Source organism: Rhinoderma darwinii, chromosome 4 (genome assembly GCF_050947455.1).
Source record: "Rhinoderma darwinii isolate aRhiDar2 chromosome 4, aRhiDar2.hap1, whole genome shotgun sequence".
Taxonomy (NCBI): Eukaryota; Metazoa; Chordata; class Amphibia; order Anura; family Rhinodermatidae; genus Rhinoderma; species Rhinoderma darwinii.
The window spans coordinates 322660415-322732503 of NC_134690.1; the positions used below are offsets into that span (position 1 = coordinate 322660415).

The window sequence follows — 72089 nt, forward strand, 5'->3', positions numbered from 1 at the left end:
TGGCAGCACATTATGATGGACTTTGCCACAGACCTTCCTCCCTCAGCAGGATGCAACACTGTCTGGGTGGTGGTGGACTGGTTCTCGAAGATGGCACATTTTATCCCTTCTGCTCCTTGACTGGCAAATCTCTTTATTCAGCACAATATCCACTTGCATGGCTTGCCCCTTCACATCTTGGGGGGTTCAGTTCACCTTGAAATTCTGGAGAGCCCTTTGTAAACTTCTGGATGTAAAATTGGACTTTTAGGACTTTTCCTCAAACTATCACCCCCTGTCCAATGGTCAAGTCGAGAGGATCAACCAGATCATGGAGAGTTATCTCCGCAACTTCAATCCTTACTGGAGCGTTGTTTGTATTCCTCAGTTAGTCTTGCAAATGGTACCTTTGTCGTATCCTGTTCCCAGTGTTCCTGTTCCCCGCTACCTGTATCCTTTATCCCATGTTGTATTTATTCTTGTGCCCTCTATAGTGTTGGAGTCTAGTTCTGCAGTTTACCACGTCTGCTGTGTTACACCACGTCTGGTGTCATCTGCCAAGTTTTGCATCACCTACCGTCAAGATCCCATCTATGCCTAAGCCGCTGCTACTGTCTGGACCATTACAGGTACCCTTGTGCTTGGACTTTATATTGACTTGGTACACTGTTGTTTGGCCAGCTGCTACCCCGCTACGGCGGTGCGGCCTAGTGGGTCCACATACCCACAGATCGTGATATATATGTACTGAGCTTTGTTCTGGTGCTGTATATATGTACTGAGCTTGGTTCTGGAGTTATATACATCATAACAACCAAGCTCAATACATATATACAGCACGAAAGAGAAGCTCAGAACATATATACAACTCCAGAACCAAGCTCAGCATATAAATACAGCACCAGAACCAAGCTCAGTACATATATACAGCACCATAACAAAGCTTAGTACATATACACAGCATCAGAACCAAGCTCATTACGTACATACAGCACCACAGCAAAGCTCAGTACACAAATACAACACCAGAACCAAGCTCAGTACATATATACAGCATCAGAACCAAGCTCAGTACATAAATACAGCTGTAATGACGGGGTAGGGAGACAGACAGGTGAGCCCTAATCTACCCGCCACTCAGTCCCTGCCTACTTGCAACGACCCATACTAGGCGATGGGGTACAACTGGGCGACGGTCCCTACGCTCAGTAAGTGCACGACAGACAAACAGACAAGGGTACACAGAAGAAAGGGAAACGGGGCAGCTGCCCACGGAGACACCGTGAGCAACAAGAGTAGTGAACGAGCCGAGTCAAACCAGGAGTGCACGAGGTACAAAACGCTGAGCAGGAGAGTGGTCAGTAAGCCAAGGTCAATAACAAGCAGAGGATCAGTAGTTCAAGCAGCAGCAGCAGAGCCAGGAAACAAGCAGAGCAGAATCACAGGCAAAGTAGGAACAGGAAAGGCAGGTATAAATAGACAGTGGGCGGGAGCTAGCTCCGTCTGGCCAGGCTGTGATAGGCTCTCCCACTCCTAAGCCTGCCATCCTGAGTGGTGGAAGATGGAGTCAGTCTCACAGACATAGGAGCAGGTGCAGACTGATTACCCACGGGCGTCGACACAGAAGCTGTGTCTGGCAGATCCTTTACAACAGCACCGCAACAAAGCTCAAAACATATAAACATGTACTGAGTTTGGTTTTGATGCTGTATTTATGTACTAAGTTGTGTTGTGGTGCTGTTTATATGTACTGAGCTTTGTTTTGGTGCTGTATATATGTACTGAGCTTAGTTCTGGTGCTGTATTTATATAATGAGCTTGGTTATTGGGTTGAATATACGTACCGAGCTTTGTTCTGGTGCAGTATATATGTACTGAGCTTGGTTTAGGTGCTGTATTTATGTACTAAGCTTTGTTGTGGTTCTGAATATATGTACTGAGCTTTGTTCTGGTGCTGCATATATGTACTGAGCGTAGTTCTGGTGCTGTATTTATATGCTGAGCATGTTTCTGGAGTTGTATATATGTACTGAGTTTGGTTCGGGTGCTGTATAGATGTACTGAGCTTGGTTCTGGTGCTGTATATATGTACTGAGCTAAGTTCTGGAGTTGTATATATGTACTGAGTATCTCTTTGGTGCTATATATATGTACTGAGCTTGGTTCTGGTGTTGTATTTATGTACTGAGCTTTGTTCTGGCACTGTATATATGCACTGAGCTTGGTTCTGTTGCTGTATTTATGTACTTAGCTTGGTTCCGGCACTGTATATATATACTGAGTTTTGTTCTGGTACTGTATATATGTACTCAGTTTTGTTCTGGTGCTGTATATATGTACTGAGTTTTGTTCTGGTACTGTATATATGTACTGAGTTTTGTTCTGTTGCTCTATAGATGTACTGAGCTTTGTTCTGGTGCTGTATATATGTACTGAACTTGGTTCTGGCACCGTATCTGTGCATTAGCCAGGAGATTTGTTGCAGCTTACTGCGCACTGTCCTCCACCCTTCTCACAGTGCACAGCCCAAGTAAATGGGCTTGGGACGCAAAGGATATAAGGATATTGAATGTGCGCATATAGGTCTATACGAAATGGGTGACTTTAATATAATGAGTGTCGGTAGGTAAGTAGGCATGCACGATTATGTTATTTATATACATCGAGTGGAAATCCAGTTAAACATTCTGGACAGGGAATTTCTTTAGAGTTCACTTTAATATAGGGTTTATTTGGAATATCGACATTATTTTATTATTAGAATAATTTTCCATGGCGCGATACACCGCAAAACACTGCGATGCCCCCCGTGCATATGTTTTTGTCTGCAAAACAGGGAACCTGTTGTTAAAAATTTGAATCCCACCCCTGGTGGCACCTGATATTTAGCCCTAATTTTTGTGAATGTGGTGATCCTGCCCTGTAAACAAATCTCCCAGTGTTGAAATTACCGATATAAGATTTGTCACCGTATGGTCCTAGCTTTAACTCCTTCAAAGCTCATCAGAGATTTACGTCAGTGGAAACACAATTTTCACACTTACACTTTTTTTCTAACAATTGCCAATGGATCATCTAGTAAACACTAATAAAACCGCGATCATCCCACTTAATGTGACAGTGCTCATAAAGAGATGTAAAATAGTTTATCATTGCCGACTCCAGGAATGTCTGGAAGACTTTCAAAGTAAAGCCGGCCATAGACATAAAATAGCTGTCTGCCAAACCTGGGGGTAATAGGGCTAGCACTGTGCGTAGCTCTGTTATGGAGGCTCTGTAGCTGTCGATGTTATAGGCTTCTGAGGATGGCACTGTTGTGGTGGCATGGCAACTGCCACTGTTATGGGGGCACTATGATTGTCTGTTAGGGGCATACATTGGCTATCACTGCTATGAGTAACTATAGTTGTCACAGGTATGGAGGTCCTGGAGCTATTACTGTTGTGGGGCACTATAACTCTCACAGTTAGAGAGGCACTGCAGATTGATTTAATTTTTATGGGGCAATGTGATTGTGTTTATAGGCCAAAATATATGTCAAAGTGTTAAGAATATTTAAGGGTGGGACTTTCTTTTTCTCTCAAACGTCGTTCCTTAAAAGCAGGCACATACACTATAAATACAACACAATCTGCAAATAACGATAGGAAGACAACAGTTTGTTACATTTTGTAATAAACAGTACAAATAAAATCACGGCCCCACAAAACCCTCAAACAAATATCATGTAAAAACTGATCAGGCGATAACATTACAACATCTGCCATCTTGGCTTATAAAAACTGAAACAAAGACAATTTGGAGCAACCAATCAGATTCCAGCTACATTTCTAGTGCAGATTAGAAAATGAAAGCAGTGATCTGATTGGTTGCCATAGGTGACACTAATTTCAGAAATCAGGGCCTACTCCTGTTTGAGTACCGAACATTTGATATTGATGTGAACTGAGAATACTTAGATGGCAAGTAACCACAAAATGATATCAAGTTATTGTTATATACACAGGGATATAAGAAGGTGGTGCAATAATAATACTAGACAAAGCTATCTCATTATATAAATGAATGTATTCTATCATGTACATAAATCCATATAAAATAACATCATTAGAAATGTAGCTTTTGTAGTAGTATTAAAAGAACACATTCAGTTATTATGGATATTATTGATAATCCACTAATCATTCTGACTATTAATTTCAATATATATATATATATATATATATATATATATATATATATATATATATATATATAATATATATATATATATATATATTAATATCCAGGACACACAACCTGTTGTTTTTCATTTCTTCTATTTATGTAGGTACATTAGACATGGCATCTAAATATCCTGTGAAGTCAGGCTACAAGTATTCATTCTACAGGACAAGACTTGGTGAACCGGTAAGTTTTCCCAATTTCCTTCCATCATCTGTATATACACTAAATGGCCACTATGTTATTGAAACCCATATAGTAGTGCATTGGACCTCCTTTTACCTACAGAACCGCAGCAATTAATTGGGAGAAAGATTCCACTAGGTATTGGAATTGTTCTGCAAAACTATTAGCCCATGCGGACAGGATAGCTTCTCGCAGTTGCCTCTAAAGTCTCCTTCTGCCATAGGGTGAACAGCTGCCATAAAGGGATGAACTTGGTCACCCCAGTACTTAGGTAAGCCCTACTGTTCAAACGTCCCTCCACAGGTAACAGGGTGTGCCAAGAAAACATTCCCCACACCATTACTCCCCTCCACCAGCCTGAACTGTTTACACCTAACGCGAAGGGTTCATCGATTTATGCCACTTGTGCGAGATTCTGCCCCTCCCATCAGCATGGTGGATTCATCTGACCAGGCAATGTCTTACCACTGCTCAGCTTACTGTTTCCCTTTGACAGCAATTGCACTCAAACTGCTGTTATAGCCCATCTGTGCTAAGGAACAAGTTGTGCATTTGGACATGCTAGTTGGAGCAGCAGAGTTGTACTCGGCCGCAATTTGTTTGACTGTGCACCGCCTTTTGGTAAGAACGATTCTTGACATCCTCCTCTGACCCTTCATCCACTAGTTATTTATGTCCACAGGATCTCCTTTGCTGGATTTTGTTGCTCAATGACACTGTTCTCTGTATATTCTCGACAATGGCCCCGGCTAGACTAACAGCGATGACCATGCCTTGCTCTAAGTCACTCTGATCGCTTGAGTTTCCCATTCTCATGTGGATTCAAACTGAAACGAATCCACGGAAAATTTGCTCAACTAAATTTATGCTGCACTCTGGGGTAACGTGTCTAATTTCCATGCAGGGAAACTCCAATCCTGAAAGCGTAGGTCTGTCTAATGTCTAATAAAGTAGCCATTCAGTGTATACATCCTAATTGCTGATGCACCGTGCAGTTAAGGTTATATATATATACACACACACACTTTAATGGCAATTTGAGCAATAAGAAATATATGAAGTTCCTGCACCACTTTTTTGACACATGCAACTCATTAAAAATAATCTAATAAGAAAAGTGGCAGAAAACACGCTGCACGAGGCAGAGATACTGGCAGACAGCTGGGATGTTACACAGTATGCACACTCGCAATGTTAGATTTCCCCAGTAGAATCCCAGGGACATCCCCATGGATACAATGGGAGCTTCCCTCACACATAATACATGATCATCATGGATTCCAGCAATCAGGCCCCTGTCCATAAGCTCACTGTTGGGGAAGTAGCTTCCAGAAAAAGGTTTATCTAGCGTGGACAACCACCTTTAAAGCAGATGTCCATTGGCCTTAAAAATTATAGTCAGTAGCCTTATCCGCCATATATTTTCTTTTGGTGTTCATTGCTTGTTTTTTATTAGCTCTGCCCACATCAAACCTCTAAAGCCATATGCACACGGCCGTGCCCATAATTACTGCCCTTGATTGCGGGTATGGCAGCATGGCCCGTAAAATGCAAAAAACTGACGTTCCATAATTTTCAGAACATTTCTATGGCACGGACACCCATCCGTAGTGATACGGAAAGGTATCCGCGGCCAATAGAACTGAATGGGTTCGTAATTGCAGACTATGTCACGTTCCGCAATTACAGAGAATTTTTACGGTCCTGTGCATGGGGCCTTAGAGTAGAACACTTTTGGTGACATCTACCAAGCAGGCAGAGTTACAGAGTAAGGTACCGGATTGTAGGTAGATTTCTAGTTAGCCATGCCAGCAGTCAGGGCAAGAAGACTTTGTGAAGGTTGATAAACAAGTCGAGGTTCCAGCTAATGGAGTTTATGCATTTATTTAAAATTGCTATATAGACAAATGAGGAAACAGACAAAGACAATGCTATGGCAGCCCCAGTATCCGGGGAAGACAATATGAATTTGAAACAAATTTAACAATAAAACGAAAAACAAAATAGTAAAATCAAAAAATAATGTAAAGTAAAAAAATACTTGAAAAAAAAGCAAAGAACACCACCAGCCCAAATCACGGTGCTAATGCTCACGACACAAATCTACACGTGCCAAATATTAAAATGACCATATTGTTTTTTATTGCAATGTTACGCTATTAAATCTCAAAATAGAGACTATTTTTTTTAGGGGGGCTTGTACACTTTAACCCCTTAATGACCGGGCATGTTTGTACCTTAATGACCAAGCCAGATTTGTCAAATCTGGTATGTCTGACTTTATCAGAGAATAACTCTGTGAAAGTTTTGAATATCCAAGTAATTATGACATTGTTTTTTCGTCACATGTTGTACTTTATTTTAGTGGTAAAAGTAGACTGATACGATTTGCGGAAATTAATTAAAAAATAGAGAAATTGAAGAAATTTTGTAAAAATTATCATTTATCCCTATTTTTAACTGCAATATGTGACATATGTACATACATACTGCACAATTTTTTTAATTAAATATATATTTCCATCTCTTTACTCTATTTTGGCAGCACTTTTGAAAAAAAAATTTTTTTTTGAGCAATTTGGAAGACTTACAAATTTAGTAATCAATTTATACATTTTGAAGTACATTTTGTTTTCCTGCACCAAGCCAGGTTTTCAGAGGCTCATAGGTGTCAGAATGGTGGAAACCCCCACAAGTGACACCATTTTGAAAACTACACCCCTTAAGGTATTTATTAAGGGGTGTTGTAAGTATTTTGACCCCACAGTTTTTTTTGTAAGAATTCATGCAAAGCAGGCGTAAAAAAATATAATTTCACTTTTTTCATAGAAGTATCACTTTGAAGACCGATTTCTTTGTAAAGCGACCATGAGAATGAAGAAACACACCCCAAAATCTATCACCCTCTTTCTCCTGTTTTCAAAAATACCCACATTGTGGCCCTAATGCGTTGTTTGGACACACGGCAGGGCCCCAAAGGAAGGGAGCACCCGGAGGCTTTCAGGACTCATATTTTGCTTGAAAATGTTTTAGGCCCCACTGTACATTTGGAGAAGCTTTGAGCTGCCAGAACGATAGAAACTGCCCATAAACGACCCCATTTCGAAAACTAGACCCCTTAAGGTATTTATCTAGGGGTATAGTTAGCATTTTGACCACACAGGTTTTTCGCTAAATATATTGGAATTAGTCTGTAAAAATTAAAATGTACTTTTTTTCTGAAACAACATATCAATTTTTATTATTTACAAGGAATAACGAAGAAAATGCACCCCAACATTTGTAAAGCAATGTCTCCCGATTACGACAATACCCCATATGTGGTAATAAACTGCTGTTTGGACCCACAGCAGGGCTCAGAAGGGAAGGAGCGCCATTTGGATTTATGATTTTGCTGGAATGGTTTTCGGTGCCATGTCGCATTTGCAATGCACTGGAGGGACTAAAACAGTGGAAACCCCCCAAAAGTGACCCCATTTTGGAAAAACCTTAAATGAATTTTTCTAGGGGTATAGTGAGCATTTACACCCCACGGGTCTTTTGCAGAGTTTATTAGAATTAGGGCGCGAAAATTAATATCCAAATTTTCTAATTTTCACAAGGGATAAAGGAGGAAAAAAACAATTTCTCCCGAGTACGGAAATACCCCACATGTGGTCATATGTTTTTTCATTAGAAATGAATTAACCCTTTCAGGACTGATCCATTTTTTGCTTTCTTATTTTAGATTTTCCCTCCCCGCTTTCCAAGAGCCATAACTTTTTTATTTTTCCATCAATAGAGCGGTGTGAGGGCTTATTTCTTGCGGGAGGAGCTGCAGTTCTTATTGGTACCATTTTTTGGTACATAAAAAGTGATTCAAAAGTTGTATTACATTTTTTTTTTACAGCAAAGGTGTCAAAAAAAAAAAAACTGCGATTTTGGCGGTTTCAATTATTACATTTTTTTAAGGTGTGCACTGTGCAAATTAAATAATGGTATATTGTAATAGTTTGGACTTTTACGGACGTAGCGATACCAATTTTGTTCATTTTTTTACATTACTTTAGAAGAAAAATGCGAAAAGGTGTTTTGTTTTTTTAACTTTAAAAAAATAAATTCTCACTACTAATAACTATAATTCTTCTACACATTTTATTAATTAATCCCCTTAGGGGACTTGATCCAGCGATCATTGGATCACTGGTACAATATACTGCAATACTAATGTATTGCAGTATATTGTTATTCTTACAGGCTTCTGTAACAGCGCGATCGCTGTTCCTGTCCGTTAGTATTGAGGGGGCCTGCTGTAATACACAGCCGACACCCGCAGCGTATGGAGCGGGCTCAGAACGTGAGCCGGCTCCATACATCAACCGCCGCACCATGACGGGCAATTAAGTCATAGTGCGCAAAGGGGTTAATGCACAGCGGATGGTTCAAAGTGAAAATTGCAATTTTCCACTGATACGCCATTTTAGTGCATAATATGTTGTGCCCAGTGTGTGCCACAGAAGACAAATACCTCATAAAACGTTAAGCGGGTTCTCTCGGGTATGGCGACGCCATATGTGTGGGCGCAAACTGCTGCTTGGGCACGCTGCAGGGCTCAGAAGGGAGGGAGCGCCATTTTGCTTTTGGAGCGCAGATTTTGCTTGGTAGGTTTCTGTTTTGGGTTTCGCTGGTGTTTCAGTTTATAATGTGGGGGGCATATGTGAGCTGTGCGGGGTACATCGGGGTATATGTAATCTGTGCGGGGTACATCAGGGTATAATAAGAGGGTATAATAATGGGGTAAATAAATAATATTTCATAGATATGTGGCCGGTGTCGCACTGATAAATGGCGCCCGATCTTATCCACTTTTGGAACACTCTGCACATTTTGCATCGCCATAATCTGAAAGCCAGAACTTTTTTATTTTTTCACCACCGGAGCTGTGTGAGGGCTTATTTGTTGCGGGACAATCTGTCGTTTTCATTGGTACCATTTTGGGGTACATGCGATTTTTTTTTTTATCACTTTTTGTTCAATTTTTTTGCAATCCTGAGCAAAAAACAGGAATTCTGACACCGTTTTTTAGGTTTTCTTTTTGCGGCGCTCACCGTACGCTATAGGTGACATTTTTACTTTATTCTGCGGGTCGGTACGATTACGGCGATACCATATGTATATAGGTTTGGTCCTTTTTTTTAGCGTTTTCACAATAAAATGACTTATTTATAAACAAAAAAAATTTCTGTGTCACCATATTCTGAGAGCCATAATTTTTTTATTTTTTAGTCAAAAAAGCTGTGTAAGGGCTTGTTTTTTGCGGGACGGATAGAAGTTTTTATTGGTACTATTTTCGGGTACATGCGACTTTTTGATCACTTTTTATTCTTTATTTAGGGAGCGGTGGTGACCAAAAAAATTGTGATTCTGTCGTCGTTTTTTATTGATTTTTTTTGGGGTGTTCATCGTGCGGGGAAAATAACATTACAGTTTTATAGTTGGGGTCGTTATGAACGCGGTGATACCAAATATGTGTACTTTTTTAACGTGTTCATTTTTTTTCTATAATAAAAGTCTTATTATAGGAAAAAAAGCATTTTGTGTTTATATAACTTATAACTTTTATTTTTACACTTTTTTTAAAACATCTTTATTACTTTTTTTTACTTTTTTTACTTGTCCCACTAGGGGACACTCAGACTTGCAGCTTTGCTCGCTGCTAGAGTACATTACACTACACACGTAGTGTAATGTACTCTAACTGTCATTGTGACGTGACTGTCACACTGACAGGAAGCAGAGGAGGAACGGCCGGAGGCTGTTCCTCCGAGGCTTCCGTACATGGCAACCCGGAGGTCATTATCTGACCTCCGATTGCCGTGACAAGCATCGGTAGCCCCCACGATCACTTCGTGGGGGCTGCCGATGTGCTTCAAACCACTTAAATGCGGCGACGGCAATCCGTCGCCGCACTTAAGGGGTTAATTGCCGAAAGCAGCGGCGATGGTTCGCTGTCCAGCGAGACTGATGTCTCAGCTGTCTAGGACAGCTGTCAGCGTGGGTCTGTCACTCTGTGTTTACACAGAGTGACAGTTTGAAATGCGGACGAAAATGCACGTCCTGGTGCGGGAACTAGCAGCCGACCAGGACGTGCATTTTCGTCCTTGGTCGTGAAAGGGTTAAGCTTATTATTGCAAAAACATGAGAGGTGAGAGGGGGGCTTTAACCCCTTTCCGTCGTAAACAACTTTCAGATTTTAATTTTCGTTTTTTCCTCCCCACCTTCCAAAAGCCATAACGTCTTTATTTTTCCATCGATATAGTCCTATGAGGGCTTGATTTTTGCGGGACGAGTTGTAGTTTTTCATAGCATCATTTATTGTGCCATATAATGTACTAGGAAACGGGAAAAAAATTATTTGTGGGGTAGAAAATGAAAAAAACAGCGATTCGTCCATTGATTTTTGCACTTTTTTTTACGAAATTCACTGTGCAATTATAACATGTTAACTTTATTCTGCCGGTCAATACTACCACAGCGATACCAAATATATATAGTTTTTTCTATATTTTACTACTTTTACAAGTAAAAAACTAAGTGTAAAAAATGTAATTTATTTTGTGTCGCCAAATTCTGAGACACATAACTTTTAGATTTTTCCGTTGATTACGTGGTATGAGGACTTATTTCTTGCAGGATAAGCTGTAGTTTTTAATGATACCATTTTGGGGTAGATGCAACGTTTTGATCACTTTTTATTCCATTCTTTGAGGGAGATGAGGTGACCAAAAAATAGCAAATCTGCCATTTACAATTTTTTTTTTTGTGGCGTACACTGTGCAGGTTAAATAATGATATATTGTAATAGTTCAGACTTTTACGGATGCGGCGATACCAATTATATTTTTATTTTTTTTACTAAGCTCTAGGGGGAAAATGGGAAAAGGTTTTTTTTTTAACTTTTAATTTTTTTTTATTTTTTTTTACATAAAACCACTTTATTTTACTAATTTTTACATTTTTATTCGTCCCCCAAGGGGACTTCAACCAGCGATCGTCGGATCGCTTGCACTATATACTGCAATACTAATGCATTGCAGTATATCGTCTTTCTGACAGGCTTCTATTAAGCCCCGTAGGAGCACAAAGATGGCAGACCTAGGGGCCTTCATTAGGCCCCCCGGCAGCCATAGCAGCCATCGCCACCCCGCGATTGCATTGCGGGGGGCGCGATGAGCTGCTAGAGGGGGTCGTCCCCCTCTTTCTAACCATTTAAATGCCACGGTCGCTATTGACCGTGGCATTTAACGGGTTAAACGAGCAGGAACGTACAGCCGACACCCTGCATCGTATGGTGCGGGTTCACTCCGTGAGCCCGTTCCATACTTCCCCTACCCGGCCATGACGTAACCATACGTCAAATGTCGGGAAGGGGTTAAAGCAAGATTTACATGTTTTTCACATTTGTTTACCAGTAAAGCTAATGTAAAGATTTTTAATTTCAGCTTCACCAAACAGGATATGAGTTTGATCTGACAGACCCAAACTGTTACTTACTTAAAACAGAGTACAACAATTTACATGATCCACACCTGAAATCCTTCTTCTATAGCAAAGCCAGACATAGTCACCTACTTTCAGAAGGGTATATAACCAAAGACAAAAAGGTAAGTTTACTGGTTGAGTCCACTATGACCCCCAGAGCCCCAATAACTATCCATCTATCTATCTATCCATCCATCCATCCATCCATCCATCCATCCATCCATCCATCCATCCATCTATCTATCTATCTATCTATCTATCTATCTATCTATCTATCTATCTATCTATCTATCTATCTATCTATCTATCTATCTATCTATCTATCTATCTATCTATCCATCCATCCATCCATCCATCCATCCATCCATCTCTATCTAAAAAGAATAATACAAAGCAGAGCAGCACCAAAAAATTTTTATTCCTTTTGGAAGGATTGTGTGTGCAAGCTTCAGGGCCACGACATCCGGACCCACAATTTAGAAATCCAAAAATAGGCAGCACTACACATTTTAATATCAAAGTGAAAAATATTTATTCACCCATATGGCAAAGTGCGATGTTTCAGCCCCAGCACAGGCCTTCCTCAAGCAATTTCAACAATGTGCATCACATGTTTGATCCAGTGCTAGAACCCTCTGATGTAATCACTAGAAAGGCCGATGAACTTCCCTGCTGAACCGCGCGTGTCCGCTCCGCACACGCATGCGCAGAAAGGAATTCATCGTAGTTGTGACCATCTCTAAAGACGGCAAATATACCCTTTCTCCCATATATGCAACTATTCAATATTTAATAAAGTGCCTAGGAACAGGCACTTTATTCAACTTGGCTTCGAGATACAGGGCACCATGACTGTCGTGGACTTCCGAGCAGTGAGTTATTAATTGAAATATATATTACAACATGTGTTTATATGGAATTGTGATTAGTTATACACTACCGTTCAAAATTTTAGGGTCACTTAGAAATTTGCTTATTTTTGCAAGAAAAGCACAGTTTTTTTTCAATGAAGATAACATTAAATTAGTCAGAAATACACTCTATACATTGTTAATGTGCTAAATGACTATTCTAGCTGCAAACGTCTGTTTTTTAATGCAATATCTACATAGGTGTATAGAGGCCCATTTCCAGCAACCATCACTCCAGTGTTCTAATGGTACATTGTGTTTGCTAACTGTGTTAGAAGGCTAATGGATGATTAGAAAACACTTGAAAACCCTTGTGCAATTATGTTAGCGCCGCTGTAAACAGTTTTGCTGTTTAGAGGAGCTATAAAACTGACCTTCCTTTGAGCTAGTTGAGAATCTGGAGCATTACATTTGTGGGTTCGATTAAACTCTCAAAATGGCTAGAAAAAGAGAGCTTTCATGTGAAACTCGACAGTCTATTCTTGTTCTTAGAAATTAAGGCTATTCCATGCGAGAAATTGCCAAGAAACTGAAGATTTCCTACAACGGTGTCAACGGTGTCCCTTCAGAGGACAGCACAAACAGGCTCTAACCAGAGTAGAAAGAGAAGTGTGAGGCCCCGCCGCACAACTGAGCAACAAGACAAGTACATTAGAGTCTCTAGTTTGAGAAATAGACACCTCACAGGTCCTCAACTGGCAGCTTCATTAAATAGTACCCGCAAAACGCCAGTGTCAACGTCTACAGTGAAGAGGCGACTCCGGGATGGCCTTCAGGGCAGAGTGGCAAAGAAAAAGCCATGTCTGAGACTGGCTAATAAAAGGAAAAGATTAATATGGGCAAAAGCACACAGACATTGGACAGATGAAGATTGGAAAAAGTGTTATGGACAGACGAGTCAAAGTTTGAGGTGTTTGGATCACACAGAAGAGCATTTGTGAGACGCAGAACTGAAAAGATGCTGGAAGAGTGCCTGACGCCATCTGTCAAGCATGGTGGAGGTAATGTGATGGTCTGGGGTTGCTTTGGTGCTGGTAAAATGGGAGATTTGTACAAGGTAAAAGGGATTTTGAATAAGGAAGGCTATCACTCCATTTTGCAACGCCATGCCATACCCTGTGGACAGCGCTTGATTGGAGCCGATTTCATCCTACAACAGGACAATGACCCAAAGCACACCTCCAAATTATGCAAGAACTATTTAGGGAAGAAGCAGGCAGCCGGTATTCTATCTGTAATGGAGTGGCCAGCGTAGTCACCAGATCTCAACCCCATAGAGCTGTTGTGGGAGCAGCTTGACCATATGGTACGCAAGAAGTGCCCATCAAGCCAATCCAACTTGTGAGAGGGGCTTCTGGAAGCATGGGGTGAAATTTCTCCCGATTACCTCAGCAAATTAACAGCTAGAATGCCAAAGGTCTGCAATGCTGTAATTGCTGCAAATGGAGCATTCTTTGACGAAAGCAAAGTTTGAAGGAGAAAATTATTATTTCAAATAAAAATCATTATTTCTAACCTTGTCAATGTCTTGACTATATTTTCTAGTCACTTTGCAACTCATTTGATAAATATAAGTGTGAGTTTTCATGGAAAACACAAAATTGTCTGGGTGACCCCAAACTTTTGAACGGTAGTGTATATTGAGAAAGGATTAAATGGGTAAACTCATGTATATTTTTAATTAATGTTTATTATTATGCACTTCGGAGATATATCTAATGTATGTTTTCACATGTCATAATTTATATATTTATGCTGTTTTTCATTTAAAGTGTAGCTAAACGTTTGACAAAACGTCATAGTGACATGTCAGAAGTTTGGATTGGTGGGGGTCTGAGCACTGGGACCCCCACCAATCGCTAGAACGAAGCAGCTGAAGCACTCGTGTCAGCTTTTTGCCTGTTCGGCTATTTCCGGAAATAAATGTATCTGTGTACGGACTCTATAGAAAGCCTATGAGTCCGTACACCCATTCATCGGCTTTCCAGAAAAAGCCGAACAGACACGAAGCAGCTGAGCGCTCGTACGAGCGCTTCAGCTGCTTCGTTCTAGAGATTGGTGGGGGTCTCAGTGCTCGGACCCCCACCAATACAAACCTGTGACATGTCACTATGACATGTCAGAAGTTTGTCAAACGTTTAGCTACACTTTAATGAAGATAATCATGTAATTACATAATTACATGTCATATGATACTTAAATTGCTTGAGAAAGGCCCTACTGGGGCTAAAACGTCGCACTTTGCCATATGGGTGAATAAAGCTTTTTCACTTTGATATTATGATGTGAACTGCTGCCTATTTTTGGGATATCTATCTTATCTATCTATCTATCTATCTATCTATCTATCTATCTATCTATCTATCTATCTATCTATCTATCTATCTATCTATCTATCTATCTATCTATCTATCTATCTATCTATCTATCTATCTATCTATCTATCTATCTATCTTACACAAATAAAAGTGGTTCTATGATACTAGTACAGTTTGTGTACTTGGTTGCCCAAGAGTAAAGAAAGGAGCCATGGAAAGTTAATGTGCTACTTCTACCTTATTGTTCATCCTTTTTTCCTGTTTGTATTGCTGAAATAGTATTAGTACTATTGGACTGGATAAATGCTATATGGCCTACCATGCGTTTCTTTAAAAAAATTTATATCTCAAAAGCTTCTCTACATTATTCTGTAAGGTTAAATGTGGTCAGAAAGCATCCTATTCCAATAGGTATATTTCTTATTTGCATTAGTCTGTGTTCATATTCCATTCCCATTCAGAGAGTGTGAGATCGCAGTGTGGCGCTGGAAATTAAAGTGAACGTGACTGCATTGTGACCTGCCGGTTCCCCCGATACACAGGTTACCAAACTTAAACAATTTCTTGCATCTGCCGTGCCGTGGTCATGGCCCTAGCCTTAACCAGATAGCCAGACCTCTCAGAGTAACGCTATTCATGACATCTAACAAGTAGGCAGAATTAGAAAAAAGGTATCAAGGTTGAGTTCTAGTCGGTAATAGCAGTAGCCTGGGTAGGTGGATTTCGTGTAGGTTGATAAAATGTTAAGGTTCAGGCTGGTGAAGTTTATGCAGTTCTTTCAGATTGCTAAATGGACAAAGGTAAAAAGAAATCCAGAACCAAGCAATTTTTACAGTACATTCAACCATTACAGTAATGATCAGATTAAATGGAGACAAACATATTGACCATGTCACAAAGCAATATCCTCAGCTGGATCATAGAGAAAATCGCTACCTGCCAAGGAAAATGCTGTTACTGAAAGATGCAAGAACATAACCACCGCATTATATTCAGCCAAATTCTGTATGTATCATGGCACACAAGACAATACGCTTGATATGTTATCTTTTTTCATATATTTTTTTTTTAGGTCAAGTGTTCCTTAAAAGAATTTAACCAATACAATAATTACATTCAACATAGAATGATTGACTTGAACAGACAATATGTAAAGGAACAAGTGAGTATAATTTCATTGTATAACTAAAGGGGTTTTCTGGTTTTATGTAAAGATTAATCAATGTATATCAATGAAAGATACAAAAACGTTCTAATATGCATTGTGTTTTAGTTCCTCGCTATTTTGAAGATATTTGCTTGCTGTCAGTGAATGAGAACACTTATATTCACAGGCTGCAAACTCATCAGACCCAGTTGATCTCTCAATGTAGGGTTTGCTACAGTTGTATCAAGTCTGGGAAAATTTCTGTGAGCTAAATGCATCCGCAGCATCTGTACAAATCTCTCTGGTAGTTTTCTACTTGTATCAGTGTGTAGTCCGGGATGTTTCGCTCACAGAGCATTTCCTAGACTGGTTACAATTGTGTCCACTTCTCAGCTGAGATTTGCTGCCTCTGAATGTAAACAAGAGCGTTCTCATTCAGTGACAGTATAAACAAATATCTTGAACATGGTAATAAATTACATTATTAGATTATGTTTATAAATTTTTAACCCTTTCGTTACCAGCCTATATTTGGCCTTACTGACGGAGCAATTGTTTTCAGTATTTTGATCATCGCATTTCAAAAACCATAACTTTTTACTTTTTCCGTAGAAATAGCTATGTGAGAGCTTGTTTTTGCGGGATAAGTTGTATTTTTTAATAGCACCATTTTGGGGTACATGTAACTTATTGAGTAACTTTCATAAACTTTTTTTGGGGTAACAAAAACTGATATTTCGCCATTCTTTTTTGCGTCTTAAACGTACACAGTTTACCGTTTTGTATGAATCACAGAATAATTATATTTTGCGGGTCGTTACGATTACAGCGATACCACTTTTTTTTTTTCTTTTATGTTTTACTACTTTTGCACAATAAAAACACCTTTTTAAAAATAGTATTTGTTATTGCGTCACCATATTCTAAGAACCATAACTTTTTTTATTTTTCTGCTGCCGTAGCTATATGAGGGCTTAATCTTTGCGGGACGACTTGTTGTTTTTATTGGCAACATTTTGTGGTACATACAACTTGTTTACATTCGCCATGCGGGTTAACCCCATGACGTACCGGGACATAGCGGTTTATGACAGCTAATCGGCAAAGTAACACGACAGGGGACTAATAACAGCGGTCCCCTGTCCGTGATCTCTGCGATTGGCCAGTCACAGCAGATTGACATATCACAGCTTAGGGACGTGGGCTGTAACAACAGTTACAGTGTCTGATCTCCTCATTGTGACAGTGAATGTGAGGAGATCAAACGTGGAATACTTGTTAAGGCCCAGTAACATATTTTATAATCATTTAACCATTTTAGATAGAGAGATAGATAGATATATATATATATATATATATATATATATATATATATATATACACAAGAAAAAACGAACAAAAGTAGAGGATCCAGCGCAATCATTTAAAATAGAACATGGTTCCAATTTTATTGGGATATTAAAACAAAATCAATCCCGAGTGTTGAGTTTAGAGATAGGTAGATAGGTGCCAATCTACCTATCTCTAAACTCAACACTCGGGATTGATTTTGTTTTAATATCCCAATAAAATTGGAACCATGTTCTATTTTAAATGATTGCGCTGGATCCTCTACTTTTGTTCGTTTTTTCCTGTCTTCAACACCGTGAGCCGTCAGATAGAGAGAGTGAGCGGGAGAGAAATTTTAGGGATAGTGAATTTAGGGAAAGAATACAGGATTAGATTATTAAGTTAGATAGGTATAATTATATAGGCAGATAGCGAATACCAATAGTTAGCTAGCCACTGTTAGGGACGTTTTATAAAAAATAAATAAAAATAAAAACAAATATATAAAAATAAAAAAATTAAAAAAATTAGATTCAAATTATATAGTTTACTGTTACAGTGCAGTTCACTGTAAATATATATATATATATACACACACACACACACACACGCATATACAAACTATATGCGTAAAATATCAATGCATTTTGTGGTTTTACAGGAAGGGTGTCAGAGATAGCGTCATAGGAATTAGTTCGTTAGGTACGCTACATCGTTCTAAGAGGTTTTTTAAAAAAAAATACAAACAAAAGTTACATGGTTTACTGTTACATTACACTTTGCTGTAACAGTTTCATCGTTTTGAATATATACATATATATATATATATATATATATATATATATATATATATATATATATATATATATATAAAAATAAACTTTGCAGCACTCCAATATGAAAAAAGTGGTGGTTTATTCACTCCAGATACAACAGCAACGTTTCAATCCTACAATAGGATCTTTATCAAGCCTTGATAAAGATCCTATTGTAGGATTGAAACGTTGCTGTTGTATCTGGAGTGAATAAACCACCACTTTTTTCATATTGGAGTGCTGCAAAGTTTCTTTTTCTATACATTACATTACGTCCGAGGATCGGGACGTTTTGCTGGGCACCTGATCAACAATTTCTGTGTGAGTGCTGCTGCTTTCTTTTTTGCTATATATATATATATATATATATATATATAAGGGCAGTATGGCTAAGCGATCATATACAGCTGAAGAGGCGTACGAAATGCTGTGCTCCGATACTGAGTCAGCTAGTGAGGGATCCGAATTTGTTCTTTCCTCATCTTCCATCTTTCATTGTCATTTTATGCCAAGCCAAACAGGTGGCATCCTGTTAATGCAGCGGAACTGCCTAAATTCTGGGTATTGCTGCTAAACATGGGTATAACAAAAAAAAACACAGTGAGATCATATTGGTCAACAGACGTGTTGCACCATACACCCATGTACCGCACTGCAATGTCGAAAGGAAGGTTTGACGCAATTAGAAAATGTTTGCACTATAAAAACCTGCCGTGCCCACCCCCAAATGACCCCAACTCCAACCGCCTTTATAAAATCCGGCCTGTGATCACATATTGTACCCAACAATTTAGTGAAATATACGCCCCTGGAAAAAAAATCCCGCTTGATGAATCCCTCGTTCATTTTAAGGGCCGGCTAAAATTAAAGCAATACCTCCCCAATAAAAGAGCCAGATAGGGCATCAAAATTTATGTTATGCGAGTCTGAAACTGGCTACACATATTTAAAATTTATGAGGGCAAAGACACAAAGATTGAGCCCCAGACTTCTCTCCTGTTCTAGGTACAAGTGGAAAAATTGTCTGGGATCTCTTGCATCCCCTGCTAGATCAAGGCTACCAATTGTACCTAGACAATTTTTACACCAGTGTTCCACTTTTTAAATGTTTGACCGTAAAAAAAACGTAGCCTGTAGAACAGTACGGAAAAATAAGAGAGGCCTCCCAAAGACCCTCCTAGACCAAAGGCTACAAATTGGCAAGAGCAGGGCAATGTGCAGTGACGGGGTGCTCTTCTTAAAGTATAGGGGCAAGAAAGATGTCCATTTGCTCAGCACAATACACAATGAGATAACCACTCTCGTCCCCGTGCGAGGCAGATCTGCTGATACCCCAAAGCCTGTTTGTATACAGGCGTAAATACATGGGAGAGGTCAATCTTTCCGACCAGATGCTTAAAGAGCCTCTGTCACCACATTATAAGTGGCCTATCTTGTACATGATGTGATCGGCGCTGTAATGTAGATTACAGCAGTGTTTTTTATTTAGAAAAACGATCATTTTTGATGGAGTTATGACCTATATTAGCTTTATGCTAATGAGTTTCTCAATGGAAAACTGGGCATGTTTTACTATATGACCAAGTGGGCGTTGTGGAGAGAAGTGTATGACGCTGACCAATCAGCGTCGTACACTTCTCTCCATTCATTTACACTGCAGATAGCGATATAGCTATATCGCGATCTGCAGCTTCATACACACACACTAACATTACTGCAGTGTCCTGATAATGAATATACATTACCTCCAGCCAGGACATGATGTGTATTCAGAATCCTGACCACTTCTGTAGCGTCTCTGTGATTTACAGCACAGCACAGCGAGATCTCGCTGTGAATGACAGCTTACAGTCTCTACGCCTGCTATGCTGTAAATCACAGAGAAGTGCAGAGAAGTGTCATGATTCTGAATACACATCACGTCCTGGCTGGAGGTAATGTATATTTATTATCAGGACACTGCAGTAATGTTAGTGCGTGTGTATGAGGCTGCAGATAGCGATATAGCTATATCGCTATGTGCTCTGTAAATGAATGGAGAGGAGTCAGTGTCATACACTCCTCGGTACAACGCCCACTTGGTCATATAGTAAAACACGCCCAGTTGTCCATTAAGAAACTCATTAGCATAAAGCTAATATAGGTCATAACTCCGTCAAAAATGATCGTTTTTCTAAATAAAAAACACTGCTGTAATCTACATTACAGCGCCGATCATATTATGTACAAGAAAGGGCACTTATAATGTGGTGACAGAGCCTCTTTAAGACCTATAATGCTATGAGGAAATCCAGGACCTGGTATAAAAGTTAGTTATTCATCTAGTCCAGGTAGCGAAGTATAACTCGTACATTTTGTACAGATCTGCCGGCCACCGTAGTAGATACCTGGAATACCAGGAAAACAATTTAAAAAATAATTTTTGAAAGCAGTGAGGAAGGAGAACCTTCAGTGTCAGTCAGAGAATCCTCAAGAATAGTTTGAGGGCAACATTTTCCTTCAGAGGTGCCCCCCCCACAAAAAATGTATTGGTGCAAAAAAGATGTTGCGTGTGCTACAAACGAGGAATCCGTAAAGATTCTCGTTATCAATGCGACACATGCCCCTCCAAACCTGGCCTTTGTATTAAAGATTGCTTTAAAACCTTCCACTCCTCTTTAGAGTATTAATTTTGTTCATTTATTACATTTCTCAGATTTATTCACTGCCACTTTTGCCTCTTTTAATGTTATTAATTTACATTTATACCACTTGCTTTATTGCCCCATTACAAACTTAAACACAAAATAACTAAACACAACTAAAAATTCTCATTATACCTCTAGATGAATAAAACCATATGGAATATTTCTGTACTGCAGAAAAAAGTTTCTCTATTGTTCCCTACTGCAAAAAAATGTAACTAAGGCCCCATTCACACGAGCGTGAATAACGTCTGTGTGCTGCCCATGAAAATCATGTGCAGCACACGGACCCATTGATTTCAATAGGGCCGTTCAAACATGCGTGAGTTTTCACGCAGCGAGAGTCTACTGCGTGAATCTCCCTGCATGTCCTATATTGGTGCGTTTTCATGCACCTATGCGCCCATTGAAGTCTATGGGTGCGTGAAACCACACACTGCACATGGATGCACATCCACGTACGATGCTTGATTCGCGCATCAATTAGAATGAAAATAAAAATATGTGCTTTGCAAGTGCGTGAATAACGCATGCCACTTGCAAAGCACACTGATGCCTAACGCAACACACACGGACCAGATTCACGCGCGTTTTTCACGTGCGTGAATCTGATACGCTCGTGTGAATGAGGCCTTACTGACACATCTGTAAAAAAATAACAATTGGTATTTTCTACAACCTCATAAATTTCTGCCAACCCCTTCTGCTTTAAAAATTCTTATTACACCCCTAGATGAATACCTTCAGAAGTGAATAATTATCATATCCCTTGATAAACTGAGTTTTTATATTTTTGTCTGTGTTTTTATAACCATATTCTGCCATAATCAGCTGTCATATTTATTCCCATAACTGGTGATATGGGCATTGTGCTTTTTTTTTGTGGAGGATTTGAAGCTGTTCATGATCAATACAGTATGGGCTCTAGATGGTTTTATTCTGGTTTTTTTCACTGACCTCTTAAAACCAACAAAACTTCTAGTAAAGCTGACAATATTTTGGGGATTGGTGGTCCTTTACTATCTATCTATCTATCTATCTATCTATCTATCTATCTATCTATCTATCTATCTATCTATCTATCTATCTATCTATCTATCTATCTATCTATCTATCTATCTATCTGTCTATCTATATACAGTTAGGTCCAGAATTATTTGACAGTAACACAAGTTCTGGCATTTTAGCTACTTACCAAAACATATTGAATGTACAGTTATATAATCAATGGCGTAGCTATAGGGGTCGCAGCGGTCGCAATTGCGACCAGGCCCCAAAGCTAGGGGGGCCCACAGCCCCCCGCACCACATCAATAAAAAGTTACTATAGTAACTCGGGCCGCGGGCCCCTGTTACTATAGTGACAGACTGTACTTACCTTCCTGGTTACGGACCGCAGCAGAGGTCCTGACGTCAAGCGCTGTGCGCAGCGCATGACATCACAGCGCTATGCGCCGCGCACAACATTGAGAGTGGTCAGAACTTCCGCCGCGGCTGATGATGAAGGTAAGATTAGTAGCTCTGACTGGCGAGGTCCGACTCCCGGGACCCGCCAATCAGCTGTTTTGAAGGGGCCGCAGCACTCGTACGAGAGCTGCTTCCCTTTCATTCCAGTCACACTGTGAATCGGTGTCGGCGTACGGCGTACGAGTCCTGCGGCCCCTTCAAAACAGCTGATTGGCGGGTCCCGGGAGACAGACCCCGACACATCAGCTATTGATGGCCTATCCTGAGGATAGGCCATCAATGTTTAGGGACTGGACAATCCCTTTAAGCCTACGATGTAGCAGGCTTAGAGGGCCCATGAGACAGGATCACAGATTGTGTGATCCTGTCTGCTGGGCCCTGTATCTAAGCCAATCACATGGTAGGCTTAGATACATGGCCCATGTGTGATCCTATCTGATGGGCCCTGTATATAAGCCTTTCACACTGTAGGTTTAGATACACGGCCCCAGCATACAGTAATCTTATACTGTATAAGATTACTGTCTGCTGGACCCTGTATCTAAGCCTACAGTGTGGTAGGCTTAGATACAGGGTCCCACAGACAGTATCACACATGGCCCCTGTATCTAAGCCTAACACATGTGTTACCAATCCTTTTTTTTTAAATGTTTTCTAACAGGTTCGGTCGTTGGACTACGTTGGATTCCAGGACTACTTCGATGACGGCTTTTTTTATACTCAATAAAATGGTTAATGAGGGTTGTGTGGGTTTTTTTTTTTTTAAATTTCAATAAAATATTTTTTCTATGTCTTTGTGTTTTTTTTTTTTAAACTATATTACTACCGCCTTAGTAATGGCCACCGGCTGATTGACAGCATCCATTGCTAAGGCGGGGCTTAGTGTTAGCTGCTGCAGAGGCTAACACTAACCCCCATTATTACCCCGGTACCCACCGCCACCAGGGGTGCTGTGAAGAGCCGGGTACCATCCAGTACTTGACCATCTGTAGTGATGGTCGGCCACTGGGGTGGCCGCAGGCTGGTATTATCAGGAGGTGAAAGGCGAAAAACAGTGGCCCTTCCCACCCTGGTAATGCTAGGCTGCTGCTGCTTTATTGTATCTGGCTGGTTATGAAAAATGTGGGGGACCCCACTTCATTTAAAAAAATAAAAATAAAAAAATAATTGGAAAGAACGATGTCGGGTCCCACCCCAATTTTCATAACCATCCAGATGCAACACAGCAGCAGCAGGCAGCATTACCAGGGTGGTAGGTGCCACTGTTTTTGGCCTTCCCCAGTCTAGTACTACCAGCCTGCGGCCGCCCTGGTACCTGACCGTCACTACAGATGGACGGGTACTGGTTCGTACCCGGCCCTTCCCAGCACCCCCGGTGGCGGTGGGTACCGGGGTAATAATGGGGGTTAGTGTTGGCCTCTGCACCTGCTAACATTAAGCCTCGCCTTAGTAATGGAGGTTGTCAATCAGCCAGCGACCATTACTAATGCGGTGATAATAAAGTTTAAAAAGATACAAGCACATAGAAAAAATATTTTATTGAAATAAAAAAACACAACCCCCATTAACCATTTTATTGAGAATAAAAAAACGCCGTCATTGAAGTCCTCGTATCCGAAGTCCAACAACCGAACCTGTAAAAAAACACAAACACACAAAAATAATCCGTAACACATAAAGAAGCAAAATTATTATTCTTACCTTTCCTGGGTCCAGCGCTGGAGCCGCAATGTCAGCGAGCTGAGTCCTGTATCTAATCCGATCATGTGTGATACTGTCTGCTGGGCCCTATATCTAATCTAATCATGTGTGATACTGTCTGCTGAGTCCTGTATCTAATTCTATCATGTGTGATACTGTCTGCTGAGTCCTGTATCTAATCCTATCATGTGTGATACTGTCTGCTGGGCCACTGCATCTAATCCTATCATGTGTGATACTGTCTGCGGAGCCACTGTATCTAATTCTATCATGTGTGATACTGTCTGCTCAGCCACTGTATCTAATCCTATCATGTGTGATACTGTCTGCTCAGCCACTATATCTAATCCTATCATGTGTGATACTGTCTGCTCAGCCACTGTATCTAATCCTATCATGTGTGATACTGTCTGCTGAGCCAATGTATCTAATCCTATCCATAGTTTATAGGGTCGTAGTGCTATAGATATGCTGTCTCCTATACACACATTTTTTTGGGGCGGACACATATGTATTGGGGCTATTCCCCCTGATGTTATAAGTCCTTAGTGACGCCCCTGGCTGCTAGTGCTGCATTGTTGGGTCACTTAGGAGACCCAGCGATGCAGCTGAAAGCTGTGGACCGTCAGCCATGAGAAGTTTGCGGGGGGGCCCAATAAGAACTTTTGCATCGGGGCCCATGAGCCTTTAGCTACGCCCCTGTATATAATCAATATGGACTTAACGTGCAGACTCTCAGCTTTAATTTGAGGGTATTCACATCCTAATTTGAGGGACGGGTTTAGGAATTACAGATCTTTAATTTGTAGCTGCTTCTTTTTCAAGGGACCAAAGGTAATTGGATAATTATATCCAAAGCTGCATGGGCTATTTCCTCGTAAATCCATCATCAATTAAGCAGGTAAAAGGTCTGGAGTTGATTCCAGGTGTGGCATTTGCATTTGGAAGCTGTTGCTGTGAAGCCACAACATGAGGTCAAAGTAGCTCTCAATGCAAGTGAAACCGACCATCGCTAGGCTGAAAAAAATTAAGAAATCCATCAGAGAGATTGGACAAATGTTGGGAGTGGCCAAATCAACAGTTTGGTACATTCTTGAAAAAAAAGAGCGCACTGGTGATCTCGTGAAAGCCAAAACGCCTGGACGTCCACGGAAGACAACAGTGGTGGATGATCGCAGAATCCTTTCAATGGTGAAGAAAAACCCCTTCACAACATCTACCCAAGTGAAGAACACTCTCCTGGAAGTAGGTGTATCAGTATCTAAGTCTACCATAAAGAGAAGACTTCATGAGAGCAAATGGTGCAATGGTGCAAATGGTGCAATCATTAATCAGCCTCAAAAATGGAAAGGCCAGATAAGACTTTGCCAAAAAAACATCTCAAGAAGCCGCCCAGTTCTGGAACAGCATTCTATGGACAGATGAATCTAAGATCAACCTGCACCAGAATCATGGGAGGAAGAAAGTATGGAGAAGGCATGGAACGGCTCATGATCCAAAGCACACCACATCCTCTGTAAAACATGGTGGAGGCAGTGTGATAGCATGGGCATGCATGACTACCAAGGGCACTGGGTCACTAGTATTTATTAATGATGTGACTGAAGATAGAAGCAGCCGAATGAATTCTGAAGTGTTCAGGGATATAATTTCTTCTCAGATTGAACCAAATGTAGCAAGGTTGATTGGACGTCACTTCACAGTACAGATGGACAATGACCCAAAACATACTGCGAAAGCAGCCCAGGAGTTTTTTTTAAGGCAAAGAAGTGGAATATTCTGCAATGGCCAACTCAATCTCCAGATCTCAACCAGATCAAGCATGCATTTCACTTGCTTAAGGCAGAAAGACCCACAAACAAGCAACAACTGAAGACATCTGCAGTGAAGGCCTGGCAAAGCATCACAAAGGAGGAAACCCAGCGTTTGGTGATCTCCATGGATTCCAGACTTCAGGCAGTCATTGCCTGCAAAGGATTCTCTACAAAGTATTAAAAAAAATAATTTAATTTATGGTAATGTTAATTTGTCCAATTACTTTTGAGCCCCTGAAATGAGGAGGCTGTGTCGAGAAATGGTCGCAATTCCTAAACGTTTCACAGGATATTTTAGTTCAACCCCTTGAATTAAACCTGAAAGCCTACACTTCAATTCCATCTCAGTTGTTTCATTTTATATTCAATGTGGTGGCATGCAGAGCCCAAATCGTGAAGATTGTGTCACTGTCCAAATTATACTGGACCTAACTGTATATATATATATATATATAGAGAGAGAGAGAGAGAGAGAGAAGCAAAAAGCAGCAGCACTCACAAAAAACTGTTGCACGGGTGCCAAGCAAGACGTCCTGATCCTCGTACGAAATATCATATATAGAAAGAGAAAATTTGCAGCACTCCAGTGTGAAGAAAATGGTGGTTTATTCAGTCAAACACAAAGCGACGTTTCAATCCTACAATAGGATCTTTATCAAGCATGATATATATATATATATATATATATATATATATATATATATATATATATATATATATATATAGAGAAAGATGTAGAGCGCAGTAACGGCACCAGAACCTTTCTCCTGTTGAACCGAAACGTTGCTGTGTTGAGGTGAAATAAATCCACTTTTGCTTTCATTTACCTTGAAGTCCTGGTGCCGTTACTGCGCTCTACATCTTTCTCTATTGGATTTTGGGGAATTGATTCACCCCCAGGTAACGAGCACATGGCCTGATTTGTTGTAGCATTGGAGTGCTGTGTTCATCCACCCTGGACTATATATATATATATATATATATATATATATATATATATATATATATATATATACACACGGTGTTGGACATTGCCCCTTTATATATTCTGCAGATGACAGGTTGTTTTGCGCACATTTCGGTTCCTACCTTGCCAGGCAGGGACCTGTTATGGTGCGCCAACGTCACTTGGCACATTCATCTCTCATATAGGGATTGATGGTGCTAAAGAGGCGTTGTACAACCAGTCCTTTTAAAAAAAAAGATGTTAAATATATTGCCCTGTAACTGTTCTTTCATCCTTCTGAACACGCTTTCATCACGGTTGTATCGATTTTTTTCCTCAATTTTTCAGATATATTGCCCTTCACTGAAGGCCAATTTTTCCTCGCTCTCTAACTTACAATATATCAAACCAGGGCTACATTTAATGGTCAACAGCTTTGTTGGCATGGTATGGTCATACAGTATCTTCAAGAAAAAATTCAATGTTAGGGACAGGCCCTTTTTACCAGTAAATATTGGCGTTCCTCTATTGTTTGATCCTCAGGAATGCAGCATACTTCTAAACATAGAAGTAACAGAGTAGAGAAATAAATTGTGAAAATACATGCCATTTATATATGATGTACGAGATTTAATTTAAAAAAATAATCTTTTTTTTTTACACCTAACCCACATTATTTTCCACTATAAAAACTTTGCTCACTGCATCCCTAAATGAATAGCTTAGAGGGTGTAATTTTTGCTTATTTTATGGACCAAAATGTGAGCTCAATATGCGCACTACACCCCCTAGATGAATGACTTAGGGGGTTTTAATTTGAAAATGGGGTCAAGTCTGGGGGTATTACATCATTCTACCAGCTAAAATCCTCTAAAGGATTAGGGCCTATAATTGAGCTAAAATTGTGTCCTGAAAGCCGCAGAGTGCTCTTTTCACTTTGGGGTCCACCATTTGATAGAGGAGCAGATGGGGGTAGTTTTAAACATAGTAGTCACAGCATAATCCATGTTGGGGTGAAATTATTCAGTTTAACTTTGTAGGAAATACAGTATGTGTCCTATACATGACACATTTGTGACAAAAAATTAGATTTACATTTTTCACATCGGCATTGCATCAATTCCTACAATAAAGGTGGGCTTGAAAAACTCACTACACCACTAGATAAATACTTTAGGGGGTGTGGTTTCCAATATGGGGTCTTCCACTGTAATGGCACATCAGGGGCTATGCAAATGCAACATGGCGCCGAAAACCATTCCAGCAAAATCTGCTTTACAGACTAATACCAATAAATTCAGAAAAAAACCTGTGGGGTCAAAATGCCAACTATACCCCTAGAAAAATTCCTTGAGGGGTGTAGTTTCCAAAATAGGGTCACTTTTGAGGGGTTTCCACTGTTTTGGTCCCTTCAGGGCCTTGCAAACACGACATGGCACAGAAAACCATTCCTGCAAAATCTGCGCTCCAAAATCCAAATGCGCTCCTTCCCTTCTGAGCCCTACTGTGGGTCCACACGACAGTTTATTACCACATATGGGGTATTGCCATAATCGGGAGAAATTGCTTTACAAATGTTGGGGTGATTTTTCTCATTTAATTCCTTGTAAAAATTAAAAAAATTTACCTTATTTCAGAACAAAAGTAGATTTTCATCTTCACAGACTAATTCCAATAAATTCAGAGAAAAAACTGTGGGGTCAAAATGCTAACTATACCCCTAGAAAAATTCCTTGAGGGGGTAGTTTCCAAAATGAGGTCACTTTTAGGGGGTTTCCACTGTTTTGGCACCACAAGACCTCTTCAAACCTGGCATGGTGCCTAAAATATATTCTATAAAAAAAATGAGGCCCCAAAATCCACTAAGTGCTTCTTTGCTTCTGAGTCCTGTGTTTCAGACCACTAGGACACTAGGGCGACATGTGAGATATTTCTAAAAACTGCAGAATCTGGGCAATAAATTTTGAGTTGCATTTCTCTGGTAAAACCGTGTTACAGAAATAAAATGTATTTCAAATGAATTTCGGCAAAAAAAAATTACATTTGTAAATTTCACCTCTACATTGCTTTAATTTCTGTGGAACGCCCAAAGGGTTAAGAAACTTTCCAAATGCTGTTTTTGAATACTTTGAGGGGTGAAGTTTTTAAAATGGGATGGTTTATGGAGATTTGTAATATATGAACTGTAATATCAAAACTGAATTTCTCACTGAAAAAATGGCCTTTTGAAATTTTCTTGAAAATGTGAGAAATTGTTGCTAAACTTCTAAGCTTGTAATGTCCTAGAAAAATAAAACAATTTTCAGAAAATGATGCAAACATAAAGTAGACATATGGGAAATGTTAACTAGTAACTATTTTGGGTGTTATTACTCTCTGTTTTACAAACAAATACATTTAAATTTAGAAAAATGCTATTTATTGCAAATTTTCTCAAAATTTTGGTGTATTTTACAAATAAATACTGAATTTATTGATCAAATTTTTCAGTAACACAAAGTACAACATGTCACGAGAAAACAATCTCAGAATCACTTGGATAGGTAAAAGCATTCCAAAGTTATTACCACATACAGACCACTGTCACGTTGGGTATGTGGACCCACTGGGCCGTACCGCCTTGACGGTATGGCAGCTGGCCAACAGGACACAGTCTATAGTTCATATAGTGTACCTGTGGTAGCTCAGACAGTAGCAAGACAGGCTCGGCTGGGATTAAGCAGCAGGCAGGTGCCAGGCGTGGCGCAGCAGGACAGGCGTGGAACACAGCACAGCACGACTTCAGCTCAACACGGCACATGACCAGGATAGCACTGGATACATGTTACAGGTAGCAGGAATGGGGAACACTGGAAAATACTTAGGAGACCATTTGCATAGACATACTAGGATAACAACAACAAGGCTCAGGCATTGGAGGGAGGGGCACAGCCCTTCTTATAGTTTAGGGTGCTCTGGGAGCAATCAGCTCAATCTCCCATTTGTGTGGGACATGGCTCCTAGCCTGTACTGAGCTCGTGGGCGCACCCTGGTGATGACTGTGGAACAGGACGGCCCAATGTGCAGACATCTCTGGAGAGAAGGGCGTCGACCGGATGGAAGGAGTTCGTGGTCAGCGACCACAGACGTTACAGTATCCCCGTTCTCTTGGAACCAGAACAAGAGAGAAACTTCTTAATGATTGTAGGATCATTGAGTTTCTTCTCTGGCTCCCAGGACCTCTCTTCTGGACCCAACCCCCTCCAATCTACTAAATAAAAGGTTCTTCCTCTTACTTTTTTGGTGTCCAGGATCTCCTTAAAGGGAACCTGTCACCAGCATTTCCCCTATCAAACCAGCACTACCTGGTGGCAGTGGGTGAAAAATAATTCCTATATCATCTATAATTGTCTTCTTAGTCGGCTCTGTAGCTTTAGTATTCAGTTTTTTAGTGTTCCCACACCGTATGCTAATGAGCATAAAAGAGTTGTATCTTCGTTTGAAAAGAGTCAAATCTTCGTTTGAAAAGAGTCAAATCTTCATTCCTCAAGTCTTCCCGAGTTTACCCCACCTCCTTACTTTTGATTGACAGCTCCTCGCCTTCTCCCAGCACACAAAATACTGTGCTTGTGCATTGATGTCCTCTTCTGGTGTGTGCGCACAATGGGACACCGGATTATTACGATAAAAGGTGCTAAATGTTTGCAGACCGTTATTTACGGTCGGAGGAGGAGTTTGGGAGACGGGAAAACGGCAATGAACTTTTGACAGCAGCAGCCAGTGAGGGATAAGTAAAGTTCAATAGGTGAAATGCTGGTGACAGGTTCCCTTTAAGCTCAAATATCTCGGAAGAACCACTGGGGGAAACTGCAGGGCTAAGAGTCTTAGAGTAGCGGTTCAGGACCACAGGTTTCAGGAGAGAAACGTGAAAGGAGTTGGGGATCCGGAGGGTAGGAGGCAGCCGAAGCTTGTAGGAGACTGGGTTAATCTGTTGCAAGATCTCAAAGGGTCCAAGGAACCTGGGAAACTTGTAAGATGGCACCCTCAGCCGGATATTTCTGGAGGACAGCCAGACCTTGGTACCTGGAGAAAACTGGGGAGGTTCTCTTGTCCTTGTGTCTGCCTTACGTTTCATGCGGTCCACCGCCAGCAGAATGGAGGATCGGGTCTGCTGCCAGATCCGCAGGAAGTCCATAAAAGCAGAATCAGCTGCAGGCACTTCGGACATAACGGACACCGGAAGTGGGAGTCGTGGGTGTTTTTCACCGTGAACTATGAAGAATGGTGTATTTCTTGTGGACTCGCTAGTATGATTATTATACGAGAACTCGGCCCAAGGAAGAAGTTGCACCCAGTTATCATGCTGCTTGGAGATGAAGTGTCGTAGGTAGTTCTCCATGATTTGGTTGATCCTCCCGACTTAACCATTGGACTGAGGATTGTAGGCTGAGGAAAAGTCCAACTTCACACCGAGGAGTCCGCAGAGGGCTCTCCAGAACTTCGAGGTGAACTGAACCCCCCGATCAGACAGAATATGCCTAGGCAAGCCATGCAGGCGGAAGACGTGTTGGATGAAGAGGGCGGCCAGTCGAGATGCAGAAGGTAGACCGGTCAGTGTAACGAAGTGAGCCATCTTCGAAACTCGGTCCACCACCACCCAGACCACACTGCATCCCGCAGAGGGAGGCAGGTCTATGACAAAGTCAATAGCAATATGTTGCCAGGGGGCATCGGACACAGGGTGCGGCTGGAGCAGGCCCGCCGGTTTGGAGTGGGCAATTTTATTTGCTGCGCACACTGTGCAGGAGGATACAATGTCTGTGATGTCTTTGGGCAGCGTGGGTCACCAGAAGTGACGAGCAATCAAGTCTCGGGTCTTACGGACACACGTGTGACCTGCCAGTTTGGAACTGTGTCCCCAGTGGAGGATTCTTCTTCTGTCTGCCAGACACATAAAAGTCCTCCCCGGGGGAATGTCTCTAACTTGTAGAGGGTTGACAGGGATGATGCAGGACAGATTGATAATATTCTGTGGAGACTCCATAGTGTCCTCTGTCTCGAATGACCTGGACAAGGCATCGGCCCTCACATTCTTGTCGACCGGACGGTAGTGGAGCTCAAACTGGAACCGAGCAAAGAACAGCGACCACCTGGCTTGACGGGGATTCAGTCGTTGGGTCGTCTGGAGATAAGTGAGGTTCTTGTGGTCCGTAAATATCAATATGGGATGAACTGTGCCCTTTAATAGATGTCTCCACTACTCCAGAGCCAATTTGATGGCCAGTAACTGCCGATGCCCAATCGTAGTTGCGTTCTGCGGAAGAAAAGAGCTTGGAGTAATAGCCACATACCATTGACTTGCCCTTGAAACCTCTCTGGAACAGGAGTGCACCAGCACCGACAGAGGAGGCATCCACCTCCAACTAGAACTGTCGAGAAACATCTGGATGATGGAGGATCGAGGCTGACGTGAAGGCACTCTTCAGGCTATTAAATGTAGCTTCCGCCTCTGGAGTCCACACCTTTGGGTTCATGCCTTTCTTGGTGAGGTTAGAGATAGGAGATGTCAGTGAGGAAAAGTTTGGAATCAACTGTCTGTAGAAATTGTCTGAATCCCCGGAAGCGCTGAATCTTTCTCAAACACGCTCTTCTCCAACTTAGCGTACAGACGATTCTCCCTTAACCGTAGCAAAACTTGACGGACATGTCTCCAATGAGTCATTCGATCTGAAGAAAAAATCAAGATGTCATCAGGATAGACCACAACACATACATAGAGGAGGTCACGGAAGATGTCATTAACAAACTCCTGGAAGACCGCGGGAGCATTACACAGAATGAAGGGCATTACTAGATATTCATAGTGTCTGTCACGGGTGTTAAATGCCGTCTTTCATTCATCACCCCAGCGAATCCGGATTAGGTTGTAAGCCCCACGCAGGTCTAGCTTTGAAAAAATCTTGGCTACACGTATGCGATCAAACAGTTCAGAAATCAAAGGCAACGGATACCTATTTTTTACCGTGATCTGGTTGAGACCCCGGTAGTCGATGCAAGGACACAGGGAACCCTCCTTTTTCTTGACGAAGAAGAACCCAGCTCCTGCTGGGGAGGAAGACTTCCGTATGAAACCCATCTGCAAGTTCTCCTTAACATAGACGGACATGGACAGAGTCTCTGGCACGGAGAGAGGATATACCCTACCACGGGGAAGGGATGCACCAGGAACTAGGTCGATAGGACAGTCATACGCCCGGTGTGGGGGCAGCGACTCCGCCTCATTCTTGCTGAAGACATCCAAAAATGCAGAATAATGACCAGGCAATCCTGCCAAGGACTGAGGCAGAGGAGGCTGAACCGAACTAATCTGTATCAGGCAGCGGTGGAGACACTCGGGACCCAACTCTCCAGAATTCCAGTCCAGGACTGGGGCATGTAGTCGGAGCCAGGGCCGACCCAGCAGCATAGGATTGACAGCTTTAGTCAGGACAAAGAACGAAAGGAGCTCGGAATGGAGGGCTCCCAATTGGATCCTCAGCGGCTTGGTCACAGCTACAATTGGGTCTGGCAGAAGTAGTCCATTCACAGATGCAACCATCAACGGCCTCTCCAGAGGGGTTGTGGGCAATTGGAGGAGATCCACCAGGTCTCTACGAATGAATTAGCAGCGGATCCAGAGTCCAGATACGCAGAGACCCGATGCGTTTTCTCACCGGACACTATGGTCATGGGGATGGACAATTTAGACTAAAGTCCTTCTTTACCCAGGGTTGTCTCTCCCACCAACCCTAGGCTCTGGGGCTTTTGGGGACACAGACGCACAAGATGGCCTCCAAAGCCGCAATATAGACAGAGTCCAGAGGTGCGTCTGCGTTGTCTCTCCTGGGTAGACAGCTTAAAATGGTCCGTCCTCGCAGACTTCATAGGAGGTTCAGCATCTGAGGACAGCAGGGGTTGCTGCAAAGTAGGAACCGGACTAGGATGTCCTCCCTCCCGACGAGCCTCTTGGAACCGTTCTCGGATCCTTTTATCTTGCCGGGCGGCCAGAAGGATGAGGGCATCAAGGGTAGATGATAGATCTCTGGCAGCCAGCTCGTCCTTAATCCTAGGAGACAGTCCCTGCCAGAATGTAGCCACCAGGGCCTCATTGTTCCACAACAGTTGTCCCGCCAGGGTGCGGAAGTGGATGGCGTACTTGCCCACGGAGGTGTCTCCCTGGCGTAGGTTCAGCAAGGAGGCAGCTACAGCCGAGACTCATCCAGGCTCCTCAAACCCTGTGCGAAATGTCCATAGGAACCCATGGACGTCACGGGTCTCTGGTCCTTGTCTCTCCCAGATAGGGTTCGCCAATGCAAGGGCCCTGCCAGTGAGGAGAGAGACGATGAATTCGACCCTTGCGCCATCAGACGAGAATGCCCTTGCATACAAGCTAAAGTGGATCTGACACTGGTTTAAAAATCCGCGGCAGGTCCTCGCGTCTCCATCATAGCGAAGCGGCAAAGAACATCGGTGATCAGCACTACCAGGAGGTGTAGTCGGATGATCAGTACTGCCAGGAGGTGTAGTAGGAGGAGCAGCAGCTTGCACCTCCAGCCGACGTGCAATAATGTTCAATGCCTGGAGGAGTTGGTCCTGTCGAGACCGGAGGTCTAGCATATCCGCCGGCATCTCCTGTGACGTCGTCATGGTCTTGGATTGACCAGCGGGGTCCATGGCCTGAGCCTACTGTCACGTTGGGTATGTGGACCCACTGGGCCGTACCGCCTTGACGGTATGGCAGCTGGCCAACAGGACACAGGTCACAGTCTATAGTTCGTATAGTGTACCTGTGGTAGCTCAGACAGTAGCAAGACAGGCTCGGCTGGGACTAAGCAGCAGGCAAGCACCAGGCGATGCAGAGCAGGACAGATGTGGAACACAGCACAGCACGACTTCAGCTCAACACGGCACTTGACCAGGATAGCATGGGATACAAGTTACAGGTAGCAGGAACGGTGAACACTGGGAACTGGAAAACACTTAGGAGACCATTTGCATAGACATACTAGGATAACGACAACAAGGCTCAGGCATTGGAGGGAGGGGCACAGCCCTTCTTAGCCCACGGTGCTCTGGGAGCAATCAGCTAAATCTCCCACCTGTGTGATGTGAGACCTGGCTCCTAGTCTGGACTGAGCTCGCGAGCGCACCCTGGTGGTCACTGTGGAACAGGACGGCCGCATGTGCAGACATCTCTGGAGAATGGCATCAACCGGATGGAAGGAGTTCGTGGTCAGCGACCACAGACGTTACAGTAACACGTCCGATTTGAAAATATCGGCTGTGTCCTGAAGGCCAAAACACGCTGTGTCCTTAAGGGGTTAAATAACGTAATACTTGGAGCTGTCCCATCTGAGGGCAGCATAAAGTAGTGCTAGAGAAAAACAAAAGGGAGGAGACCTCCAGCTGACCAATCCTGCGTCTCAAATGGAAAACCTTGCTCGGATCCCCGCGACGGCCCACGGTAGATAATGCTGAAGAAAAAAGAGAAATGATCCAGCACTGTATAGGGATAAAAGGGATGCTTCATTTCCACTTTTATTGATTCAAAAATTCTTTAAAAATTAGCAAAAGACGCAGTGTCAGGGTGGTTTGAAGTGCGGGCTGTTGCCCAAACCTACACGTTGGGGGTCCGACTCCCGGGACCCCCACAATCAGCTGTTTGAAGGGGGTGCACCGCTCGTATAAGCGCTGCTTCCCCTTCATTTCCCTTACTTCATCACACTGTGAATCGCTGACAAGTTCGTGTAGAAGCGAAGTATTGCCTAATTATTATTTTTTTGTTTCCAGTTCAGTTCTGAAGTTGCTTTGAGGGGCCTATATATTAGACACCCCTATGAAACACCCCATTTTAGAAACTAGACCCCTCAAAGTATTCACAACAGCATTTAGAAAGTTTATGAACAAAATGTTTTACCAGAGAAACGCAACTCAATATTTATTGCCCAGATTCTGCAGTTTTGAGAAATATCCCACATGTGGCCCTAGTGCGCTAATGAACTGAAGCAGCGGCCTCAGAAGCAAAGGCGCACCTAGTGGATTTTGAGGCCGCCTTTTCATTAGGCACCATGTCCGGTTTGAAAAGGTCTTGTGGTACCAAAACAGTGGAAACCCCCAAAAGGTGACCCCATTTTGGAAACTAGACCCCTTGAGGAATTCATTGTCGTTTTCATGGGGTGCATGCGGCTTTTTGATCAGTTTTTATTCTATTTTTAAGTGGCGTGGTGACTAAAAAACAGCAATTCTACTATTGTTTTTTTATTCTATTTTTGTTACAGCGTTCGCAGGGACCTATATTAGTCTATGGGGCCGTGCAGACAGGTGCGTGATTTTCACGCAGCGTATGTCCGCTGCGTGAAACGCACGACGTCCTATATTTGTGCGCTGTTCGCGCATCACGCACCCATTGAAGTCAATGGGTGCGTGAAAACCACGCATGTCGCACGGAAGCACTTCCGTGGGACAAGCGTGATTCGCGCAACAGCACTGTAAAGGATGAATGAAAACAGAAAAGCACCACGTTCTTTTCTTTTTACAAACATCCAAACGGAGTGTCATAATGATGGCGGCTGCGCGAAAACCACGCAGCCGCGCATCATAAAGGGCTGACACACGGAGCTGTTAAGTGCCTTTTGCGCACGCAAAACGCCGCATTTTTTGCTGGCGAAAAACGCACACGCTGATGTAAACCCGGCTTTACGGAGATACCAGATGTTTATAGTTTTTTTAGGTCTTATGGCGTTTGCACAATAAACTCCGTTTTGTAAAAAATAATTTACTTTTTGTGTTACCTTATTCTAAGAGCCAGAACTTTATTATTTTTCCATCAGGAAAGCCGTGCGAGGACTTATTTTTTGCGTAACGAACTGTAGTTTCAATCATTACCATTTTTAGGTACATGCAACTTTTTGATCTATTTTTAATAAATATTTTGGGAGGTGAAGTGACCAAACAATTGTGATTTTGGTACGGTTTATTATTATTTTATTTTACGGCGTTAACCGCGCGGGATAAATAACTAAACAATTTTGTCGTTCAGGCCATTCCGAACGCGGCGATACCAATTATGTATAGTTTATTTATTTATATATTTTTATTAATAATAAAGGACTGATAAGGGAAAAAAGGGGGATATTTTCACTTTTAAAACTTTTATTTTCTTATTTTTACACATCTTTTTTTACTTTATTACTTTGTCCCACTAGGGGACTTGAGGGCAGGAGGCCCTGATCGCAATTCTAATACACTGCACTACATGCATAGTGCAGTGTATTAGAGCTGTCAGCTACTCACTGACAGCAAGCATAGTGGGTCCTGACTTTGTCAGGACCCACTAGGCTTCCGTGTATGGCATAGCCGGACGCCATTGTTTGGTGTCCGGTTGCCATAGTAACCATCGCCGGCCACTATCGTGTAGCAGGCCGGCGATGGTAACTTAACCCCTAAAAAGCCTGATCTCTATTGAACGCGGCTTTTAAGGGGTTAAACAGCGGGGACACAGCGATCGGTCCCCGCTGTAGGAGCTGCGGCAGCTGCTGTACGAGACAGCAGCTGTCACAGCTCCTGCATCTGTCGGGAAGACGGCCGAAACAGGAGTCACAAGGACACTAACGCTACACACCGACTTCAAACCTGCGCATGCGCAGTGTAATATACACGGCCGCTGAAGACGCAGCCACATAATTTCACAGAGCATGCGCGGTGGAGTGTGTTAACCACGCATGCTCTAATTAGATAAAGAAGCACGTGGTACGGTTACGTCATTTGTGACGTAACCGTACAGTGTGAAAGCCGGAAACCGGAAGTAAGGTAGCAGACCAAATGGACGGGTCTGCACAGGAAGTGCAGATTTTGCATTACTAAGGGGGCGGTGACGGAAGAGGATATACGACGCTACAGCCATCTGATCAAACGTAAGTACATTGTAAAGTTATATATTTTTCATTGTTTAATTTAAATGAATGTAATTTTTTACTTCCGGAAAACCCCTTTAAACACAACCTTATTCATGTGAATAGAGATTTGGGAAAGGCGCTGTGAACCCTTTCTTCTGATAATTGGGGGGGGGGGAGGATCCTGGGGAAATATGATATACCATCACTAGCTGTGGTGGAAAAACCCCTTCAATATTACAAGCTGTGAATTTTACACTACGTTAGTATATGATACTACAATATGATTATATTTTCTAAACAATAGAAAATATTTTTCCCAGCATAAAAACCCTCAATGGATGAAGCTAACTTAGTATTGTTAAATGTTAAAAGGTGTTGTTTACTGAGCTGAAGCCCTGTCCATATGCCCTGCAGTGCCCTTAGCGTGCTATCATATACAGAAGGGGAAGGACCCCTGAAGCTGGTGGGCGTATTAGTTAAATTGAAAAAATTGGATTGCCTGCCGGCAACAGAAGCCCTGTTTTCCAACTTACAATTAAAATAACAAAGTATTTATTACATTTATGCAAAGAAGACAAACTACATGTAGTTAAAATTAAGGTCCATTGCTGACTACAATCAGCCAAGTGCAAGGTATAGAAAGCCTGGGGCTAACGGCTGCAGCACGCAGCACCAGACCCTACATAAAGTTCTAGGAGTCAGCAGGACACGTGTTAAAATTAGAATGAAAGCCCCCCCCGACATGTTTCGCTACGATGTAGCGTTTTCAGGGGTATCGGGGCTAATGACAGCGCGCGGCGAGATGGCCCTGTTTAAATATAGAGTAAAGTAGCTCCACATGTTCTATTGATTGGCCAGCGGCCAATCACAGAGAGAGCCGAGAACGAGCCCCCCGTTCCATGACGGACGCACCACACCACCAATGAATAGCCACTATATGCCGCCAATGAGAATATTGCAAAGCGCGCATGCGCATAAGGACAGAAACGGGTGATAGAATTATTAGCCGTGGAGCTATCAAACTCGGCGTACATGCGTAGTAGGGGGAATTAAAGTGATAGACGAATTCCCGGAGTTGGAGGCTGGCATAATGTTAGTGTTGGGGCATCTGAGTGGTGGGAGATAAGTGGGGCTGGTTATTAGTAGTCTTTGCATAAATGTAATAAATACTTTGTTATTTTAATTGTAAGTTGGAAAACAGGGCTTCTGTTGCCGGCAGGCAATCTTAGCGTGCTATCGGCTCATACTGTACTTTTGTGTGTCTATGATTTTATACATAAAGTGTTTTTTTAACACAGATTCATGCGGAATCTGTGAGAAAAAAAAATGCAGCATGCTCCATTACATAAGTATTTCTTCCATAAGTATTGCTTCTTGGAGAGCGTATAGTGCCTCATCGGTCTGTAATACAGATGTATCAGGGAAATGGGTGTGGCTATCAAGTTGTACTGTATGTGACTGATTTACCACCATTTTTATGGCACTTTCCACTTTTTTTCTACCACATTCAAACTAATAGTTATATGTTTTTTCTTTTTCCTTCAGGAGCATATAAGGAAGCAAATAGATAGCATCAATAAAAGCAAGTGAGTGTTTGTTGACAATGGCTACAGTGGGTAAATTGGTCTTGGAATTGCAGTCCAGTCATATCTCTTAATATGTACACTATATGTCCAAAAGTATGTGCACATCTGACCATCCCACCTATATGAACATGTAGGACCGTAATATGGATTTGGGCCCCCTTATATGGATATAACAGCCTCAAATGTATTTGTGGGAATTTGTGCCCATTCAGCCAGAAGAGAATTTGTGAGGTCAGACACTGATGTTGGACAAGAAGATCTGTCTTACAGTCGACATTCCAGTGCATCCCAAAGGTATTTGATGGGTTTGAGGTCAGGGCTCTGTGTGGGCCAGTGAAGTTCTTCCACACCAAACTCACCCAACCATGAGGCACAGATATGGTGGAAGAGAAAAGGCCCTTCCCCAAACTATTGCCACAAAGTTGGAGGGATAAAATTGTCTAAAATGTCTTTGTAGGCCAGTTGACGATATAGGTGCGGGTCCCAGAGATGGGACCAACAACTATCAGACATTTTTGGTATTTCCTGTGGATATGCCATAAATGTCTAAGATGGGAAAACCCCTTTAATACAGAACAGTGAAATCCAGTAACTCACCGGTGACTTCTAAGATTGGAGTCGTTCACTTTCCTTTTTCTTCTTCATCTGAGCCAGAACGCCATGAATGGCCTCTGTAGAATTTGCAACACAAACATCTTTGGCTCCTCGCTTTTATAGCCCACTCCTGACTTATTCCCCACCCTCTACAAAAACTCTTGTATTACATTTATAGTGCCCCAGATGGAAATAATGCCCCCTCTTGGTGCCACACACTAGATTAGTACCCTGTTTTGGGCCAGACATAGTAATAGTGCTCCTCTCAGTTCCTTACACAGTAATCGTGCCCCCTAATCAGTAATAGTTCCCCCTTTAGGCCTCACACAGTAATAGCGCCCCTTTTTACACCCTACAAAGGAATGCCTCTCTATGTGCTCCCACACAGTAACATACAGTAGTTAGGTACCCTTTGTGCCCCCCTAAAGTAGTTAGGCCCTCCTTTGAGTTCCATCTAGTAGATAGGACCCCTTTGTTCCCCTATATAGGTCCCACTTTGTGCCTCTATATAGTAGATATGTCCCCTTTGTGCACCATATAGTAGTTAAGTCCCCTTTGTGCCCCCCATGTTAGTTAGGTCCGCTTTGGTGCCCCATATAGTAGTTATGATCCCTTTAAGCCCCCATATAGTAATTAGGTCCACCTTTGGTGCCCCAATACGTAGTTAGAACCCCTTTGTGCCCTTATATAGTAGTTATGACCCTTTGTGCCCCCTTTTTAGTAAGGTCCCCTTAGGTGCCCCCATATAGTAGTTAGGTGCTCCTTTGTTAGGTCACCTTTGTGCCCCATATAGTAGTTAGGTCCCCTTTATGCCCCCATGTTAGTTAGGTTCCCTTTGGTGCCCCATATAGTAGTTAGGTCCCCTTTGTGCCCCCATATAGTAGTTAGGTCCATCCACCTTTATGTTCCCATATAATAGTAACGTTCCCTTTGTGCCCCATGTAGTAGTTAGGCCCTTTGTGCTTTTATATAGTAGTTAGGCCCCCTTTTGTGCCCTCTATAGGAGTTAGGCCCCCTATGTGCCCCCATATAGTAGTTAGGCCCCCTTTGTGCCCCATATAGTAGTTACGTCCCCGTTTGTGCCGCCCCTATAGTATTTAGGCCCCCTTTGTGTTCCTATGTAGTATTTAGATCCACTTTGGCCCCCAATATATAGTTAGGCTCCCTTTGCCCCCCATAAAATTTGGTTTCCTATTGCGCCAATCAAAAAAAAAAAAACTAACCCGGCCCCACTCCCATGTTGAGCAGATCGATCCTCTGCCTGCTGTTCTTAGCCCGGCGCAGTGACGTCATTGTCTCATCTGCGTAAGGACACCGACGTCCTCTGTGTCTTCTAGTAGGTCACAGGCCTTAAACAGCCTGTGGCCTACAAGAGTATGCGACTGATCAGGGAGCCAATGGCTCTCTGCTCCACGGCTGGAGAGAAGCAGCTCGGTGCCTGGGCCCACCGGAGGATCTTCGGTCCTCCAGTGGGGTAGTCCAATGCCGCGCCCCCATAGTTTGAGCAGAGGTAGAACCCTTGGCGGTCACCTATCTTTGCCTACCTGTCATGCCGGTCCAAAAGCCCACACTTGTATTATATAGGTACAGATTCATTTGAATAGCAGCCATGTAATACATATAGCAGCTGCGGAGGAAACATATATGTCTGGCTCCAACTTTCCCTCGCAATAATAGCTCATCGTCATGGCTTTCGGAAGCTGGACCTGAGGCGAGCAGTTTATGGTCCTCTTGGAACTTTTCTTTTGCTTTTCCTTTTCATATATAAAACATTTACTTTAGATCATGGGTGGTACAAGTGGATCATGGGTGGTACATCATGTGTCCCTACCAAAATTTGTATTGGGGCCACGTTGGCTGCAGAGCACAACTTCGGGGCGACACAAAACATTCACACAAATATACATACATACACACATAAGTATACATGTGTTCATACAGACATACATTTATACACACCACATATACTCATATACAGATAAAGTGTGAAACGTTAACATTGATGTTCTCGTCATGAATGTGTTTCTATATGTAATCTACTTGTATTTATTCAACAGTGCAAAACTTGTCGAAAGAATACACAAAAGAGAACAATATAAAATGCAGCTATTGAAAAAAATGGAGAAGGTGAGCCTAACATATAGTAGAGGCTATGTAAACTTTGTTGCCTTTTTTTATTATTATTAAATGTATGTATTTTGTGCTCAAAAACATTTTTCTATTTGACTTTTATATAAAAAAAATATTTACCTTTTGCGCTTCAGCTTCTATGAATGAACTATACATAGAAGCTGCATAGCGCTGCTGTAGGCCGAATCCATTAGTCTGCTGGACCTACGGCTCGGCTGACAGCAGCTCACACAATGTAACCCAAATACCAATAACAAGTAAGTTTATAAACTTAGATGTGATCAGTGTAAGGGTATGTTCACACGATCAACAAAATACGTCTGAAAATACGGAGCTGTTTTCAAGGGAAAACAGCTCCTGATTTTCAGACGTTTTTTGAGCAACTCGCGTTTTTCCCAGCGTTTTTCGCAGCGTTTTTTGCGTCGTTTTTGCGGCCGTTTTTGGAGCAGTTTTCAATAGAGTCTATGAGAAAACGGCTCAAAAGTGTCCTGCACTTCTTTTGACGACCATTACAGATGTTGTGAAGTGCCAAAACACTGTCAACACCCTCAAAATGACTCTTCATAGGAAATCAATCCCCCCCCCCAAGGTATTCGTTTAGTGACATATAAAATATTTTAGCCCTCTATTTTGTTCCAGACAATTCATTGACTTTGATGGAAAAAATTAACACTGGCATTTTTTCCAAATATGTGGATTGAGGTGGCCTTTTCTGACATCTGATTACATATTAGGCAACTTCTGCCGACTTCAGCGATACCAAATATGTGCACATTTCATACACGCTGGGCGCAAGGTGGAGCTTACAATGAATGGTGCACAAAGTCGCCATGTAGCCCCAGCCTAAAACTGTACATCTATATATGATCTACATCTATATATATGACATGAAAGATATAGATAAAGAGATAGGTAGAAATAATAATGATCTTTATTTGCATAGCACAAAATAAAAAAAATCGCAATTTAGATAGTAATAGTGCTCCTCCCAGTTCCTCGCACAGTAATCGTGCCCCCTAATCAGTAATAGTTCCCCCTTTAGGCCTTACACAGGAATGCCTCTGTATGTGCTCCCACACAGTAACATACAGTAGTTAGGTCCCCTTTTTGCCCCCCTAAAGTAGTTAGGCCCTCCTTTGAGTTCCATCTAGTAGATAGGACCCCTTTGTTCCCCTATATAGTAGACACTTCCCCTTTGTGCCCACATATAGTAGTTAAGTCCCCTTTGCGCCGTTCCCACACAGACGGTGTACGCTATAGTGAATGGAACGGCTCCAGTTCGCATTCTCTATGGGGATGTATGTGCCGTATTCCATCTCTGTATGTGTCATTAATCGACACACACAGAGATGAAAAAAAGAATGGCAGCCCCCATAGTGAAGTAAAAGTAATAAAAAAGAAAAAAGTACAACACAAAAACACAAATAAATAAAATGTATTTTAATAACATACTAAAAGCAATAACATATAAAAAAAAAAAATTCGCGACACCTTCCCTTTAAAGGTTGTAAAGAGAACTAAAATGGGCATTTGTTGAATTTGCAGCATCAGGAGGTCATATTTACAGAAATCAATAGCTCTTTCAATCAAAAAAAACTTAACAGGCCAAGTTACATGTTAACATAGGACCCCTTCTTTGATATCACCTTCACAATTCTTGCATCCATTGAATATTTGAGTATTTGGACAGTTTCTGCTTGATTATCTTTGCAGGATGTCAGAATAACCTCCCAGAGCTTCTGTTTTGATGTGAACTGCTTCCCACCCTCATAGATATTTTGCTTGAGGATGCTCCAAAGGTTCTCAATAGGGTTGAGGTCAGGGGAACATGGGGGCCCACACCATGAGTTTCACTCCTTTTATGCCCATAGCATCCAATGACACAGAGGTATTCTTTGCAGCATGAGATGGTGCATTGTCATGCATGAAGATAATTTTGCTACGGAAGGCACGGTTCTTCTTTTTGTACCACGGAAGAAAGTGGTCAGTCATAAACTCTACGTACTTTGCAGAGGTAATTTTCACACCGTCAGGGACCCTTGCCACGGACACTGGGTTTGTGGACCCACTAGGCCGCTCCGCCGTAGCGGGGAGGCAGCTGACCAGGTCACAGTCTATGTGAAAGCAAGATAGCAGACAGTAATGCTTAGGTACCTGATATAGTCCGGACGGTGACTGTGGCTTCAGCACGGATGAAGGCAGGTGCGGAATGTGGCGCCAGACGTGGCGGACAGTATCCGATGAGCAGATGGCACTTGACGTGGCAGATGGCACTTGATGTGGCAGATGGCACTTGACGTGGCAGATGGCACTTGACGTGGCAGATGGCACTTGACGTGGCAGATGACACTTGACGTGGCAGATGACACTTGAACACGGGTAGGCACAGGAACAATGCGGAATACAGGAACGGTAACAGGGCACGGGTAACAGCTGGAACGGGAGACACTAAGGGACCATTTGCGTGACAGACAGGGAAAGACTAACAACGCTCAGGAAAGGATCAGAAGGGCTGGGGCATTCTTATAGGGCAGGAAATCATGTGGGTTAATGAACATTGTTTTCATGTGCGCGCGCTGGCCCTTTAAGAGTAGGCGCGAGCGTGCGCGCGCACCCTACGGGACCCGGCCGGACTTAGCGGAAGTGAGCGCTGGCATCTCCTAGGAGGGAGACGGAGGCCAGCGCTCACAGATCCATGGCTGCAGGCGTCGGGAGGTGAGTGAACCCGACGTCCCGCGGCCATGGGCGCTACAACCCTAAAGAGGCCTACCAGCTCTCTCCCCATGATTCCAGCCCAAAACATGACTCCACCACCTCCTTGCTGACGTTGCAGCCTTGTTGGGACATGGTGGCCATTCACCAACCATCCACTACTCCATCCATCTGGACCATCCAAGGTTGCACAGACTCATCAGTAAACAACACGGTTTGAAAAGTAGTCTTCATGTATTTCTGAGCCCACTGCAACCGTTTCTGCTTGTGAGCATTGTTTAGGGGTGGCCGAATAATATAATTATGCACACTTGCAAACCTCTGGAGGATCCTACACCTTGAGGTTCGCGGGACTCCAGAGGCACCAGCGGCTTCAAATACCTGTTTGCTGCTTTGCAATGGCATTTTAGCAGCTGCTCTCCTAATCCTATTAATTTGTCTGGCAGAAACCTTCCTCATTATGCCTTTATCTGAACGAACCCGTCTGTGCTCTGAATCAGCCACAAATCTTTTCACAGTACGATGATCACGCTTAAGTTTTCTTGAAATATCCAATGTTTTCATACCTTGTCCAAGGTATTGCACTATTTCACGCTTTTCGGCAGCAGAGAGATCCTTTTTCTTTCCCATATTGCTTGAAACCTGTGGCCTGCTTAGTAATGTGGAACGTCCTTCTTAAGTAGTTTTCCTAGGTTGCTTGGGCACACCTGGCAACCTAATTATCACAGGTGTCTGAGATTGATTACAATGATCCAAAGAGCCCTAAGACACAATACCATCCATAAGTTTAATTGAAAAATGAATAATTAAATGTTTATGACACTTAAATCCAATGTGCATAATAATTTGGAACACGGTGTATATAGTACAAGCACAAGAGTACCTGTAGCAGTTCAGACAGTAGTAAGGGCTAGGCTCAGATGGCACCTTGGCAGCAGACACCAGGCGTTGTGTACCACAGCAGGCATGACCGATGGCACAACAAGACTCCAACTTTCTAAGGCACAGGAATAACAATAGCATGGGATACAGGATACAGGTAGCAGGTACAGGAACACTGGGAACAGGATAACACTAAGGGACCATTTGCAAGACTAACACGGGTAAACACAATAACGCTCAGGCAATGAGTGAAAGGGCAGAGCCCTTTTTATAGTCCAGGATGATCATGTGTTAATTGATGATTATTTTCATGTGCTTTAAGGCCGGGCACAAGCGTGCGCGCGCTCCCTACGGGACTCAGCAGAACGGAGAAGGAGTAAGCGCTGGCGTCTCCTGGGGAGGAGATGTGAGCCCCAGCGCTCACAGATCCATGTCTGTAGCCATCAGGGGGTGAGTAATCCCGACGGTCCGTGGCCTCTTCCTGGGACCAGAACGAGAGAGAACCTTCTGGCTCCCAGGACGTCTCCTCTGGACCAAACTCCCTCCAATCCACCAAATAAAACTTTCCTCCTACATTTTTGAAGTCCAGGATCTCCTTAACCTCAAATACATCGGAGGAACTGCTGGGAGCAACTGCAGGACTAAGCATTTTTGTGTAGCGGTTCAGGATCACAGGCTTTAAGAGGGACACATGAAAGGAGTTGGGGATCCTGAGGGTAGGAGGCAGCCGAAGTTTGTAAGAGACAGGGTTGATTTGCTGTAGAATCTCAAAGTGTCCGAGAAACCTGGGAGCAAACTTGTATGACGGCACCCTCAGCCGGATATTCCTTGAGGATAGCCAGACTTTGGTACCTGGAAGATACACAGGTGGCTCTCTTCTCTTAGCATCTGCTTTTGGCTTCATGCGATCGACTGCCTGCAGAATAGAGGGTTTGCTGCCAGACCTGTAGAAAATCTCCAAATGCAGAGTCAGCTGCCGGTACCAGGGATGTAGCCGGAACAGGAAAAGGAATTCATGGATGTTGGCCGTAGACAATGTAGAATGGTGTGGAGGTGGCAGACTCACTTGTGTGGTTGTTGTACGAGAACTCGGCCCATGGAAGAAGCTGTACCCAATCAGCATGCTGCATGGAGATGAAGTGGTGAAGATAATTCTCCATGATTTGGTTAATGCTCTCGACTTGGCCATTAAACTGGGGATGATAGGCTGAAGAAAAGTCCAACTTTACGTCTAGGAGCTTACAGAGGGCTCTCCAGAATTTCGAGGTGAACTGAAACTCCCAATCAGACACGATATGAAGAGACAAACCATGCAAACGGAAGATGTGCTGGATGAAGAGATTCGCCAGCTGAGGAGCAGAAGGTAGGCCGGTCAGCGGGATAAAATGAGCCATCTTCGAGAACCGGTCCACCACCCCCCAGACCGTATTGCATCCTGCAGAGGAAGGCAGGTCAGTGACAAAGTCCATTGCTATATGCTGCCAGGGAGCATTGGGCACAGGCAGAGGTTGGAGCAGACCGGCAGGCTTGGCGTGAGCAACTTTGTTTGGAAGCACACACAGTCGAGGATGAGACAAAGTCCACAATATCTTTGGGCAGCGTGGGCCACCAGAAATGGCAGGCAATCAGATCTCAGGTCTTACGAGCACTCACGTGCCCAGCCAGTTTGGAGCTGTGAACCCAGCGAAGGATTCTCCTCCTGTCTGCCAACTGCACAAAAGTCCTCCCCAGGGGGATCTATCTAACTTGCAGAGGATTAGCAGAAATAATACAGTATGGGTCAATGATACTTTGCGGAGGCTTCACAGTGTCCTTTGTTTCAAATGACCTGGACAGGGCATCGGCCCTCACATTTTTGTCCGCGGACCGGTAGTGGAGCACAAACTGGAACTGGGCACAGAACAGCAACCACCTGGCTTGACAGGGGTTCAGCCGTTGAGCCGACTGGAGATATCTAAGGCTGCACCCTCTAGCAGATGTCTCCACTCCTCCAGAGCAAATTTAACGGCCAGTAACTACCGATCCCCAATAGAGTAATTGCGCTCTGCGGAGGATAAAAGTCTTGAGTAATAGCCACATATCACTGCCTTTCCTTTGCCTCTCTGGAACAGAAGTTCACCTGCACCAACAGAGGAAGCGTCAAACTCAAACGAGAACCGTCGAGAGATGTCAGGATGATGGAGGATTAAGCCTGAGGTAAAAGCATTCCTGAGGCTATTAAATGCAGATTCTACCTCTTGAGTCCACACCTTGGCATTCACACCCTTCTTGGTAAGGGTAGAGATGGGAGCCATCAATGATGAGAAGTTTGGGATAAACTGCCGTTAGAACTTGGTGAATCCAAAAGAACGCTGTATGGACCGCAGGCCTTGAGGACGTGGCCATTCCAGGATGGACTTCACTTTCGCAGGATCCATCTTGAGACCTTGATCCGAGATTGTGTAACCCAGGAAGGGCAGAGAATTCTTCTCAAAGACGCACTTCTCCAGCTTGGCATACAGACAATTCTCCCTTAATCACAGTAGAACATGACGAACATGCCTCCGATGAGTTGTCAGATCTGGAGAGAAAATCAGAATTTCATCGAGATAGACCACAACACAGACATAGAGAAGATCTCGGAAGATATTATTGACGAATTCCTGGAAGACCGCAGGAGCACTACACAGACTGAAGGGCATCACCAGGTATTCGTAGTGCCCGTCTCGAGTGTTAAACGCCATCTTCCAGTCATCACCTTGACGGATTTGGATCAAATTGTATGCCCCACGCAAGTCTAATTTAGAGAAGATCTTGGCTCCTCGTATGCGGTCAAATAGTTCAGAAATTAGTGGCAACGGATATTTTGTTCTTGACCGTGACTTGATTGAGACCACGATAGTCAATGCAAGGCCGAAGAGAGCTGTCTTTTTTCTTGACAAAGAAGAACCCCGCCCAGGCCGGGGAGGAGGATTTTTGTATGAAACCCCTCTCCAGATTCTCCTTGATATACGCCAACATAGACTGAGTCTCTGGCAAGGAAAGAGGGTATACTCGACCATGGGGAGTGGACGCATTTGGAACCAGTTCAATGGGGCAGTCATAAGCCCAGTGTGGAGGAAGCATCTCAGCCTTCTTCTTGCTGAAGACATCCGCAAACTGAGAGAAATGAGGGGGTAATCCTGCCAATGACTGAGGCAGAGGAGGCTGGACAGTATGGATCTGTAGCAGACAGAAGCTACGACATTTGGAGCCCCATTGGAGAACTCCGGAATTCCAGTCCAGGACTGGGGCATGTAGTCGGAGCGAAAGCAGGCCCAGTAGGACAGGATTGATGGCTTTAGGCAAAACAAGAAACAAAATTAGTTCTGAATGAAGGGCTCCAACTTGGAGCTTCAGATATGATTGGGTCGGGCAGAGGCAGTCCATTCACCGAAGCAACAGCCAAAGATGTCTCCAGAGGGACTGTGTGCAACTGGAGAAGATCCATTAGGTCTTTTTGGATGAAGTTTGCTGCGAGTCTAGATATGCAGAGACACTAGTGCGTCTTTACACCAGACACTATGGTCACGGGAATGGACAGTTTGGAAGATAACTTTTTATCTAGTGCCGTTCCACCTAGGATTGTCTCTCCTACCAATCCTAGGCATTGGCGTTTCTTTTGCTTCTGAGGGCACAAACGCACAACATGGCCTTCGAGGCCGCAACACAGACAAAGTCCTGAAGTGCGTCTGCTGTGTTTCTCCTGGGCAGACAGTTTGAGCCAGTCCACCTGCATAGGCTCCTCTGGTGGGACAACTACTGAGGGTAACAGGGATTGCTGGAAGATAGGAGCCAGCTTAGGGAATCTTCTCTCCCGACGAACCTCTTGGGATCGCTCCCGGATCCTCATGTCCATCCGGGTGGCTAGAAGTATGAGGTCATCCAGGGTAGGTGGCAGATCACGAGCAAGAACGTCTTTAATTTTAGGAGACAGTCCCTGCCAGAATATGGCCACCAAGGCCTCGTTGTTCCAGGACAGCTCTGCCGCCAGGCTGCGGAACTGAATGGCGTACTTGCCGACGGAGGTGTCCCCCTGGCGAAGGGTCAGAAGAGATGCAGCTGCTGAGAAGACTCGTCCAGGTTCCTCAAATACAGTGGTAAAAGTCTGTAGGAGACACTGGAAGTCACGGGTCTCTGGTCCCTGACGTTCCCAGATAGGGTTTGCCCATGCTAGGACCTTGCCAGTAAGGAGTGAGACTATAAATGCGATTCTTGCGCCATCAGTAGGAAATGCTCTGGCATGTAGACTGAAGTGGATCTGGCACTGGTTCAGGTCCTCGCGTCTCCATCGTAGCGAGGTGGTAGCGGCAGCGAGAATCGGGAGTCAGGTGCTTTAGGAGGAACAGCCAGAGCAACAGAAACAGATGCTGAGATGATTGCAGCTTGGGCATATAGCCAATGTGTAATGGCATTCATCGCCTGGAGGAGTTGGTCCTGCCGTAATTGGCAGATTAGCATATCCGCCTGCATGGCTTGTGATATCGTCATGGTCTTGGGTTGACCAGCTGGGTCCTGTGCGTACTGTCACGATCTGTGGGTATGTGGACCCACTGGGCCGTACCGGGATAGCAGGTGGCCAAACAGTGTACCAAGTCCATGTCTCTATAGTCCAAGCACAAGGGTACCTGTAGCAGTTCAGACAGTAGTAAATGCTAGGCTCCAATGCGACCTTGGCAGCAGACACCAGGCATGGTGTTACATAGCAGGCGTGACCGATGGCACAACATGACTCCAACTTTCTAAGGCAGAGGAACAACGGTAGCACGGGATACAGTATACAGGTAGCAGGTACAGGAACACTGGGAACAGGATAACTAATGGACCATTTGCAAGACTAACACGGGTAAACACAACAACGCTCAAGCAATGAGTGAAAGGGCAGAGCCCTTTTTATAGTCCAGGGTGATCATGGGTTAATTGATGATTATTTTCATGTGTGCTGGCCCATTAAGGCTGGGCACGAGCATGTGCGCGCACCCTATGGGACACAACAGAACGGAGCGGAAGTGATCTACTGTCACAGATCTATGGCTGCGGCCATCGGGGGGTGACTAGTCCCGACGGTCCACAGCCGTGGACGCTACATCTATCTAATATCTATCTATCTATCTCATATCTATCGATAGATAGATAGAAATATATTTATTGGAGAAAAAAGAAAAGTGAGAGAGAGAAGTTACATGGGAGGGGGGGTTGGTGCCGAGAGGGGGGGCGAATTAAGGGCCACAAGGGTGGGTGTTTTGAGATGCGAGTGAAGGGTGCCGCGAGAGGGGGTGGGGGTGCCAAGAGAGGGGGGGCAGGGGGTGCCGTGAGGATGGGGAAGCGCCGAAAGTATTGTGATCATTGTGACCGGTTGTTACAATGATCAAATGCCCAGAGACCACGCTGATTGATCACTGGGCAGAGCTCTGTGATGTCAGCTGTCTAGAGACAGCTGTATCACGGAGCTAAATGCCGCCACAGAGCGGAAAAAAAGTATAAATCTGCTGGAACGTCCCTGCAAAGTTAATTCCGGACCACCCGGACGTTTATAGTCTATGCATGGTCCGTGGTTAAAGGGGTTGTCCACTTTTTTTTTCTATTAATTTTTTATGCGGTTTTCGTCTCGTTTTCATGCTGCTGGTTTTGGTGCTTGCGAGATCACGCTTGCTGTCATTAAGTCCCACACAAACGTTACCGAAGTGTCGGGATTGTGAATAGACATCGCATCCTTAGCATAAATCTAAAATAGGTCATAACTTGGTCAAAATTTATCTTTTTTCTAAATAAAAAACACTGCTGTAATCTACATTACAGCGCCGATCACATTATGTAGGAGATTGGGCACTTATAATGTGGTGACAGAGCCTCTTTAACCTTTTAAAATGGAGAAAGGCGTTAAGATGTGTGTCATATAATCTGTAGGTATTATGTAAACATTTTGCCATTACATGCAGAAATATTCAAGCTGTAATTAAAAGACCCCAGTATATCTGCTTTATGCGTTTAATGATCAGCCTACCTTATTCATTTATAGCACAAATTGAAATGAAATTCATCTTCTAATAATACTTATGGGTTTTTTAATTAATATTTTCTAGAACTGGCGAAAGAACGACCTATGGCTTCTTTCACAAATGAGGAAGGAGAGGTCACAGAAACTGCAACCAATAGAGGTAAATAAAACAGGAAATACTCCTTTCCACCCAGCGTCAGACTGGGGTCCCTTGGGCCCACCAGAGGGAATAATTCTGAGGCCCAATCCACCATCTCTACGAAGAATATGTGAACATCCACTTGTTGTTATCATTGTACACATATCGTCAATAAGGTCTAATAGGTTATTTTTTAATCACCCATAAGATATAGACCCTAGTGGAAAGTGCTGCCAAATCAGTTTCAAATGGGGTTTTCCTGTGCTAGGCCTTTTGGGACCTATAATTGGGTCAGAGTCTGGTACTCTGGTGGGTCAGTCCACTCCTGCTTTCATCTATCCCCTACTTCTTGCTAACCTTCTAAATGTAATTTAGTAAGAAGTAGGGGGCAGATTGAAGGGAGTATGACTGCAGGATCAGACTACACAGGATTTGTTTGTAGTCTGTAATCATGGAGCAACATTGGTCTGCATAGGAGTTGTAGACACAAAATGGTAGCATATTTTTAATCAGGACTTTTTGCAAAGTTGCTTCCTTTTCAATTTTAGATGCAGTCTAGCAACAAAATAAACATTTATTGCAAATGTGCTTTTAGCCAGAAAAAAGCATCAGTGTGGCCGAGACTCTGGCACAATAAGAGGCCCCAAATATCCAGCAGAAGAAAACCCCACTTGGTGCTAATCAGTTGCCACTAGGGTCTATTTCTTATGGGTTTATTAACATATCTGTTACGAAAACACATGTTCCCTTAAGGTTGCTATGACAACCTGTCTAGCTTCTGAGCAGTTCTTCTTTTGCTTTGAGCCTATCTCTCTTCTCTGTCCTTCTGCCAATCTGCTGTGGGCTTGTATTTATACCTGATTCTTTCCACCTGTCTTCGCTTGTGAATCTTCCTGTTTCCTGGTTCCTGATCAAGCTCCTGACTGCTCCTGCATTTCTGATTTCTTGACCTCGTATATACTGACCTCGGCTTGTCTCTCATTAACCCTTTGCCTACTAATTCAGATTATCTGCTCCCGACTGGTTTTGACCGTGGCTTGTCTGATTACCTCTACTCCGTTTCTGGACTTTCAGTTAACCTTCTGATTGTCTTGTTTCCAGCTCAGGTTTTCCTGCACTGCACCTCTTTTCCAAAACTGCACTCTGCAAAGACAACCTGCGTTCTAAGCAGCAAAGTCCATCTCACCTTGGCGAACACCTAAGAGTAGCCTTAGATTCTGTCGACCAGAGTGGTTACGGATTAGAGGTTGCGGATTTACGTGTGCACTCTCTCCCAGCAGACTCCAGCAGCCTTGAGGTATCGCTCCACTTGCATTTACATTACAATATAAGCTATTAGATCTTATTGATATGTTCTGTGGGTACAATGATAACAAAATTAATGTTCCAATTACAAATAGATGTGCACATGTTCTGTATAGATGAAGGATAAGACCTCAGAATCAATTCCAAGGAGCCCCAGTCTGACACTGTTAAAGGGGTTGTTCGAGATAAAATGACTATGTGTTAATGCTTGTAATTTATAAATGTAAATACTTACATTCTCCAAAGTGGCTCCGTTTCCTGATCCTGCCGTGGTGTACTTGACAAGTGACGTCACTCTCTGCACTGGCTATGGCCGCTGAGGCACGTCACAAGTGACGTGTCGTATACCCGGAAAATAATTGAAGACCCACACAGCGGCCAGAGCCAGTGCAGAGAGTAACGTCACCCGTCAAGTAGCCCACGGCAGGATCTGAAAACGGGGCCACTTTGGAAAACGTACGTATATTACAAATGTATTTACATTTATAAATTACAAGCATTAACACATAGTCATTTTATCTCGGACAACCCCTTTAACCATACCCACTTTCTATAGCACTGTATACATTTTTAATGCTTTTTCTTTTCTTTTTAAAGATAAAGAAAATGCCAGTTTCACGATTGTTTGATGACTCAGCAGATGTAAGCAGCTTGAGTTCATGTATGGATTTTAGTGCAAATGTTCATAAAGAAAAAAGAGTTTCTGTATCAGGTACATCAAAAACCAAAACTACTTCCTTGCCTGTGACCATTCCCAAGCATATATTATTAAAACCGGACCCCCCTGTGTGTGACCTGCGACCAGTTTTAGGAATGTTTGGTGACCCAGCAGATGTTACCAGTCCCATAGCATATACAGATTTTAGTACAAACACTGTTTCCCCGTGCATGTCTACTTCTATCGAGACACTGATAAAATCTGACATCCCAGTGTGTGACCTGCAACATTTTAAAGACACCTATTCCTTGATATTTCAAAAAATATTTGAAGATCAAGGTGCCTACTTAACATCTGTTTCTGGAGAACTGGTAGAAATAGTGTTTGACAGGATAACTTCTCACCTTAATTATGCCAAACCTGGGCACGATATTGGATTTACACCTGTAAAAACAGTGGCTAAAGAAAAATTGAATGATATCAAAGGGAAATCGCCATGCAGATATTTAATCTCTAGACTTGAAGTGATGTCCGCTGCCAGTGAGATTGTAGAAAACGCTTTGAGAAAATGGCATGAAATTGCTGTCCACAAATTTAGCATCCAATATGAAGACATCTTTGAGGAAAGAACTACATTCAAAAAGTTGTACAAATTTTTTCTTTGTGCAAATAACCAGGAGGAAATGTACAAGGCAACACTTCCTACAGCCACAGAATCAATTCTAGAAAGTAGTGAAGAAATTGTAAAGATTGTGCTTGCCCATTTAGAAAAATTTGCCAAATTAAGTTTGGGGTTGCCTTTTAAACAGCAGTCAGCAGAAGCTTCTATGAAACGTACGTCTACAAATTCAGATGATAATGCATTAGAAACCAGATCACTTAGTGACATATTCAGACCACATGAACAATCTCAGAGTATCCTGAAGAAAGAATTAGAGACTTTGGCAAAAAGTATTAACCAACCTGAACATAAAGTACATGTGAGCATTCAAAAACTTATTACAACAATACTAAACATTATTGGTGCAGACATTGATTATGAGAGAAGGCAAGAAACTGGGAAAAAAATTGCAATTTCACCTGAGGAAATGTTCCTGTTGTACAAGTATCTTGAAAAGAACAACACACCATCTAAAAAGGAGCTTCTAAGAAATTACTCAAGAATTCTGCGGTTCACAAAATCACAGGAGTCAAATGTAAGTAGAGAATTATTCCCAGTTCCAGCCTCAGAGGACCAGTTAGTTCGAGCTGTGATTGAAGAAGTCAACATACCAGGGATGGTCAGTTGTTTGGAAGATGAAAACGATAAACATAGCAACATGAAAGCACAGTGGACTAAATTGGACCATGCTAGGCAATGCAGGGGATATTTTGAGAATGTTAACTTTGTTTCATCACCACTGGACAACCAAGACAAATTGGACTACAACTGCTTTCTTCTTAATATGTTTAACTTTGACCATCTGATGCACAGTCAAAATGAATTTCATCGTCCCCTCAAAATCATGGATAATCTTGTCTCTCACACCTTAATTAAAATACTAAGAGACATAAAATACCCCATCCCTGAGCATCTATATGACTTTTTAGAGATCCCTGGCAACAAATATGATGTTGACACTACAATCAAATGTCAAAAAAATAGCAACACATTGCTGTTACCCTCTGACATCAAGTCTTTCTCCCATCATCTGGTAGAGTACATTCTAAAAATGTTGTATGCAACTTCTTCATATGAGAAATGGAAGGAATCTTTCCTATCCATTTTCTCTCAAGTAGAAGCCAAGAAATATGTATCGACTGATTGTAATAAGGTCACATCTACTTCAGAATTATACCACTGTCAAGAACACATAATTTTGGAGGAAATAGCTCAAACAGTGTCAGCAAAAATTGAAAGTTTCCTGCTTTTGAAGTTTAAGGTCTATCTAAATGCAGGAGAAATAGTTGACACTGATATATTGAAATCCATTCCAGAAATTCAAACAGAAATAGAGGTTCACACCAAGGATATTATAAAAAGCCTTTTAGGTCAAATTGCAGAGTCCACGGCCCAGCAACAAACCCATGACCAACACAACACACTATATGAATCATCTTCAAAAGATGACACAAGTATAACTGATGTTTTAATACGTTCTATGCTTGACCATATATGCAATGAACAAATCAATACAAGCTCAGAAGAATGGCAGCCAAAATCATCAACTTCACACGAGTGCCTAGACGCAGGTTGTGCCCTGCACAATGTATATGACAGGTCCAGGTTACTAGACATTGCTTCTTCTATATTAAGGTCGGCATTTAAACAAATAATGGAAACAATAGAGGTGAAGTCTAACCAGTCAACACTAGGTTGTGAGACTGATATTTCCAAATGTTGCCAAGACAGTATTGGTTTCTTGCAAATGGAAATCAATTTGCTATCCAAGTATATTGTAGAAGATCTTATAAACATGTTGTGTAGTACAAAGCAAAAAATAAAGGAAGATAAGTCTTTGCTTAAGTACCAAGGCACCATTGTTAAAGGAATTTGTGAAACTTTTATTGAAACAATAAGTAACTCAGTTCTAACAGATATTTTTGGAAAGTTCAGAGGATTTATTAGTCTTGCAGTGAAAGTTATTCATCCATCGAGCAAAAATAATTCAGAAGAAATCTATTTTCCTGGAATATTTGACCACCAGAATCTACTTTATGGTCCTGCAGAAGATCCAAAAAGAAAATTAAAAAGTATTTTCCCAAAATCCAATCTGTATAAGCATTCAAAACACATTTATTATGAAATGCTATGTGTCATACAGCATCAACTTGAGAAATTATCTAATAACATTAGACATTCTTTACTCGAAGATGAACACGTAAAGTCTGAATCCAGCAGCCTGCTTGTCTTTGAGGTAGAACAGATTGGTCTGCACTCCCATTTTTCACAGGATGAAATTATCATATTTCCCCAGGATACACGTATAATGCAGAATATAGAAACCAATATAAGAAGAAATATTGTAGAAAAAATGTGTGCACATCTTAAAGGAAAAGACTCAATTAAGCCTGACATTGTACATGAAGTGAAGGAGGTAATGTTCATGCTCTTTAAACAGCTCTTGGTTGATTTAAGCGTACCTCTTAAACTAACCTATTCTAGTCAGATGAGTAGGATCCATCAACGGCTACTTTCAGAAACCTTACTGAGATGCAATCAGTCTATAGATAGTTCTCTTTTTTCTGATTCTGAAGTTAATGATCTTTCTGGGGATATTCTAAAAATCCTGTCTGACATTATACATGCGTCCAATTGGAGTGAATTGTATGACCGAACTGAGAGCTCAAATAGTAACAGTGATGTACTAGATACTTTTGGTGTCAAACCCATCAATCCCGTCTTTACAAAATTAAAGAACTTTGTCATTTCTAAAATTGAAACTCTTTTCTGCCAAACGATCCAGAAACCATTACAATCTGAGACGAAAAAAAACATGCTGACAGACACAAAACTTGAGAGCTATGCTCGAGAGTTAGCTGACAACATACTTCACCAAGCTGAAGAACATCTACATAAACGGATGAAGGACATTGTTCCTAACGACAATTTCTTACCACTATCTAAAGATGACATTGCTGATCACATAGTCAGTGTCATTTTAATGTGTTTGAAGTACACATACCAACATAAAGAAACCCCAAACAAACCACCATCTTCTGGCAAAGAGGAGACCCAAGACAAAGCTACGAAATGTAATGCAATGGAGATTGTAAGAATGGTGGAAAACATCATTAAGGACACCATCGAAAATTTGACAGCCATCAATTTGTCTAATTTAACTCTTGATATCTGCGCAAAGAACTTGGCCAGTTCAGTGCTAACACTTATACAAAGAGAGATAGAACAAGAAAGAAAGTTTATGTACGGAGGTAAGAAATACATTATTGATAAAAATACTCTAGCAACTGAAATTGTGAATATTATTTTACACAAACTTTACGTAAAGAGTGTTTCATGTGATACTAGTTTAAGAAATACATCATATAATGTAGATAGTGTCTACGCACATACATCCAAATATGAGATGACTCCGAAGGGCCTTAGTGCTTCATGCTCAGAACCTGAATTAGCAACATTAATACAACAAGTGGGATGTGTCCTGCATGATGTTCGGATAAAAACAGTGCTGGAATTGAAGACAGAAAGATCCCCGCAATTCTTCTATAATGAGACAAATGAGTCTTCATCTGAATGTCTGTGTGAAACCTGCTTAGGATTTACTAGCTCTGATGTGGAATTTGTGGCCAAGGACATAGTTGAAATCATAATTGCAAAGATCTCCCCACATCTACAAAACATTCTCGACTACCCGAAACAGTCGTACGAAGAACATGATTTCTTGTTATTAGAGCCAGATGATACACCTTGTTTTTCAGAACAAATAAAAAAGAAGTCTCATTTTGTTAATAATCGAAATGACAGAACAAATTCAATGCACAAGTCTCTTGTAGAAGACTCCTCACTTAGCCACCTCTTAGTTAAAGCTGTAAGTGATAAAACCACTGCTTTTGCTGCTACAATTGCTCTAAAACGCAAGCCCAACCTTCCCGATAATGTGAAAAATGAAGATATTGGCATTTTTCTGGAACGTGTCAACAATAGCAGTTTAAGACTAGAAGCATACTCAAAAGAAATAGTTATGAAGGTCCTTGAACATATTAAACCCAAGATTTCTCTACCAAAGTTTAAAAGTAAGCTACTGCACTTACATAATATGACTCAACATGAAGATATTCACGCAGCACATCTCATTGATACCATTTTACACGATTTGTACTTCAAATATTTCAGTTCTTCCAATGTGTCTGAGGAGGTGTCATACAATGTATACACAGATTCTGATATTGAAAATGGAGAAGGTGTGACCTATCCAACAGCTTCTACCCCAATATTGCCATCATCTTCAAGTGTAAATGAACAGAGAAGGTTCAGTGTGACAGGTATAGTATCTCTAACCAATAGTTACACCGAATCTGATTTTGAGAACGGAGAAGTTGTGAACCACCCAAAGGCTTTTACCCCAAAGCCTCTGCCATTATCTTCAAATGTAGATGAACAGATGTTTAGGGTAACAGGGTTGGTATTATCAGCTAGTAGTAGCACGGAATCTGATTTTGAAGCAGAGGATCACCCAAGAGCTACTACCCCAAAGCCACTGTCATCATCATCATCATCAAGTGTAAATGAACAGAGAAGGCTCACCGTACCAGAGGTGGCATCTCCAACCAGTAGTAACACAGATTCTGATGTTGAGAATGGAGAAGCTGTGTTATTTCCAAAAATTTTCACCAAAAGGCCATCCCCCAATCTTAATGAACAGAGAAGTTACAATATTAGGCTTCATTTTCTGTAATGGCTATCAGAAACTGGTTCTGTAAATGTAAATGTAAATGTTGTAGACAAGTTCACATAGTTTATATCTAGATTGTTCAAATAAACAATAAATGTGTATTTCTCATATGACTGTGTAGTGTATTTCTCCAGGTTCTAAATTTTTTTATAGCCTTATATCAAAAAGATGAATAAGATTCACCATTTTATAGCAGGAAACTGATTTACAAACTTTTAGAAAGTTAAAAAAACAGCGATTATGTCATTTTTTTAAGGGGTTTTCTTTATACGGTGTCCATCAGATGGTAAAAACGACATGTTCACTTTATTCCATGGGCTGATACAATTACAGCGATACCAAAATTATGGGTTTTTTTTGTTTTTTTTTCTTACCACTTTTGTAAAGGATCTGCCAGGCACAACTTCTGTGTATACGCCCATAGGTAATCAGTCTGCACCTGAGTCTATGTCTCTGAGACTGACTCCATCTTCCACCACTCAGGATGGCAGGCTTAGGCTGGGTTCACACGACCTATTTTCAGACGTAAACGAGGCGTATTATGCCTCGTTTTACGTCTGAAAATAGGGCTACAATAAGTCGGCAAACATCTGCCCATTCATTTGAATGGGTTTGCCGACGTACTGTGCAGACGACCTGTCATTTACGTGTCGTCGTTTGACAGCTGTCAAACGACGACGCGTAAAAATACAGCCTCGTCAAAAGAAGTGCAGGACACTTCTTTGGACGTTTTTGGAGCTGTTTTCTCATAGACTCCAATGAAAACAGCTCCAAAAACGGCCGTAAAAAACGCAGCGAAAACGGCGCGAAAAATGCCGCAAAAAAAGCGAGTTGCTCAAAAAACATCTGAAAATCAGGGGCTGTTTTCCCTTGAAAACAGCTCTGTATTTTCAGACGTTTTTGGTCACTACGTGTGCACATACCCTTAGGAGTGGGAGAGCCTATCGCAGCCTGGCTAGACGGAGCTAGCTCCCGCCCTCTGTCTATTTATACCTGCCTTTCCTGTTCCTCCTTTGCTTGTGATTCTTCTCGTGTGGTTTCCTGGCCCAGCTACAGCTTCTACTATTTGATCCTGCTCCATACTGACCCTGGCTTACTGACTACTCTCCTGCTCTGCGTTTGGTACCTCGTTCTCTCCTGGTTTGACTCGTCTCGTTCACCACTCTTGTTGCTCATGGTGTTGCCGTGGGCAACTGCCCCTTTTCCCTTAGCTTTGTGTACCCTTGTCTGTTTGTCTCGTGCACTTACTGAGCGTAGGGACCGGAGCCCAGTTGTACCCCGTCGCCTAGAGCGGGTCGTTGCAAGTAGGCAGGGACAGAGTGGCGGGTAGATTAGGGCTCACTTGTCCATTTCCCTACCCCCGGTCATTACAACTTTTATAAAAAAATTTAAATATTTGCTAAAAAAACATAATTTTTGTGTTGACATATCCTGGGAGCCATAACTTTTTAATTTTTCAGTTGATTGATCGATGTGAGGGCTTATTTTTAGGGGGGAGATCTGTAGTTTTTATTGATAGCATTTTAGGGTAGATGCAACTTTTTGATCACTTTTTATTCCATTTTCTTGGAGAGCTAACGTGACCAAAAACCAGCAATTTGGGTGTTTTATAGATTTTTTTATGGCGTTCACAGAGTAGGTTAAATAATGCTATATTGTGATAGCTCGGACTTTTACCGACGCGGCGATACCAGATATGTTAACTTTATATTTTTTAACATTGCTTTAGGGAAAAAATGGGAAAAGGGGGGAGGGTTGAACTTTTAAATACATTTTAAATTAAAAAAATTTAGGAACCATACGAAAAACTTTAATGTTTATTTTACTTTTTTTATTAGTCCCCTTAGAGGACTTGAAACAGCGATAGTTGGATAGCTTGCATAATATACTGTAATACTAATGTATTGCAGTATATTGCTATACTAATAGTCTCCTTTGAAGCCTTGCCAGAGGCAGGGCTTCAAAGGATTACAAAGATGGCAGACCTGGGGGACTTCATTAGGCCTCCAGGCTGCCATGACGACCATCGGCACATCGGAGGGGGCCGCTCCACTGATTCTACTGATTTAAATGCAGCGGTCTCCATTGACCGCGGAATTTAAGGGGTTGAGCGGTCATCTTTGATTATGCCCATTGCAGTGAGGCGTCGGCTGTATTACACAGCCATCACCCGCTAAGTAAAAAGACAGCTCAACCTGTGAGCCTGCTCTATATTTCCCCTTAACCCCTTAAGGACGCAGCCTAGTTTGGGCCTTAAGGCTCAGAGCCCATTTTTCAAATCTGACATATTTCACTTTATGTGGTAATAACGTCGGAATGCTTAAACCTATCCAAGCGATTCTGAGATTGTTTTCTCGTGACACTTTGGGCTTCATGTTCGTGGTAAAATTTGGTCGATATATTCAGTGTTTATTGGTGAAAAATTGCAAAATTTAGAGAAAATTTTGAAAAAATTGCATTTTTCAGAATTTAAATGCATCTGCTTGTAAAACAGACGGTTATACCACCCAAAATAGTTACTAGTTCACATTTCCCATATGTCTACTTTAGATTGGCATCGTTTTTTTAACATTCTTTTATTTTTCTTGGACGTTACAAGGCTTAGAACATAAACAGCAATTTCTCATATTTTTAAGAAAATTTCAAAAGCCTTTTTTTTAAGGTACCTCTTGAGTTCTGAAGTGGCTTTGAGGGGCCTATGTATTAGAAACCCCCATAAAACACCCCATTTTAAAAACTAGACCCCTCAAAGTATTCAAAACAGCATTTAGAAAGTTTTTTAACCCTTCAGGCATTTCACAGGAATTAAAGCAATGTGGAGGTGAAATTTGCAAATTTCATTTTTCTTGCTGAATTTCAATATTATTCCATTTTTTTCTGTAACACAGAAGATTTTACCAGAGAAATACTACTAAATATGTATTGTCCAGATTCTGCAGTTTTTAGAAATGTCCCACATGTGGCTCTAGTGCGCTCGTGGAATAAAACACAAGCCTCAGAAACAAAGGAGCACCTAGTGCATTTTGAGGCCTCTTTTTTATTAGAATATATTTTAGGCAGCATGCCAGGTTTGAAGAGGTGTTGAGGTATGAAAGCAATGGAAACCCACCAGAAGTGACCCCATTTTGGAAACTAGACCCCTCAAGGAATTCATTTATGGTTGTTGTTATCATTTTGACCACACCGTTTTTTCACAGCACCTATTTGAATTGGGCTGTGAAATTAAAAAAATGATATTTTTTCCATTAAGATGTAATTTTTGTTCAAAATTTCTTATTTTCACAAGGAATAAAACACCCCATTTTGTTGCCCAATTTGTCCTTAGTGCGGCAATACCCCATTTGTGGTGATAAACTGCCGTTTGGGCCCATGGGAGGACTCAGAAGGAAAGGAGCGCTATGTGTTTGTTGGAGTCCAGATTTTGCTGGATTGGTTTTCGGGTTCCATGTCGCATTTGCAGAGCCCCAGAGGTATGAAAGCAATGGAAACCCACCAGAAGTGACCCCATTTTGGAAACTAGACCCCTCAAGGAATTCATTTATGGTTGTTGTTATCATTTTGACCACACCGTTTTTTCACAGCACCTATTTGAATTGGGCTGTGAATTAAAAAAATGATATTTTTTTCCATTAAGATGTAATTTTTGTTCAAAATTTCTTATTTTCACAAGGAATAAAACACCCCATTTTGTTGCCCAATTTGTCCTGAGTGCGGCAATACCCCATTTGTGGTGATAAACTGATGTTTGGGCCCATGGCAGGACTCAGAAGGAAAGGACCACCATTTGGCCTACTGGAGCTTTTCTTGTGCTAAGTCATGTAGGCAGAAGCCCCTGAGGTACCAGTACAGTTAAAACCCCCGAGAAGTGACCCCATTTTAAAAACTACACCCCTTAAGACATTCATCTAGTGGTGTAGTGAGCATTTTGACCCCACAGTTATTGTGTAAAAGGTAATGCGCAGCAGATGGTGCAAAGTGAGATTTGCAATTTCCTATGCATATATGCCATTTCAGTGTCTGATATATTGTGCCCAGCATGTGCCACTGGAGACATACACCCCATAAATTGTAATGTGGGTTCTCCCGGGTACGGCAATACCCTACATGTGGCTGTTATTAGCTGACTGGGCACACGACAGGGCTCAGAAGGGAAGGACCACCATTTAGCCTACTGGAGCTTTTCTGGTGCTAAGTCATGTAGGCAGAACCCCTGAGGTACCAGTACAGTTGAAACCCCCGAGAAGTGACCCCATTTTAAAAACTACACCCCTTAAGACATTCATCTAGTGGTGTAGTGAGCATTTTGACCCCACAGTTATTGTGTAAAAGGTAATGCGCAGCAGATGGTGCAAAGTGAGATTTGCAATTTCCTATGCATATATGCCATTTCAGTGTCTGATATATTGTGCCCAGCATGTGCCACTGGAGACATACACCCCATAAATTGTAATGTGGGTTCTCCCGGGTACGGCAATACCCTACATGTGGCTGTTATTAGCTGCCTGGGCACACGACAGGGCTCAGAAGGGAAGGACCACCATTTAGCCTACTGGAGCTTTTCTGGTGCTAAGTCATGTAGGCAGAACCCCTGAGGTACCAGTACAGTTGAAACCCCCGAGAAGTGACCCCATTTTAAAAACTACACCCCTTAAGACATTCATCTAGTGGTGTAGTGAGCATTTTGACCCCACAGTTATTGTGTAAAAGGTAATGCGCAGCAGATGGTGCAAAGTGAGATTTGCAATTTCCTATGCATATATGCCATTTCAGTGTCTGATATATTGTGCCCAGCATGTGCCACTGGAGACATACACCCCATAAATTGTAATGTGGGTTCTCCCGGGTACGGCAATACCCTACATGTGGCTGTTATTAGCTGCCTGGGCACACGACAGGGCTCAGAAGGGAAGGACCACCATTTAGCCTACTGGAGCTTTTCTGGTGCTAAGTCATGTAGGCAGAACCCCTGAGGTACCAGTACAGTTGAAACCCCCGAGAAGTGACCCCATTTTAAAAACTACACCCCTTAAGACATTCATCTAGTGGTGTAGTGAGCATTTTGACCCCACAGTTATTGTGTAAAAGGTAATGCGCAGCAGATGGTGCAAAGTGAGATTTGCAATTTCCTATGCATATATGCCATTTCAGTGTCTGATATATTGTGCCCAGCATGTGCCACTGGAGACATACACCCCATAAATTGTAATGTGGGTTCTCCCGGGTACGGCAATACCCTACATGTGGCTGTTATTAGCTGCCTGGGCACACGACAGGGCTCAGAAGGGAAGGACCACCATTTAGCCTACTGGAGCTTTTCTGGTGCTAAGTCATGTAGGCAGAACCCCTGAGGTACCAGTACAGTTGAAACCCCCGAGAAGTGACCCCATTTTAAAAACTACACCCCTTAAGACATTCATCTAGTGGTGTAGTGAGCATTTTGACCCCACAGTTATTGTGTAAAAGGTAATGCGCAGCAGATGGTGCAAAGTGAGATTTGCAATTTCCTATGCATATATGCCATTTCAGTGTCTGATATATTGTGCCCAGCATGTGCCACTGGAGACATACACCCCATAAATTGTAATGTGGGTTCTCCCGGGTACGGCAATACCCTACATGTGGCTGTTATTAGCTGCCTGGGCACACGACAGGGCTCAGAAGGGAAGGACCACCATTTAGCCTACTGGAGCTTTTCTGGTGCTAAGTCATGTAGGCAGAACCCCTGAGGTACCAGTACAGTTGAAACCCCCGAGAAGTGAACCCATTTTAAAAACTACACCCCTTAAGACATTCATCTAGAGTGTAGTGAGCATTTTGACCCAACAGTTATTGTGTAAAAGGTAATGCGCAGTAGATGGTGCAAAGTGAGATTTGCAATTTCCTATACATATATGCCATTTCAGTGTCCGATATATTGTGCCCAGCATGTGCCACCGGAGACATACACCCCATAAATTGTAATGTGGGTTCTCCCGGGTACGGCAATACCCTACATGTGGCTGTTATTTGCTGCTTGGGCACATGGCAGGGCTCAAAAGGGAAAGATGAGGGGGATAAGCTGTGCGGAGTGCATCAGGGTAAATTAAAAATCAAGGGATGTATGGTAAATTTTAAAACAATCTTTCATACAGAGCCCTGGTTTTTCGGGACACGTGTCGCATTGGTATGTTGTGTCCTTCCTTATCCCCCTCTTATAGCACACTTTGCACCTCTTTTGACTTTTTCCCTTCTTGCCAGTTTGGGGAACTTCTCCTGGAAAGTGTTGCCCTGGTACGATGCGTGTGGCCTCGCTTCCAGAAGTACTGGGTGCCCCTCCTTCCTGGTCGCCAAAAATTAGGTTCTTTATAACCACCTCTTGAAATTCCAGGAAAGTTCCCCTCTGGCCTGCACATCGACGTAGCACGTACGCATTGTACAATGCCATCTGTATGATGTGCACGGCCAGCTTCTTATACCACACCCTCGATTTCCGCGTAGCGCTGTAGGGCTTCAGGACTTGATCTGACAAGTCCACCCCTCCCATGTACCTATTGTAGTCCAGGATGCAATCTGGTTTGGGGGTCTCTGTACTGGTACCTCGTACAGGTACATGGGTACTGGTGTGGCCATGTATTGTTGTCAATACAAGGACATCTCTCTTGTCCTTGTACTTGACACACAATATGTTGCTACTAGAATGTGCCCTGCTCTCACCCCTTCTGAGTGTTTGCCCAAGCAGTGTTTTAGGGAGGCCTCTAAGATTTTTTCTAGCAGTGCCGCATGCCGCAGTCCTTCTGGAAGCGAGGCACTTGAAGAGCGGGACGCTGGTATAAAAATTATCCAGGTAGAGGTGGTAACCCTGGTCCAGCAGTGGGTGCACCAAATCCCACACAATTTTTGCGTTAATTCCCAGTAAGGGGGGGCATTCTGGGGGCTGAATACTGCTGTCCTTCCCTTCATATATCCTGAATTTATATGTATACCCTGATGCACTCTCGCACAGCTTATACAACTTCACGCCATACCTTGCCCTCTTACTTGGCAGGTATTGGCGGAATTGAAGCCTCCCTTTAAAATGTACCAGGGACTCATCAATGGAAATACACTTCTCGGGGGTGTATGCTTGGGCAAACCGGGCACTGAAATGGTCTAATAGGGGTCTCAGTTTATATAAACGGTCAAAACTGGGGTCATCTCGGGGTGGGCACTGCTCATTATCGGCATAATGTAGGAAGCGAAGTATTGCCTCATAACGCATCCTGGACATGGCCATACGGTACATCGGGGTGTGGTATAGGATGTCCGTGCTCCAGTAGGTCCTAATGGATGGCTTTTTTAGAAGCCCCATGTTCAAGAGCAGTCCCCAGAACTTGCCCAACTCTGCTGCGTTTACAGGAGTCCACCTCTGGGATTGGGCATAAAATGAGTTGGGGTTCTTGGTGATATACTGTTGGGCATATAAATTAGTCTGGGTGACCATTAGCTCTATAAAGTTATCAGTGAAGAAGAACTTGAAAAAGTCCATCTCACTGAACCCTGCCGTGTTAAATTTGATGCCTGGGCTGCCCGTGTACTCAGGGATTTGGGGTTCATAATGGTCTGGTGTGGGCGTCCAAATGGGGTCACTTCGCTCAGGGGTATCACTTGTTGTGGGGTCACTTCTCTCAGGGATTTCTACTATGGTGGTGGTCCTGGGGCGTCTCCTAGGGGGTCCCTCCTCTTCATCGCTGGATGAGGAGGTAGACAAATAAAATAGTGTATCGCCATCCGACGAGTCTGTGTCGGAGGCCAGAAATGCATACGCCTCTTCAGCAGTAAATGTCCGTTGGGACATGCTTGTTGTGCGAAGACAAAATTTATATACTGCAAAAAAATAAATCCCTAACTGGGAGCAATAGGATAGCACAACTAGCACAAATGTGTGTTTTGTTTTTAGAGAGCAAGTGGACTTCCCTGACACTAAAGCTAACTAGGGCGAGGGTTCCTAACACTAAACCTAACTAAATTTTATGTGGACTTCCCTAACGCTAAACCTAACTACGGCGACGATTCCCTGACACTAAACCTATCTAGATTATTTCAAGCTTCCCTGACACTAAACCTAACTACGGTGACGGGTGCCTGACACTAAACCTATCTAATTATTCCGAGCTTCCCTGACGCTAAACCTAACTACGGTGATGGATCCCTAACGCTAAGCCTATCTACGGTGACCGATTCCTGACGCTAAATTCCCTGACACTATACCTAACTACGCTTTTTGACGGTTCCCTGACACTAACTAACCCTAATACTAAACTAACCAGTTAAATTTTCAAAATTGGCTAAACTAACTATTTTTTTTTGTTTCTTTTTTTTCTTTTTATATTTTTTTTTTTGTTTTATGTTTTATATAGAAAAAAATGAAAAAAAAATCCCCAGGGACCAAGAAATGTGGTCCTGAAGACTGAAAAGTGGTCAGTGATAGGAGATCACTGACCAAAAAACGTGGGTAGAACTCAAAGAGGAAGGGAACAGGAGTGGGTAGTGGATGGGGTGGTGGGAAGCAAAAAAAACGTTGTTTTAGAAACTTTTTTTCACTTTTTTTCACTTCTTTTCTCTCTGACTCTCTGCTCACAACCGATCTCAACGCCTCGCTAACTCCAACAGGGCGTTCAGGGCGGTTGCAGCAGGATGTGAGGTCAGAGAGAGGAAGTGACGAGAATGAGCGCTGCTATTGGCTAGTTACTCACTGACTAGCCAATAGCGGCGATCGGCGAGGCGGGACCATAGTAAATGGTCCCGGCCCATTATGCTGTGATAGCATGCTGTCAGAAACAGCAGCTATCACAGCTCAGGAACGCCGGGCTCGAGCACTGCTGTGCTGAATGAGACCGATCGCTGCTATTGGCTAGTTACTCACTGACTAGCCAATAGCGGCGATCGGCGAGGCGGGACCATAGTAAATGGTCCCGTCCCATTATGCCGTGATAGCCTGCTGTCAGAAACAGCAGCTATCACAGCGCATGAACGCGCCGGGCGCGCGCACCGCTGTTCTAACTGCAAGACGTACTATTACGGCATGGAGCGCGAACGATAGAGCTGCCATGACGTAATAGTACGTCAAGGAGCGGGAAGGGGCTAATACTAAACTAACCAGTTAAATTTTCAAAATTGGCTAAACTAACTATTTTTTTTTGTTTCTTTTTTTTCTTTTTATATTTTTTTTTTTGTTTTATGTTTTATATAGAAAAAAATGAAAAAAAAATCCCCAGGGACCAAGAAATGTGGTCCTGAAGACTGAAAAGTGGTCAGTGATAGGAGATCACTGACCAAAAAACGTGGGTAGAACTCAAAGAGGAAGGGAACAGGAGTGGGTAGTGGATGGGGTGGTGGGAAGCAAAAAAAACGTTGTTTTAGAAACTTTTTTTCACTTTTTTTCACTTCTTTTCTCTCTGACTCTCTGCTCACAACCGATCTCAACGCCTCGCTAACTCCAACAGGGCGTTCAGGGCGGTTGCAGCAGGATGTGAGGTCAGAGAGAGGAAGTGACGAGAATGATCGCTGCTATTGGCTAGTTACTCACTGACTAGCCAATAGCGGCGATCGGCGAGGCGGGACCATAGTAAATGGTCCCGGCCCATTATGCTGTGATAGCATGCTGTCAGAAACAGCAGCTATCACAGCTCAGGAACGCCGGGCTCGAGCACTGCTGTGCTGAATGAGACCGATCGCTGCTATTGGCTAGTTACTCACTGACTAGCCAATAGCGGCGATCGGCGAGGCGGGACCATAGTAAATGGTCCCGTCCCATTATGCCGTGATAGCCTGCTGTCAGAAACAGCAGCTATCACAGCGCATGAACGCGCCGGGCGCGCGCACCGCTGTTCTAACTGCAAGACGTACTATTACGGCATGGAGCGCGAACGATAGAGCTGCCATGACGTAATAGTACGTCAAGGAGCGGGAAGGGGCTAATACTAAACTAACCAGTTAAATTTTCAAAATTGGCTAAACTAACTATTTTTTTTTGTTTCTTTTTTTTCTTTTTATATTTTTTTTTTTGTTTTATGTTTTATATAGAAAAAAATGAAAAAAAAATCCCCAGGGACCAAGAAATGTGGTCCTGAAGACTGAAAAGTGGTCAGTGATAGGAGATCACTGACCAAAAAACGTGGGTAGAACTCAAAGAGGAAGGGAACAGGAGTGGGTAGTGGATGGGGTGGTGGGAAGCAAAAAAAACGTTGTTTTAGAAACTTTTTTTCACTTTTTTTCACTTCTTTTCTCTCTGACTCTCTGCTCACAACCGATCTCAACGCCTCGCTAACTCCAACAGGGCGTTCAGGGCGGTTGCAGCAGGATGTGAGGTCAGAGAGAGGAAGTGACGAGAATGATCGCTGCTATTGGCTAGTTACTCACTGACTAGCCAATAGCGGCGATCGGCGAGGCGGGACCATAGTAAATGGTCCCGGCCCATTATGCTGTGATAGCATGCTGTCAGAAACAGCAGCTATCACAGCTCAGGAACGCCGGGCTCGAGCACTGCTGTGCTGAATGAGACCGATCGCTGCTATTGGCTAGTTACTCACTGACTAGCCAATAGCGGCGATCGGCGAGGCGGGACCATAGTAAATGGTCCCGTCCCATTATGCCGTGATAGCCTGCTGTCAGAAACAGCAGCTATCACAGCGCATGAACGCGCCGGGCGCGCGCACCGCTGTTCTAACTGCAAGACGTACTATTACGGCATGGAGCGCGAACGATAGAGCTGCCATGACGTAATAGTACGTCAAGGAGCGGGAAGGGGCTAATACTAAACTAACCAGTTAAATTTTCAAAATTGGCTAAACGAACTATTTTTTTTTGTTTCTTTTTTTTCTTTTTATATTTTTTTTTTTGTTTTATGTTTTATATAGAAAAAAATGAAAAAAAAATCCCCAGGGACCAAGAAATGTGGTCCTGAAGACTGAAAAGTGGTCAGTGATAGGAGATCACTGACCAAAAAACGTGGGTAGAACTCAAAGAGGAAGGGAACAGGAGTGGGTAGTGGATGGGGTGGTGGGAAGCAAAAAAAACGTTGTTTTAGAAACTTTTTTTCACTTTTTTTCACTTCTTTTCTCTCTGACTCTCTGCTCACAACCGATCTCAACGCCTCGCTAACTCCAACAGGGCGTTCAGGGCGGTTGCAGCAGGATGTGAGGTCAGAGAGAGGAAGTGACGAGAATGATCGCTGCTATTGGCTAGTTACTCACTGACTAGCCAATAGCGGCGATCGGCGAGGCGGGACCATAGTAAATGGTCCCGGCCCATTATGCTGTGATAGCATGCTGTCAGAAACAGCAGCTATCACAGCTCAGGAACGCCGGGCTCGAGCACTGCTGTGCTGAATGAGACCGATCGCTGCTATTGGCTAGTTACTCACTGACTAGCCAATAGCGGCGATCGGCGAGGCGGGACCATAGTAAATGGTCCCGTCCCATTATGCCGTGATAGCCTGCTGTCAGAAACAGCAGCTATCACAGCGCATGAACGCGCCGGGCGCGCGCACCGCTGTTCTAACTGCAAGACGTACTATTACGGCATGGAGCGCGAACGATAGAGCTGCCATGACGTAATAGTACGTCAAGGAGCGGGAAGGGGCTAATACTAAACTAACCAGTTAAATTTTCAAAATTGGCTAAACTAACTATTTTTTTTTGTTTCTTTTTTTTCTTTTTATATTTTTTTTTTTGTTTTATGTTTTATATAGAAAAAAATGAAAAAAAAATCCCCAGGGACCAAGAAATGTGGTCCTGAAGACTGAAAAGTGGTCAGTGATAGGAGATCACTGACCAAAAAACGTGGGTAGAACTCAAAGAGGAAGGGAACAGGAGTGGGTAGTGGATGGGGTGGTGGGAAGCAAAAAAAACGTTGTTTTAGAAACTTTTTTTCACTTTTTTTCACTTCTTTTCTCTCTGACTCTCTGCTCACAACCGATCTCAACGCCTCGCTAACTCCAACAGGGCGTTCAGGGCGGTTGCAGCAGGATGTGAGGTCAGAGAGAGGAAGTGACGAGAATGATCGCTGCTATTGGCTAGTTACTCACTGACTAGCCAATAGCGGCGATCGGCGAGGCGGGACCATAGTAAATGGTCCCGGCCCATTATGCTGTGATAGCATGCTGTCAGAAACAGCAGCTATCACAGCTCAGGAACGCCGGGCTCGAGCACTGCTGTGCTGAATGAGACCGATCGCTGCTATTGGCTAGTTACTCACTGACTAGCCAATAGCGGCGATCGGCGAGGCGGGACCATAGTAAATGGTCCCGTCCCATTATGCCGTGATAGCCTGCTGTCAGAAACAGCAGCTATCACAGCGCATGAAAGCGCCGGGCGCGCGCACCGCTGTTCTAACTGCAAGACGTACTATTACGGCATGGAGCGCGAACGATAGAGCTGCCATGACGTAATAGTACGTCACGGAGCGGGAAGGGGTTAACGGCTGCCACCTACATGTACGTGGCATGTCGTTAAGGGGTTAAAACCACCTGCCCAATATTGTATAGCTCCTCCTTGTGCCACCTAAATAGCTCTGACTCATCGAGACATGGACTCCACAAGACCTTTAACCCCTTAAGGACGCAGCCTAGTTTTAGCCTTAAGGCTCAGAGCCCATTTTTCAAATCTGACATATTTCACTTTAGGGTATGTGCACACACACTAATTACGTCCGTATTTGACGGACGTATTTCGGCCGCAAGTACCGGACCGAACACAGTGCAGG

At 42.8% G+C, this 72089-nt stretch overlaps 1 protein-coding gene across 2 annotated transcripts; it reads left to right on the forward strand.

Moving 5' to 3' along the window:
* The first annotated feature begins 4313 nt into the window (after positions 1–4313).
* On the forward strand, positions 4314–59477 carry LOC142759959 (uncharacterized). 2 transcript variants are annotated; one of them, XM_075862785.1, is made up of 7 exons: positions 4314–4389; positions 11871–12032; positions 16212–16301; positions 39500–39540; positions 42192–42261; positions 51960–52034; positions 53916–59477. In XM_075862785.1, the coding sequence occupies exons 1-7, from the start codon at positions 4321–4323 to the stop codon at positions 59370–59372; spliced, it is 5964 nt and encodes a 1987-aa protein (XP_075718900.1). In that variant the 5' UTR covers positions 4314–4320; the 3' UTR covers positions 59373–59477. The 2 variants fall into 2 exon arrangements, with proteins under 2 accessions (XP_075718900.1, XP_075718901.1); XM_075862786.1 differs by lacking the exon at positions 11871–12032 and having other exon boundaries at positions 4315–4389.
* Positions 59478–72089: the final 12612 nt, after the last annotated feature.

Excerpts from the sequence above, each read along its gene's own strand:
- LOC142759959 (XM_075862785.1), top strand. The coding sequence starts at position 4,321 with ATGGCATCTAAATATCCTGTGAAGTCAGGCTACAAGTATTCATTCTAC. Across the intron at positions 12,033-16,211 it reads ATATAACCAAAGACAAAAAG|GTCAAGTGTTCCTTAAAAGA; the intron begins GTAAGTTTACTG and ends TTTTTTTTTTAG. Across the intron at positions 42,262-51,959 it reads TATTGAAAAAAATGGAGAAG|AACTGGCGAAAGAACGACCT; the intron begins GTGAGCCTAACA and ends AATATTTTCTAG.